Source organism: Meriones unguiculatus, chromosome 12 (assembly GCF_030254825.1).
Source record: "Meriones unguiculatus strain TT.TT164.6M chromosome 12, Bangor_MerUng_6.1, whole genome shotgun sequence".
Taxonomy (NCBI): domain Eukaryota; kingdom Metazoa; phylum Chordata; class Mammalia; order Rodentia; family Muridae; genus Meriones; species Meriones unguiculatus.
This window is the reverse complement of record NC_083360.1, coordinates 90,573,066-90,630,445: the sequence shown is the minus strand read 5'-3', so window position 1 is coordinate 90,630,445 and position 57,380 is coordinate 90,573,066. Positions and strand designations below refer to the sequence as shown.

The 57,380-nt window shown below is 40.9% G+C and overlaps 1 protein-coding gene across 3 annotated transcripts; it reads right to left on the bottom strand.

Annotated features, from left to right (window-relative positions):
* Positions 1 to 6,418: 6,418 nt before the first annotated feature.
* Stil (STIL centriolar assembly protein) lies at positions 6,419 to 53,366 on the bottom strand. Of its 3 annotated transcripts, none has more exons than XM_060366167.1 (17): positions 53,153 to 53,366; positions 50,180 to 50,264; positions 48,157 to 48,264; positions 44,776 to 44,888; positions 43,927 to 44,114; positions 41,799 to 42,046; positions 39,748 to 39,831; positions 38,074 to 38,160; positions 35,552 to 35,702; positions 33,500 to 33,615; positions 29,473 to 29,587; positions 27,126 to 28,061; positions 21,971 to 22,130; positions 18,524 to 18,746; positions 12,963 to 13,155; positions 11,591 to 11,841; positions 6,419 to 9,507 (listed from the first exon to the last, which is right to left on the bottom strand). In XM_060366167.1, exons 2-17 carry the CDS (start codon positions 50,188 to 50,190, stop codon positions 8,721 to 8,723), a joined length of 3,771 nt encoding a protein of 1,256 aa, XP_060222150.1. In that variant the 5' UTR covers positions 50,191 to 50,264; positions 53,153 to 53,366; the 3' UTR covers positions 6,419 to 8,720. The 3 variants fall into 3 exon arrangements, with proteins under 3 accessions (XP_060222150.1, XP_021485066.1, XP_060222151.1); XM_021629391.2 differs by having other exon boundaries at positions 12,963 to 13,152; XM_060366168.1 differs by lacking the exon at positions 53,153 to 53,366 and adding an exon at positions 53,009 to 53,106.
* Positions 53,367 to 57,380: the final 4,014 nt, after the last annotated feature.

The following is a 57,380-nucleotide window of genomic DNA, read 5'->3' as shown; positions in this document are numbered from 1 at the left end:
CTGGGGTGGAGAATAAGGTAAAGCGAGGAATCCAGGAAATCTTGGGCTTCTGGACCTCTGGGACAGTTTGGTTACTTCAGGAGAGGGAGTGGGGGCAGGATGTCTCGAGGCCCACGGACTTAGGGGAGGTTATGCATTTTGTCTTGAACTCGATGGATGATGATGGCTGGATCTTTGTCCTGAAATGGTCTTTGGGCGGTTCCAAAGCCGGTTAAGGAGGACGTTTGGATAGAAGGCTCACGGGCAGTGTCCGCCCATTCCCAGTTTCTAACACCTGGGCCTTGCCCCTTCTGGGCTCGGGACCCCCTCCTGAGGCTGGGGGCTTGTGACGTCTGCAGGCTCCGCGTTCCCTGTTTCCGACAGTGGAAAAACGGAAACTGCGCGCTAAGCCCGAAATAGCATCTGGTGCCTGTCGGTCAGCGCTTTGTCCGAGCGCCCCTGAGCCAGTGACTCTGCAGCCAGGAAATGCCAGCCCTCCTCCACCCGCCCGCAGCCCGGGCCCCAGTCGGGCAGGAAACTCAGAGCGCCTCGGTTGGGGTGGGGAGGTGCATACCCAGGGAGTGAGTCTGGAGTCTTGTCCCGGTGGGCAAGCCCCAGGAGACAGACTCCTCCACTACCAGGGCCTAAGTCGGCCTCTGCGTCCTCACTGCAGAGCCCAGGGTTTGCGATGTTTTCAGGTGTATCTGCTATCCTATATCGGGGCGGTGTAACATTTCTGAGCTTCCACCCTGGAGAGATTCGATTCGATGTGCCAGCACTCTGATGGGCAGCTGGGTTTATCTCCAACCAATTTTTATCTTGCCGGGCCTAAACACTTCATAGTATCAATTCTGTTAATTCCAACAACAGCTCAAAGAGGTAGGGAGGTCGGAGACTGCCATTCGGTAGACACACAGCCTGGGCAACTTGCAATGAATGCCCCCCTGGTAAGTAGTGGAGACAAAATTCTCACCCACCACAGACTGGTGCCTCCAGGCAGCAGACCAGAGCCCAGAGCCGTTAGGTGGTGTGCCTGAGCCCTCGTCCCTGTTTTCTCACTGGTGGGTTGGATGAGTCTAGGCAAAACAGCCTGTTCCATTTTCCTCCTCTGTGAAGAGGAGGTGATAACTGTCCGTACCTAACACCGGGTTTTATAAAAATTGCCGACGGTGAATATGCCCACTTAAGGAGATGTCATAAACTGCCCCTTCATTTCCATGTGACTGCACTTCAGCTTTGCTCTTGACCCTTCTAGGAGAGAACCCCTGCTATGACAGTTTGTGTGCCTCAGTCCAGAGCCCCACATATGAAATATTTTCCGCTCTCATGTTCCAGCCTCCCCGTCAGCATTTGCAGGGACAGAAAGGGCTTTGCTCTAATGTATGACTTTCAGAGGAGGGTTGATGTCACCATGAGCTTGTTAGAAAAGTCAGTTCTGGAAGAGGACCCTAGGTTCCACCGGAAGTGAGGTCAGGAGTGTTTCACCAGCCTAAAGTGTGATGCCTGCAGCACATAGCTTAAGAACCAGAGCAATCCTCCACCATTTATAAAAAAAGAAAAAAAAAAAAAGTCCAAAGCAAAACGAATGAGTGTATGCAGAAGGCATCTCCAGGGTTTCTAGTCCATAGCTTCTTGCCCAACCTATGCTTCTTCTAAACAGAGGACCAAAGCTGTGTTCTCAACTTGTGTGCACAAGCTTGTCTGTCCTTGGGATACAAGAAACTCCAGAAAAAGCAAAAGGAATCTAGAGTGCAGAGTTCAGAAGGGAAGAGTGGAGAGAGTACAGCTTCAAAGAGACACAAAGGAACATTCCATCAGAGACATCTGTCTGTTGATTGTGGTGATGACTAGTCGAGTGTATGTGCTTGCCAAGCCTCAGTTAGCTGGAACCATCTCAGAAATGGCACATCTGACTGCGCATAAATCATACCGTCATACAGGTGTTTGCAAACATTCTTTGTGCCCTTCCTCAAGCTCACCTAACCCAGAAAAAACAGTCAAGCTGCCCTCGTGTACTCTCTCCTCTTCTCCCTCTTCCTGTTAACATGTCCAGGACCCTCTTTCCACCCAGCTCACTTGTATCGCTCAGTCCTTGTGCACAAGGGCAAGAGGGAAGCTCTGGAGATAAGAGAGGACCTGATCCATTAATGTCTGGAAGAGTGACAGGCACATCCGCAGGAAGTAGGGCCACTTCTTCCTTAAACCTTCAGTCTTCCTATCGGTAACAAGGATGCAGTGGAGGAACCCCAGGGTCCATTCCTTTCATCTCCTATCTCGCTCACTCTGCCTTTCATTTCTCCAGTCTGTATCTTATGTTGAGCAAGCTCTGACTCTGCTCCTCTTTCCTGTATAAAGCCCTTGTCTCTGCATCTGTCTTTAATCTGTTGTCTCAACTTCCTTCCTCGGTACACTCTGCTTAGGCTCTCAGTGAGCACACCCATTCTGCTGGTTCTGCAGAGGCACCTGCGAAAGCCTGTGCTTTCCATATACCCTCTTCACATTCTGCGGGGACCGAGACAGTCCTCAGCTGGATGGCATGGAGAAGAGGAGGAAATGAAAGGTGTGTAGAAGGAAGGCTAGGGTTTTTAACTGTATCTTTAAGGGGACCCATAGAGGCTAGGTAGATTGGATTCTGCCAGGCAGCTTTGGGTCACCAGGAAAAGCCGTGGCAGATGACATCTATCTCCTCTACACGGACCTGGGTACCTGGGGTACCACCCCAGGGATGACCTCTTAGCATGGTTAAGGGTGAATAACTGATCATCAGGACACTCTTGAGCTAGAAGAGACTCTCCTCAACTGCTCTGTGCCTCAACTTCTTCTTCTCTAGATACACCGCTATTCGAAGGGTTGATGAGCAGGCTGACACTTGTGCAGAAAGCACTGTGCCTGGGACATTTTTGAAGGAACAGAGTGATTAGTGTTTTTCTTTTTTTTTTTTTTTTTTATGAGCCTTACTCTGTCCAGACCCTATATTCAGGTGTGGAGGAAGCAGAAGCAGAAGCAAAGAGTGACCATGCAGCCCGATACGTGTTCTGCTAGAGAAGGATGTTAAAAGGCAATGGGAATTCGGGAGATGATATATGTCAGACAGGGCTTCACGCTGGTGCCTTTGCTTTGGGATGTGATAGGGACAGAGAGGGACGATCAGGAGCAAGAAGAAAGACCCAGCAGCAGGAGGCAGAAGGCATGTTTGAGGATGGGGAGAAACTCGGATTGACTGTGGCTCAAGTTGTATGAAAGTGCGTTTGTGAGGACGGTGAGTGAGCCAGGACGAAGCAAATCCAGCTTTGGCCATTCATTTCCTACAGGGCTAGTTTGTGCCCTTCGCTACCCTGGGTGCCTGGATACAGGGGTGAAAGCGCCTTTCTGGGGTAGCAGGCTGCTGGAAGGTCCGAAACCCCTGGTTGGGGCTGGAAAATCACTCAGTTCGTAGAGTACTCGGCATGCTGAATCCCTGGGTTTGATTCCCAGCAACCCGTTAACTAATGATAGAACACCTTCTCATTGCTAAATGAAAAAAAAAAAAAAAAGTTGCCTTGGCCCTAAAACCAGCCTTTGGCCTGTGCAGAGTTAGTCTGGGTGATGCCCCCATCTGGTGGAGCAGGGAAGTGCAAGTTTCTATCGAGTCACCCCAGCCCTAGCTCCAGTCAGCTACGTGCTGGTGAGGGCAGGGCAAGCAGTCCAAGCTCTCTGTCAGGCGTGGGAAATGTGGAGTCACTCATCAGGAGAGGCCCAACTGGAGTGCACTCCCAACCTCAGCTGAGAACTGACGCCACCTTATCAAGGCAAGGCATGTGCTTTAGGGAACCTAAGTTCATGCCTACCTCAGGGTTTTTCACGTGGCTCTTCACTGGACAAGGGAATCATACACCAGAGAGTGCTCATAGCCATGGGTACACATGCAAGATGGTTTACGAGGACGAGAGGTTCAGAGAAAGGGCTGTGGAGTTTCAACAAAGGAGAAACCGCACTCCCACCGGAGGCCTCCAAGTCTGTAAAGATGGAGGGAAGGATGTGAGGGGAGCATCAGAGCTGGGTTTGGAAGGAAGGTCGGGGGTATGAGTAAAGTCTGGAGCTCTGAGTGTGTACTGCCTTTTTCCATTTCTGGAATGTCAGGCTTCAGTTGAGGACCTGGGCTTGACGCTTGATTGCTAACTTGCTCAGGTCTGAGACAGTTACCGCCATGCTGTGGAGGCTCCTGCCTTGAGTTCCCGGCTCGGTTAGTAGTACACTCTGCACTGTGAACCAGACTAAGTCCCTTCTCTCCTCTGGCTGTGTCCTCAGGTGCAAATGGAGACAGAGCGACTCTGACTCCGTGGATGCCTGGTGTCATCCCTCCCGTTGTTTTTAACGAGAGCCCTTGTCCTGGCCCCAGACCTTCCATAAAGAGGCAGGACACAGCTCTCCCCAAATCCATCCTCTTCCTGGAGTTGAGCCTCTGGCCAGGAAGTGGGAAAGCAGGATTTCCTTTGAGGATGTTCCCACATGACCCAGACGGCTGGCTCCGGTTAGGGGAGATGAGGGATGTAGGGTCATCACCTAGGCCTCCACACTCCCAGGCACCTTTCAGTGGAGCTTTCTCTCACTTAAAAAGAAGGGAAGGTAATGTGTAAGTCAGAGGTAAAACAACGTAAAGGTCTCCTTTCAGACAGCATTCCTCCAGTTCTTTTTTTTTTTTGGGGGGGGGGAGGGATGAAGACAGGGTGGGGAAACAACTTTTTCTTTAAATTGTGAAGTCTATAAAACACACACACACACACACACACACAAAGGGAAACTTCAGGATCTTCAGGTGAGGCTGGACACCAGTGTGCTCATACAGAAAGCCTTTCCTCCCTCTGGACTTTGACAGCTCTGCTCATGTCTTCTGTTCTCTCCCTTTTGTTTTTTTTTTTTTGAGACAGAGTCTGTCTAGTAAGTAAGTCTGTCTGGCTGTCCTGGAACTTTCTATGCAGACTAGACTGACCTCAAACTCAGAGATCCACCTGCCTCTGTCTCCCAGGTGCTGGGATTCAACATGTGAACTATCATGTCTAGTTTACATCTTATTTCTGTACCAACATGTCATGCCTAGGATGTCACACAGGGTTATTCTGTCATCTCCAGAACCTCGACGTTACCTACCTCGTGTTGAGTATGGGACCATCAGGACGACAGGAACCCAGTGGTTGCGGACTCCCAGTGCAACCTGCTTTCTTTCCTACTGTTGGTTCCTCTCCTCCAAAGCAGTGTCTGCTCACCTCCCCAGACTTTGCCACAGAAAATATTCCATTTCCCCGTCTCTTTCTTACGACACTAAAAGACTCCAGAAAAAGTGTTGTTTTCCTAGAATACTGAGAACAACCTTCCTTCTTTTTCTAATGTGCTAACGTCTTACTAGTCTAACTACGAGCACTTCTCTGGCTGTGTTGCTGTTATCTGCATCACTCCCTGGTCAGAGCTCTGACAAAACGTTCATCATTAAGCTCAGCATATTGGTCGGTACCTAGCAGGATCAACAGGTGCAGGTGTAGAGGAGGATGGAGCGGGCGATTGCTAATGGTTAGAGGCTGTGGATGGTGGGCTACTGACTCTGGCTCAGTTCTATCTTCTGTGGAGAAGAGTTAAATGTTTGCTGTACAGGTTTGGTAAGGCTTAAGAATATGGGGTGAAATACCTGGTAAAGCACTTTGGAAGCAGAAAGTCTACAAATACAAGTCTACAAATACAAAGTCTACAAATTCTGAGCTTTACTGTGCCCCTCAATTTGGGAGGCTAGTAAAAGTCCTGCCCTTGTCAGTGACAATGGGAGAGCAGGGACACAGCCCAGACTGCTAATCTGGGGCCCTTAGAGCGGACTCAGTGCTAGTTCAGCCCTAGCTGGTAGTGCCTCCTTTAGGACACTCAGTAAATGGTGATTTCTGCTCTTGGCTAAAGGGCAAAAAATCCTTCCAGAAGGAAATTGGAGTGGCAGCCTGGACAGTGCAGTATTAGTAGTATTTGAATCCAGATTCAGATCCATGTCCAGTAGGAAGCTAGCTCTTCCTGGATTTCTCTGGCATCAGGGAGGCTTTCTTTCTCAATGTTGTTAGGAAACTTAGAACTTCGATAGTGATTTACATGGGTAAGCAGGGTTATCTCATTCTAAAAGGTAACAACAGGAAGCTTCAAAGAATCAGTGTTTTACTAAGTGCTGGTGCGGTGCCCTGAGCACACAGCCAACTCCTAAAAAGACAGAAGCAGTCACAGCGGCTTTTCATTATCTAATCAAATGACAAAACTTTTTTCTTTATAATCCTTGCAGCTTTTACAAGGCTTCCTTAACATGTCCTCACCGACTTCCACAGGACTGAGCACTGGCTAGGGTGGTGAAGACAAACACAACACAATAAGCAGGGCTCTTAAGAGCCTGAGGGAGGGCCATTTGAAGGAGAAACAATGTACCAACTGGCCAGAACCCAGACCAATGAGTTTATTCTGCAGAAGCTGGATAATATAAATTCCATCATTTTTGTATTCCAATTAAAACAGCACCCATGATCTTATGAACAGCAAGAGACTAGGAGACAGAGATCCTAAGAAATGCCACTCCAGGGGTGAGCAGCTCAAGTCTTCTAGCCCAATTCCCCTTACTGACACCTCTGCCAAAGCCACCGAGGGCACCTACTTCCCACAGTAAAGTGCTTCTTTAGAGAACTTTCTAGAGTAGGCTTCTTAACAAGCACTAAATTGAAAGAAATGTTTTGTTGAATTAATCTGTGCTCTAAACTCATTTTTGAATAAACATTTTATCAGGAGCATTCAATCAAATATGGTAAATTAATTTCTTCCTCAGGTTCTTTGTATTGTCTAGAAAAACAGCTTGTTTCACATAAAAGTTAGAGAATTCATAGCAAAAGTAAGACAGTTGCTGAGGCTGTTGGTTAATCCATTAACCTTTTTTCTCTTTTGTTTTGAGACGAAGTCTCTCTTTGTAGTTTTGGCTGTCCTGGCACTTGCTATGTAGATTACATTGCTTTAGAACCTAGAGACCCCCGTGCCTTTGCCTCCCAAGAGCTAGGATTAAAGGCGTGTGCCACCACACCTGGCTTAATATTCTGTTTTCAATAGTGCAATACAAATACTGCACTATTATTGCAACACTGCACAAATATTGCAGCCATATTCACTTTCTGGGTGAAACTCAGAGGGCTCAATTTAAAAAGAGCATATGTCTAAGTGGCATTGACAGTTCTACTCTTACTGGAAATTCCAAGTAGAAACACAGGGAAATACCATCATTACTTATGTCTTGATTATGACTGAAGCAGTGTAAGAAGAGGAGTGCCAACTGGTCTCTGGCTCCTAGCCTTGATAACAACAACATAGTTCTCTATTAGTAACTGTCTTGGGGAGCCACGGTGGCAGCAGTGCACGCTTTTAATCCCAAGTACCTGGGAGGCAGAGGCAGGTGGATCTCTGAGTCTGAGGCCAGCCTGGTCTACAGAGTGCCAGGACAGTCAGGGGTAAACATATAAACCTTCTCAGAGAGAAGGAAAAACATTTAGAGAACAGAAGTCTGTTTTTTTTTTTCAATTTATGAGCCAAACTTTAATGCAAGGCAAAGGTTAAAATATTTTAACCTAAACAGGAACCTTCATCTTTCAAGTGAATGAGGATCCCCCCCCTTTTTTCCTTAGAAATGACAATTTGAAACAACTTGGGGGAAGCGGAAGTAAAGAATAAGTAAAGAATTACTGACACACGCAACATCTGGGTAGATCTCAGGACATTATTCGAAGACAGTAAATTGAAAAAGATATAATGCTAAATTTTTTAAAAGTACATTTCTGTTCATGAAACATTTTTAAAATGATAAAAACATTTTGGTGATGGTAAAAAGACCATGGGCTATCAGGGTAAGTTTAGAGGGAGGACGTGTCTTAGGTTAGTGGAAGCTGTGTGATATAATTTCATGCATCTATACACGAAAATGCAAATCAATGTATACATTAACACCTCATGGACTATGGTATAAAGTTCAGGTGTGTGGTCCTGGGTTCAAACCCCAGCACTGCCTCTTCTCACCAAATAACAACCAAGGCAATGAAAAGTTCTCCACTTTATTCAGTATTGTGTCTAATGTAATTGCTTGGTTCAGAAACTTACTATGATTATGTAGCAGACACTGGGTAAAGTGCATACCTAAGCCAGATGCGGAAGGCAGAAGGATTCTAAGTCTGAAGCCAGCCTAGGCTACATACTGAGACCCTGACCCAAAACCTTACTGTTGAGGGTGCAGCTCAGTCGCTGGACTCATTAACAGAGCCCATTGCACAAGCAACATCCTGGGTTTGGGGGATACACATGAACTTGATTGGTTGCAGTACCTGATCGTAGGATTGTTTTGCTTCTGCTTTAGGTTCAGTGATGCTGAATAAACCCAGCCTTCCCACTAACCAGCCAACTCACAACTGGGTCACTTGCTGACTGTTACTATACAGGAAACAAGACTCTTACAGCTATTAGAAATCCCAAAGGTCATGGCCAAGCAGAGATGGTGCACGCCTTTAATCCTGCCTAGCACTGGGAAAGCAGAGGCAGGTGGATCTCTTTGAGTTCGAGGCTACCCTGGTCTATCGAATGAATTCCAGCCAGGGATACACAGAAAAACCCAATCTCGGAAAAACAAATAAACAAACAAAATTCCCAAAGGTCTGGCTTCCTTAAGTGCCCTCAGTACACACCTTGTCCTCACACCACAAAGGAGGAGTAAAGAGTTAAAATAATTTTGGTAACTGTCTGAGGCGCTTTACATCTAAGAAGGTGCCCACGGAATTCAGGCTGTTCATTTGCTTTAAAGCCTCACGAGGCTGCAAGGTCCCCGGAAAAACTGCAACGTCTGTTTCATTTTCCTTCTCAGGATGTCGTGTAAACTCTGCTTTTCCAGTTCGGAGGTTCACTGCAGGGTTTGGTTTAAGATTCCTTAATGAAATAGCAGCATCTTCATTCAAGTGCTCTGTTGCTCTTGACTGCACAGCTTCGTTTGTGATATTTCTCAGTACTGGCATGTCTATGTGCTTGTCCTCAGAGCCATAGTTAGAACACTGAGCTACTTCACTGGCATTCCGAGGCTCTTTCTGATGACCAAATTGTGCAGGTCTGCATGCTGGGTTTCTGTCCAACACATGGTCACTCTCACTACCTGTCTGGATGGGAGGCTCCTCTTCATCCTCACTGTTGTCACTGCTTTGCAAGAGTCCATATCTCTTCATGTATTTTTTGGTTGCAAATGACATGTTGCTTGGAGAAACTAAGCTAAGCCCCACCGTGCTTTTATCTGAATTAATATGTAGAAGGCCAAAAGATGAGTCACAGTTATTTTGGTTTGATCGAGCAAGAGACAGTTGTGACAGCTGATTTTCATTTAAGTATTTTAGAGCTATGGCATTTGCCTCCATGCTCAAATCCACACCAGTGGGGCTTAAGCCGCTCATGCCGACATTAGCAAACGACATGTAGTTTAATCCAGAGATCACTGCTTCTGGGCTGATGCATGCCAAAACACTGAAAGACACAAGAAAGTAAGGCAGCATTTACTTTATTTTAAATAGTAAGAGTTTCCTTCTGCAAGAAACCCAAACATTTTGGCTGTAAGCTTACTGGGCTTTGTAAATGACTACTCAGACTGAAGCCCTCATGGCGCAGACACACATTCCGGGCATACATTGTAAGTAGGAGGGGCCACATTCAGACAGAATACAGATTACTAACTGACTTGGCAGTTTCAATGTTTCACACTGACAGCGTGGACATACGATAGCCATCATGAAGAAACACGTTACCAAGCTAGGTGTGGTGCTGCAGCTATCCCAGCCCCGAGGCAGAATAATCAGTTCAAGACCAACACTGGCTACACAAGACTGTATTAAAAAGCACATATACCAACTCCCATCCAGAACAACAAAGAAACCCTCCAAAAACAAAACAAACAAACAAAACTGAAAACAAACCCAAAATGCAATAAAAAGTACAACGAAACAGAAAGCAAATAAAGGAAGGAAGGAAGAAGGAAGGAAAGAAGACATCACTGTATTATACAATCACTCCCTCATAAGAGCCTTAATCATGCCTGTAATCAGGAAGAGAGGCTGAGGCAAGAGAACAATGAACCTGGCCTATATAACGAGTTCTTCAAACAAATACCGTGCTGCACAGGAAGCACACGAACTTTCGAATTCCCACAGGTATATGCAGTTCTTTCTCATGCTTTTTTTCCCTTAGAGTTATTTTAATTTTATGTATATGAATGTTTTGCCTGTGTGTACATATGTGCATCACATATGTGCCTGGTACCTAAAGAACAGAAGAGAGCCCTGGATCCCTTGAACTGGAGAAACTGTGGTCACAGATGCTTGAATCTCTCATCTTTCAGTATATAAACAAAACCATCAGGGCCTTTGAGGTGGCTCAGTTTGCAAAGACACTGGCTGCTAAGCCTAATGACCACACGGTGGAAGTAGAGAAGTGACTCCAAGTTATTCTCTGATCTCTCTCACACACACACATGCATGTACACACACAAAAATAAATGTATTTTTTTTTCAAAGAGAAAAACTTTCAAAAATGTTAGCCTTATTTTCCTGTACTACTGGTAAAGATTAAAATGAATATAAATGTTTTACCATTTGGCAAGCAATGGTAAAACACCCATTTTTGAGTTTAATTTGAACAACTACTTGAAGAATGCCAAGCATTCCCTTTACTTAGAACTGCTTTAAACAGTACACAAAAGTGCGAAATGAGGGTTCAACATATTATAGTACATGGATACAACACAATATAATACAGCAATTGAAAGCATCAGAGGGGCTTGATGAGCAGTTACAAGCACTGGCTGCTCTTCCAGAGTCCAATTCTCAGCACCCACATGGTGCTCATGATCTATAAAAGGATCTGATGCCCTCTTCTGGCGTACAGGCATAATGCAGACAGAGCATTTGCTGCTCTTCACGGTCCCAGTTCAGTTCCCAGCACATACCCAAATAATATTTCTAGGAGCAACCATAAATGCTACACATTGAGTTTGAAGAAATGGGAACTTTTATATTTCATTTTACATTGCCCCAATGTTGCCTGTTCTTTAAACTACGAAATTGTTAGTTTTTTTAATAACAGAAACAATTATGAGAAAACTTACTGGAGTAACAATATAATTTTTAGATTTTATTCTCTTTTTAACAGGTGTCTATATGCTGAGGTTGTCTTTGGGAGAGAGGAAACTAAACAGAAGGGTCTAGTAGTTGGCTGCACACTGCCAAAACAGCAGTGTGCACCTGCACACCGGGAACTGGTGTGTCACTCCACCACTTCCAGTGGAACTGCCAGACACCGCCAATAAAACGCATTTCTCTTTTCCAGTATTTTATTAGCAGGAAAGATACCAATAAAAGACTAAATTTATAGGACAAAGCCCTCAGTCAACTTTTCTATGTATTCTTTCCCACTAGATGACTGGAAAATGTAAAGATGGTATTTGCACTTCACATCCAGAGGCTCTCAGTTAGTGGCCAATCAGCAGACCTGAGGTGCGGCGGTCCATGCAATATACTAACATTTATTCATCTTCTCAAACAAAACTTAAAGTTACCTGGCATGATCCACTTTCTGGGCATTTTTCTTCACTTTAGTGGGAGAATCAATTTTCACTCCGAGGCTCCTTAGCTGTTTAATAGTTGCACTGAGCACACAATCTTTGTCTACCAGTCCTGAATTGTGTTTATTTTTCCTTGCATGGTGAGTGGTCTGGGTTTTGGTGCATTCATGGTTGACAACTATGGCTTTGGTAGCTGGTTGATTAGTTTCTTGGGAGGAGTTATTCAGTAGGTGGTTCACTTGACCCTATGGAATGAAAAAGAATGCATCTAAAACTCAATAGCAATCTTAAGACCCTTTTTTAAATAAAGATTTCCTTGTTATTTATTTCTGTGGATGTCTGTGTGTGTGTGGGTGCCTTCAAAGCTGCGGTGTAAGTGGTTGTGAGCTACCTGACCTGGGTGCTGGGAATCAACCTCCAGTCCTCGAATAGAGAGCAAGCTTTGTGAACTACGCAGTCCCCTCTAGCCCTCAACCTTAAGATTTTAGGATAAAGCCACAAGGAAGGCTAAGTATTGTCCTGTCAAATTTCATGAAGTACCCAGTATACTTGCAATTATACAAGTTTGTCTTTCTTTCTTTCTTTTTTTTTTTTAAAGAAACAAAATGTCAAGGGTGGCCTCCAACTCAGAGATATGCCTGTTTCTGCCTATTGAGTGCTATTATTAGAAAAATGAGCCACCGTTGCTGGCTTAGTTGTTTGGTGGTAGTTGCTTTTTTCTTTTTTGTTTTTTGAGACAGGGTTTCTTTGTGTAGCCTTGGCTGTTCTAGAACTTACTATGTAGACCAGGCTGGCCTTGAGTGTGATACAGAGCAAATCTTTTTTTTTCTAGACTAAGCTAAATATTAATTATCTGCCTACTTGAACTGAAATCAATTAATAACATCATAAATATTCCACTATTTTCAAATTCCTCACAAACTCAAGTTGCTTGTCTTTTCCCCCCTCTTGTTTCAGAATAATTTTGGCAGAATAGTAATATTTGTTTCTTGTTTTTTGAAAAAGGGTTTCTCTGTGTAGCCTTGCTTGTCATGGACTCACTTTGTAGACCAGCTGGCCTCAAGCTCACAGAGATCTACCTGCCTCTGCCTCCCTGAGTGCTGGGATTACAGGTGTGCACCACTGCACCTGGTTTAACATATGTAGTCTTAAAATAAAGATTATTTGTTCTTGTATCTAGTATCTGATGACTAGAAAGCTCGTAAGTTATCAAAATTTGTGAAAAGCTAAATAGTTACATCTTGTTAAATAGCCAAAAATGATTCTATTTAAAAAGGTCTCAATCATTTTAAATCTGGGGAAAGCTAAACTAGTATTTCCTACATTAAATAACCACTTCACAAAAGGAGAAATGGTCTACACTTACCAACAAGTCCTGGCAAATTTTCTGGTTATCTGATGGCCAGGAAGGCTCAACTTTTGGTCCCCTGGGTGAGTCAGTGCTGTTTCTGGCTTCCTCTGTTGGTGCAGTCTGTAAGCACATGCTCACACTCTCAGCCAGCAAAGCATTTGGGAAGAACACAGGCACATCAGGTTCTTTGCTCTGCTCTGGAGAGCTGCTTGAAAGGACATGCAGGGTTAACAGTTATGAAAACACTTTTACCATATATCTGAAGTGCAGTGATTTTGGAAGAAAGTGGTAAGACCCAAGCAACACTTTGTTTCTATATTCAACTCTTAGTAAGGCATACCGTCCTGACAGTCTGCATATAAACCAACCACAGCACTGTTTCAAGTTACTGTCTCATTTAAGATGGTTTTCACTGAAGGCTAGAAACAAGCTACTGACATTGTCTACATCGGATGCAGGAAAACCTTTTAGGATATCTTAACTTTTCAAATATATAATTTTCTCACTTCAAGTTTTCAAATAGAAAAGATCCTTGTCAATTCAAGGTTCATAAGCCACAATTATTAATCACATTATTTAGTTGGTAGTATTTCTTCTTTGTTTTTGTTTTTTCAACTTTAGAGCATTTATTACTTTCAAAATAAAAATAGTAACAACTGGGAGAAGCAGCATTATAAGCACATTTCTAGTTAGAACATGGCGCTTGCAAAAAAATAGACATGTTGGCACGAATGGAATCTTTTAGTTATTTGTGTGTTTGTGTGTCTGTGTGAGTTTACGTGCACCGTGTATATGCAAGGGCCCAATGAGGCCAGACCAAGTCAGGCCCCCAGAACTAACGGTCCAGGTGTTAGATATCTGAGCTAGGAAAAGATCCAGGGTTGTCTGTAAGGACAGCTAGTACTCTTAACCCCTGAGCTAGCTCTGCAGCCTCCAAAGATTTATTTTACATCACATGTATATATGTGTGTTGGTATGTGTGGATATCTGTGGAGGCCAGAGGCATTGGGTCCTCCTGGACTGGAGTTGCAGGCAGCTGTGAGCCACCTGACAATGAGTGCTGGGACCCAAACTCAGATCCTCTAGAAAGCAGTAAGCATTCTTAACAGCTCAACCATCTCTCCAGCCCCAATGAGTGCAGTCTTGTCACTTGGGAGGCAGAAGCAGAATCCTCAGTTTCAGGCCACTAACAAGCATCCCACGGTAAAGTCAATACCACATCATATGACTTCACTGCAACCTTTGTTCTGAACATACAGCACACACACTGAGCATGCTCATCACACTTTGATACTTCAATGAAAGCTGTCGGAAATGCTGTGGCTCAGATTCAAGATTACTGCATGTTATGAACTATAGTGTTTACGTTATATACAAAGTTTTTGTTCTTATAGAAACATGGTTTAAACAAAAGTTTAATATTTTCTTACCCTTCTTCTTTGGATTGTACTGTGTTAGAATATGACTCTGAAATGACCCTAAATATACTTGTCATTTTGTATTTTGTGTTTATGTGAAGTGGTGTTCTTATAAAATTAAAACATTCAATTTTTAAAAATGCTGAAGATAAGGCCAGGCACCATCTAATCAGCTGGCGGTCAGGGTAAAGAAAATCAGGACAAAGCCCTCTCAAGAGCTCAGGTTCTCTGTATCCTGCTGCATTAAAGGCCCAAGGCAATGGAGCCATCTACTAGGACTGAAACCTCTGAAACTGAGCCACATAATAGTTTCTCAGTATTCACTGTCAACTGTACGCTGGCTACACAGCTGCAGACAACTGTGCTGACTGTTTTCCATATAAACATTTAATCCTCACAATAATCAGAATCTATTATTTCCATCTTACACATGCGAAAACAGTCAAATGGGGATCACAAGAACAGTCCATGGCCATACTGCCATGACTTAAACTGGACGCTCAGACCAGAGAGCGTGCTCATAATCACTGAGATATATTGTGTGCTCAAGAATTAAAAAAACAAACCAAACCAAGTGCTAAGCACGGTGGAGCACACCTGTAATCCCAGCACTCAGGGAGGCAGAGGCAGAACAATGGCTGTGAGTTTGAGGCCAGCCTGGTCTGCAAAGAGAGTCTAGGAAAGTCAAGGCTACACAGAAAAACCCTATCTCGAAAACAAAGAAACAAACAAACAAAAAAGATTTATAGCCAGGCGAGAGTGGTACATACCTCCAATCCCAGGGGCACTTGGGAGGCAGAAGCAGGAGAAGCTCTGAGTTTGAGGCCAGCCTGGTCTACAAAGAGTTCCTGGAAAGCCAAAGCTGTTACACAGAGAAACCCTGTCTTGAAAACACACACACACACACATCACACACATACACATTTATCTGAGTGTCTAAACTAGTAAATAAAAACCAAAGCTGAAAAAGATGACGTGGAAGATTTTAAACCTCAAAAAATTTAAGATTAAAACAAAAATTCAAAGGATGATTCCAATATGTCAATATATCCACAGCATGGCTTCTTAAAAAGATTGTCTTAAACAGTGTTTCTACAGATGCCTTAAACCACCACTTTCCACTGAGAAAAAGCAATCAATAACCAATTAAGCTGCACAGCAATAAACGTATCTTGTCCCAACACAACAAAGATTATCTGCAGATGTCCAAGAGGAACTGGAGCCTGGAGAGCTAAGGGACACTGAAGAGAATACTCAGCAGGGACGACCACAGACCAGCAAAACCACCATGGACAGCTCTGAAGATGGTTTTTAGAACAGAGTCTTTCTATGTAGTTTGTGCTGGCCTCATCCTCATGACTGTTCTGCCTGCCTCCGTATTCTAAATGCCACCACATCTAGCCTAGAGATCGTATTGATTCTAAGTCAATACATTATATGCTGGAAAAAATAAAAGGGACTAGATGTACATCTTGTATGTGTTACAATCAATGGAGATGATTAAGTGTTCTTGAAAAAGCAATTCCCTTTTTAATTCTATCAGTTAAATTAGGTCTTTTTCTGAAGTAACTACCAAAGGATTGAAGATCTTCAAAGATCTGAAAACTTTAACAATGCTAGAAAGAATTCTGTACAGAATTAAGTCAAGGAAGGGGCTGAAGAGATGACTCGGTGGTTAAGGGTACTGGCTGTTCTTCCAGAGGACCTGGGTTTGGTTCCCAGCACCCACATGGTGGCTTATAACCATCCGTAACTTCAGTTCCAGGGGATCCCGTGCCCTCTTCTGACCTCTGCAGGTGACAGCCACTACATGCTCCACAGATATTCATGCAAGTAAAATACTCACACACATAAAAAATGAATTAAGTCAAGGAGGACAAAAGGTACACTCTCTGAGTTTCTGACATTATTCCAAATAACACAGACTTGGGGCTCTGTCAGTAAACATTTATTTAGAATCTAACATGAGCTGGACATGGTACTGTACACCTGTAAGGAGGAGGAGGCTGAGGCAGGAGGATCACAAGTTCAAAGCCAGCCTGTGCTACATAACAAGTTCTAGGACAGCTAGACTGTCTGAATGAATGAATGAATGAGTGAGCTAACACCATTACCACACTGTTCTAGGAACTCAGTCTAGCTGGGGAGATGTACACATGTTCACAAAGACTTTTAAATAAACTGGTATACACAATGAATATTTAGTTAAAATCTGTCATTAAAACAGATATGGAATAAAAAGTAGGTGTTTCTATTAGCTTTTTGGAGACACATATTCATTGGTTTAACTATTATATAATCAATAATTTTAAATAACAATTAGTATGAGAAAGCTTTTAATTTGAAAAAAAAAAATAAAGTCTGTTTTTCCCATGCTATTTACTTCACATCCGAGTTCTCTTCTCTAGAAGTTCGTATGACCCTGCCTGAGGTATCCTTCTAACCCTCAAAACTAGGCCACAGCACCTTCATTCCACTGTTCTTTGTACAACAGCCTCTCAACTTCTACTATTAATCCCACCTTCAGTTCTCCACAAAAATCACCTGAAGTGTCTTCAAAAAATGCAAACCAGATTACAGAACAACACTGTCTAACCCCTTATTTTAAAGAAGATGGAAAAAAATCATCCAAAACCCACAAAGTTTTATCCAATTTGGATCCCTTCTCTGTCTCTGACGTTATTTCCTACTCTCTCCTGCCTGTTCAGTCACTACGTCCAGCCTGTGTCTCTGTTTCTAGACACCGTAAGCTCACATACACCAAGGTGTTTATACACTTGCCATTTCCTGCAACCAGAATATTCTTCTGAGACAGTGTCACGACTGGCTTTCTTGTTCAGACCACTGCTCAAATGTTAGAGCGGAGCCTTGCTCTACCACTCTCCTGAATATGTCCGTGTATGTCACCTCCACCTCCATCCTAGCTCACATCCTCTGGCCACCCTGGTTTACTTTCTTCAAAGCAGTGGTCACCCCAGGAGGCAATCTCACTTTTATTGCTGATGCGGCTAAACTCATGCGATCGGGAGCTCAGCTTTACTCACTGCTGGGTCGCTAAGGGCCACGTGTTGTAGCACAAGCTCAAAGTTCAGAGAACTTTTGCTAAATTTGGCCAAATTTACTGAGAATCTAAATTACTTTGGAATCATTACTTTAATAGGAAATTTTATAATAGAAAAACACTAAACACAAGTGAAAACTGTTTATAACAAAACACCATATACAATGTTTTTAAACTTTCCATTTTGTCAAATTTCTGTTTTGTTTTTTGATTTTTCGAGTTGGGGTTTTTCTGTGTAGCCCTGGCTGTCCTGGACTCTGCAGACTAGGCTGACCTCCCAACTCAGAGATCTGCTTGCCTTTTCCAGAGGGCTGAGATTAAAAGTGTGCATCACCACTGCCCGGCTTTGTTTCTACATTTAGTCACCTCATCTCCTGATTTTGAAATAAACATATGAAATTACATTTTATATATAAATATTTAGTTGTCTCTTTTAAACATAGTTGCACAGTCCTTTGAACCCTGTATTACCAGAATCTCTAAAGTGAGGCCTGAGCACACAGAATGCTGAAGCTGTCTCAAGATGTTGTGATTCACTGAGATTAACAAACCCAACAACTGACATTGGGAACAGAAGAAGAAAGTTCTCTTTGAGATTCTCTGTTATACTGACACTATGTAATACATCAATGAAAATGCAGTAAGTATATCAATGTCTCAAAGAGAAAGAAAATGTACACACTGCTGACTGTAATAAATAACAGTGCATGGTGCATTTCAGAATTGCAGAGCAAATTTTAAATGTTTTTACCACAAAAAGTATGAGGTCATAATTTTGAATGCCAAATTTAATTATTCTATACTATGTATATAAATGTAAAAATCACATTTTAACCTGGGCAAAAAGGAAGGCACCTTTAATCTCAGCACAGCACTTGGGAGGCGGAGGCAGGCACATCACTATGAGTTCAAGACCAGGCTATGCATAATGAGGTCCAGGACAGCCAGGGCTACATAGAAAGACCCTGTCTCAAACAAACAAAACAAAAACAGCCCCCGAATATAAAATATATTCAATCGTTAGCATTGCAAAGAAAGAAAATGTTAAAAAAAAAAAAAAAGTGAGTGGTGTGAAACAGTGAGCAGAAGGCTCTTACTTAGACTCTGGCGGATTAGACTCCTCCACAGCAAGGCAGCTCTCTTCCAAACTGGGAATGTCAACTGCTTTCAACGAGGATGCGCTATCTGGAGGACTTGTTGCTTCATTATTAATATCAACAGAAAAGTTCATGTCTTCGCTGGAAATCTTGGTATCATCTTGCTTCAGCTGTGAGTCTGGCTCTTGATCTTCACCTGCTGTGTTCCAAAACAAACTAGCACCTGGGGGTTAAATTAGTTCAGATACTAAAATATTCAACTAGAAAAAGAATAAATGTAATACTGTAAAAACCATCTACTGGGGCTGGAGAGATGGCTCAAGTGGTTAAGAGCACTGGTTGCTCTTCCAGAGGACCCGAGTTCAATTCTCAGTACCCACATGGTGGCTCACAACTGTCTAAACTGGGATCTGATGTTCTTCTCTGGCATCCATGGGTTACGTCAGATGAAGCACTTGTGAATTAACAACAACAACAACAACAACAACAACAACAACAAGCCGTCTACTTTATCTTAACAAATTACAGTTTCAAATTACCAAAAAAATGTCACAAAGAGATGTAGGTAAAAGTCAGGGAAACAGAAAACCAGTGGTAAGGGACAGGGGACATGTATCCTGCGTGCTCAAGAGGAGGCTCTGCTTCTCAAATTCAGGTACAGTGGCATGCCTGTAATTCCAGGACTTAAGAAGCTGAGGCAGGAGCATCATGAATGGAGTACAGCCTGGAATATGTAACAAGTCCAAGACCAATCTGTGCTACATTAATAGAGGTCTGTCTCAAAATAAAATGGAAATAGCTCAGGATAAAAAAAAAAAAAAAAAGAACTGTAAATTCATAGGTTCTCTGGTTTTGTTTTAAGAAACTGTGTTAGAGGTGCAGAAGCCACACATACTGTCAGGTAAGTATTTAAAAATCAAGTGCTTTGGGGAACTGCTTGCATAAGGATCTGAATTTGGATCCTTAGTACCCATGTAAAAGCCACCTGCTGGCTGGTAGCCTAGCTTTTCTTATGAAAGAAAGCAGCCAGGCTGTGGTGCACACCTTTAATCCCAGCACTTGGGAGGCAGAGGCAGACAGATCTCTGAGTTCCAGGCCAGCCTGGTTTATAGAATGAGTTCCAGCAGGTATGGCTACACAGAGAAACCTACCTTGAAAAACTAAAATAAATAAAGAGAGAGAGAGGAGAGAAAAAGAAATAAAGAAGAGAGTGAAAGACAGAGAGATAAAGACAGAAAGACAGAAAGGAAGGAAGGAAAAGAAAGAAAGAAAGAAAGAAAGAAAGAAAGAAAGAAAGAAAGAAAGAAAGAGAAAGAAAGACAGGCAGAGCACAGAAGCAAATGAGAAGACAGACTGCTAACAATTTCTGTCATGTATTCATACAGGCTGAGCATACCCACACACATGTACACACGCACATAAAACACACACACACTTAAAAACAACCCAGTGCTTCTCTAATGTAAGGAGTTGTTTGTGCATTGTCAGAGCCTATCTACACAGTATTTGCTTCTAATTTCTGTTACATAAACTCACTCTGTTTTCACCTAGCTTCACCACTTCTGTGAAGGCACAGGCTTGATATGCTAGTCATACCTTTTCCATTACAGATAAGGATAAATAATTGGGGGCTGGAAAGAAGGCTTACTGGTTAAGAGCACTTGTTCTTAGAGAAGACCTGGGTTAGGGTTCCCAGCACCCACATGGTGATTCACAACCATCCTTAACTCCAGGTCCACAGGATCTAGTAACTTCTAACTCTGCTAGCATCAGACATACAGCTAGTGAACATACATACATATATGCAGGTAAAATACTCACACATATAAAATAAATCTAAAAAGAAAAACAGACTTAGAAAATTAAGACACTCATCTGGACACTACCTCAAATAATCTCTTGTACCCTGACCTATATACGTTCACTCTCCAACCTGGTAAACACTTTAGTGCAATGGTTTCATGAAGCAAAAAATTTAAGTTGAAATGGTTTCTTTCTTCCTTTCTTTTTATTTGTTTTTGAGACAAGGTACAAACTCAAGACCTTCCAGAGCACCTGGGCTACAGGCATGCACCACCATGAAAACACTTTCTACTTGTGTGATCTTATGACAATAAATCAATAATATCAAGGTTTAACTTGACATTCATATTCTTTCAGGAAAAAAAAAAGAATTTTGAAAAGTTGTGTTAGGTCTTGATTACTCTATACCTTCAGAGAAAATTAAGTATATGTAAAATGAATATACTTCTATAAGTCTCTTAGTTAAAATGACTATTAATTTGTTTTGGAACTGGGTTTGGTGGCACAAGCCTTTAATTCCAGCACTTGGGAAGCAGAGGTAGGAAAGGAGGCTCTCTGGGTGTTCCAGGACAGCCTGGTCTACATAGTAAGTTCCAGATAGTCAGGACTATATCGAGACCCTGTCTCAAAAAACCAAACCAAACCCAAACAAAACAAAACCCACAAACATGTGAATGGCTTCATTTATCACTTTCAATAAGTATATTAAGTTTCCATGTATGATAAATGATACAGAAGTGGGTAAGCCATTTCTAGATCCTAAGAAGTTGATCTAGTGATAGAAACAGATGATAAGAAGCTACAGCAGCTGGGCGGTAGTGGTGCACATTTTTAAACCCAGCACTTGGGCAGCAGAGGCAGGTTGTATTCGAAAACAGCATGGTCTACAGAGTGAGTTCCAGGATAGCCTGTGCTACACAGAAAAACCCTATCTTGGGCTGAAGAGATGGCTCAGTGATTAAGAGCACTGGCTGCTCTTCTAGAGGTCCTGACCTCAAACCCCAGCAACCCACTTGGTGGCTCACAACCATCTAAAATGTGATCCAATGCCCCCTCCCGGCATGCAGGTGTACATGCAGCTAGATCACTCATATACATAAATCTTGAGAGAAAAAAGAAAAACCCTATCTTGAACTCCTCTTCTCCTCTCCAAAAAAACCAGCCAACCAACCACCCAACAAAAACAAAAAGGCACAACAGTATAGTAAATACAGAATTTTACAAGACAGAAAAATATTACACTTTTTCTTCTTTCTTTGGGTGTGTTCTGTAATGAGTGTGGAGTACGTGTGTATGTGTACAAGTGTGAGCACACACACAGGAATGCACGTGGATGCCAGAGGTCATTATTAGGTGTCTTTCTCTACCACTCTCCACTGAACTTGAGCTCACTGACTGGGCAAGATGCTGTGTCAGCCAGAACGCTCCAGGTAGCCTCCTGCTGCAGCCTTCCCAGTGCTAGGATAATGGATGCACGTTACTGCACCTGGCTTTTTACAAAGGTGCTGCAGATCTGAACTCACATCCTCGTGCTTGTCTGGCAGGCACTGTACTAAGCCATCTCCTTCCTCCGTTCCTTTCTTTCAAAAGGCAAATGTGAGCACTAGAAACTCATTTCTTACAACTGAAAAAAAAAATAGTTACCTGTGCTCACAGCAATGCTTACACTTTTTTTCATGTGCAAGCCAGGCGAAGACTGTGCTCCCATGGAAACCAGCTCCATTTGCTTTGTGGCCTTCACGGTGCCTTCCACCGTCTTAGGGGTGCCAGGATCTAGAGACTGTGCTTCCAATAAGCGCTGAATCTGTATCAATTAATTAAAAACAGGCAAAACAGTAATCAACAAAACCGGTAGCACAGTTTGGAAAATTATAAATACTCTAGTCATTACAGAGCGGACTTTTAACTGTATTTTCTTACAATACAATTAAATCATACCACAAGACTTATTTAGTGGGGAAGCCATTATCATTGGTTACTAAAACCCACTTTCACTAAGTATAATTTTAAAAGTGAAACATACAGGTGGTTAGTTATTCATAAATTGACACTTACATGGAAAGTCTGAATGGTTTCAAATCATACTTTTTATTTAAAGACTGCAAACCAATATATTTTATTTTTATTTATTTTATGTATATGGGTGTTCCACCTGCATGCCAGAAGAGGACATCAGATCCCAGTATAGATGGCTGGGATCTACTATGTAGTTGCTGGGAATTGAACTCAGGACCTGTAGAGGAGTAGACAGTACTTTTAACTGCTGAACTGTCTCTCCAGGCCCCAAACCAATATATTTTATTACTACTTCATTTATAAATCAAGTAAGGGGCTGGAGAGATGGCTCAGAGGTTAGGCGCACCAGCTGCTCTTCCTGAGGTCCTGAGTTCAATTCCCAGCAACCACATGGTGGCTCACAACCATCTATACAGGGATCTGATGCCCTCTTCTGGTGTACAGATGTACTTGCACTCTTCTACATTAAATAAATCTTAAAAAAAAAAATCAAGTAAGAATGGAGATGGAGGCATACCCTGAGCTTCATGTACCAATATTAAGCATTTTACATAACTTTTTATAAAGTTTAGTCAAAATTGCTCATATATGGCCACACTGAAACAAAACAGTAACAAACAATTGCTAATACTGTTATTGACTGGTTCGTTCTTATCCCACAGATTATTTATTTCAGGTGTATGGGTGTTTCATCTGCATCACCTACATGCATGGTGGCCCTGGAGGCCAGAGAGCATTAGACCCACTGGGGCTTGAATTACAAGCACTTGTGACCCATCATGCGGATACTGGGAAATGGATCCAGTCCTCTGGAAGAGCAGCTGTGCCCTTAACCAGTGCATTTTTCTACCCCATACCACAGATTTGATGTGAGTTTCACAATTCCTTCAAGAGTGTACTGTTAAAATGCATCGTACAGGGAAGAAGCTTGAAACATTAGTTACCTGTGGAGATTGTATGGGAAGTAGGAAAACTGAGGTCCCAACACCCAAGAGCCTTCCCTCCTTTTCAAATGGAGATGTAATCGACATACCTTAGAATTCACCCAATTCTGAAGTTTATAGTATAGTCACAAAACATAAAACAATAATCACTACTAATTCCAGAGCATTAGCCTCTAGACCCATTCACCGTCACTCCTTCCTCCCCCTCTCTCCCGCCCTTTGTACCCACTGACACACCTGCTAGCTCTGTGTTTGCTGACTCTGGGCATTTCACTCAGACAAGAGCTAAGCTGGGTGCCTGGCTTCTCTCTCTTTGCATAAAGCTTTCAAGACTAATCACGTTAACCATTTTGACTGCTGAGTACTCCACCGTAGGGGTATGTCCACTGAGTGTGCCCATCAATCAAAAGTTGAGTGACCACTAGGCTATTTATAGGTTGGCCTGTTGTGAATGATACTGTGATGAACATTTATATACAAGGGTTTGATAGGGCTCTGCTAAATAGTCCCAGATGACCTAAAACCTCGCTCTGTGGCTCAGGCTGTCCTCTCAGATCATTTTCCACTTCCTTCATCTCCTGGTGTACCACCACAGCAGCTTATGCACAGGGTTTTCAATTATTCTTGAATATGTACTAGAGTGAGAAATATCAACCTTTATTTGTTTTGTTGTTGATTTTTAAAATATTTAAGAAAATATTTTGATTTTTTCCCCTATACTATGATTAACTAGTTTAATTAATTTTAGTGGACTAAATAATTATCAATAAGGTTGCTTTTCTAAGGCTACATAACATCTATATCAGCTGGAAACTGAATTAGAATCTAAGGAATCTGTTCAATTCATGTGCCCACTCCATTAAGTATTATACAAAAAAGACTGACTATTAGGAGAGAAGCAAGTTTGAGCATCCTTTTGTATTACTAGGCAAGTGCTCCACCTCTGAGCTATATCCCCAACCCAAGTCTGGGTATCTCAGAACTTAAAAAAACAAACAAACAAACAAACAAACACCATTTTCTTTGACTTCACAATTTACTTCTAGAGGGACAGTGAGATGGCTCAGTGGGTTAAGGCATTTGCTGCCAAGCCTGATATACCCGAGTTTGATCCCCAGGACTCATGTGTTGGAAGGAGACAACTGACTCCTTGACCCTTTTCCATTCACATGTACAACATAAGCACACGCAAAGGGAACAAAAAAAATTTTTTAAGATTATGTCTATGGTACTGTAATGTTAGCACATATGCAACTAAAAATGTAAATAGAGGATGCAAATAAAGTGGGCTGGAAAGATGGCTGAGCCACTAAGGCCAATTTAGAGATGCAAATAAATAATAAATACATAAAAATGTACTTAAAACAAATTACAAGTATCAGGTGCATTAACTACAATAGAAGAAAGGTCAAACTGCTGACAGAACAGAAAAAAACAATTAGAAAGGCCATGTGTACCCTCAGAAGATGACCCACTGCAATAAACTTCTTTTGCACTCACAGGAAAATTGTCAGGAAGTTGGCTGGGGTTGGGGAATAGCTTAGCTGGTACAGTGCCTGCCGTGCAAACGTGAGAACTGGAGCTTTATCCCCAGCACCAGTACAAGCCAGGTGTCATGTGCACCTGCAATGGGAGTACTGAGGAGGTGGAAACAGGCAGATCGCTCAGACTCTCTGACCAGCCAGCCCAGCCTAAACCCCAAGTCCCACTGAGACTGTCTCGAAAACACTTAAAAAACACAAAGAACCACTGGATTATACACTTCAAGTAGGCAAATTGTGTGATATGGAAATAATGCATCAATAACATCAAACTATCCTCTTAAAACATCGCATTATCCTCTTCGGCTATCTCAACTCTTCTTTCTAGAGGAAACGGCTGCCCGTAGTTTCAGTGTGTGACTCCTGTTCCTTCAATTCGTATTTAGATGTTTGTAAAAGCTTTAATCCACTCATAGTATGTATTACTCTGAAACTGCTGTAATCTACAAAATAACTGTTCTCATCAGTCAATAATAATAATGTTGTTAATGATGATGATGATAAATACAAGGTGGACAGCTTCTGAGGGAACATGTAAGGCTGACCCTAGGCCTCCACATGCACGCACACACATGTGCACCACAGCCAGAGTTCCTTTAAAGGGGGAAAAATTATGAGGAAAAAAATTTTCTGTCATATTTCATGTAATGATTATTTAGATGAGAACTCACAAGTCAATAAACATACAGTGTAAGTAGCTAAGGTTTCTAAACAGTCTAATGGATCACTACAGTTCTTTTTAAAGGTTTATTCACTTATTCACATGAGTGTTCTGTCTTCCTGTACATCTGCATGACAGAAGAGGGCATCAGACTCTTATAGATGGTTATGAGCCACCATGTGGTTGCTGGAAATTGAATTCAGGACCTCTGGATGAAAAACCAGTGTGCTCTTAACCACTAAGCCATCTCTTCAGACGTCTCTCTTTAGGTTTTATCTTTTTTAAGCAAGACAAAATAAATGATAGTCCTTTTCAATATGAAAATATTATTTACTATATTAACATTTTTGGTTTAGCCTTTAATGATTTATTAAAGTCCAAATTTACATAAATCTCAGAGAATTTCCGTCTATTTAAAAAGAAAAGCTGGGGCTGGAGAGATGGCTCCCAGCACTGGCATCAGCTGTCACCCACCCACCAGTAACTTAGCTTCAGGGATTTAATGCCCTCTCCTCCTCTGGCACAGGCATGCATATGGCTCACAAACACTCACGCAGCACTACACACATACACTTAATTTTATCAGGTGTTTCTATCAGAAAAATTTTATGCAGAATTTGAAAACCTTTATCTTTTTTTAAAATGCAATTTTATAAAAGATTTAAAAATTTTATTTAACTTTTTATATTAACAGCTGAGCCATCTCTCCACCCCCTTTTTAAAGTAGAGACTCATAAGAGCCTAGAATGGCCTTAAAAATGCTTTAAAACAAAGAATTTTCTAAATAACAGATTATACAGAGTTGTATTTGTATAGTTACAGGGCCAAGAAAAAAAATATGAAACATACACTTCAAGTAATTTTCACTAGCATTGGTTATAAAGAGAAGAACTGGTTTGCGATATGTATGTGGACAAACGGTGATAGAGGGGGGGAAAAGGCAAAATCAGACTAAACTTTGAATAAGGATAAATTAAAAATTTAGGAACCCTGTAATAAAAGTCCTGAAGAAAGGGAATATTGCAGAGTAAAATGAGTGGAACAGGCCTTTTTACAGACATGGACAGCTAGACGTGGTGGTGCAAATCTGTAGTCCAGTACAGGGTAGGTGGGAACAGAAGAGCAAATGTTCAAGACCTAGCTTCTTGGATGAAAAGTTCAAGGCCTAGGCCTTATGAGTCCATGTCTCAAAAAACCAACACATACAAATAAAAATAAGCAGTGGTTCTAAACTGCTCTCTTATTTAGTAACTGGTCTCAAATACAGTAGCAAGTAAGGTCTTAAAGAGTCACTGGCTCAGATGAGTATACACAAAGGCTTACAAACTAGCAACCTGCCAGCCTTTGGATTTAGCTGTATAATAAAGGTTTAGAGAAAACTGAAAGAAAATGTGATTATGTTGTAGATTAGGATACAGAGATAGAAGGAAAGCTTGCTCTCTGGTCCTTGTCCTATTAACCGATAATATGGAGCGGAGTTAGGTTATTCTCTCTAACACTCGCTTTATCTGCAAAACAAGAGGGACTAGAACTCAGCGGCTAAGGTCTACAGCTCTATAAAGCTTATCACTGTAGAGCTGACAGATACTGAGGAAATATCTTAGAATCTAAGAGTACTGAGAAAGTTCCATACAAACCTGGGCCTGAAGTAGCCTCAGCTGTCTGTCCTGCTCTGTGACAAATCGATATGCATCAGGAGATAGTCCCATCATGCCATTATCTGGAGCTGTGCTGGGTGTGTGCATGCACATGGCACAAGGCTGTGGCACACATGAGTCCATGTGTGAAGGTCCTGCCACAGGGGATGGGTCTTCATTGCTGTGGGGAGAAAAACTGCCCATGCCTCCCTGAGGTTTCGTGGCCACAGGGCTACTGGAAGAGAAGATGGCTTTATGACACAGAGACGGACATCCACTTGAGTGAAATAATGCATGTTTTGGAAGGGCTTCAGAGTGGAGGTCCTGAATGGACCCTACTGTATTTCCCTGCCAAGAATTGATTGTACTATACTGAATATGGCCATGATGCTGACAACAGCTACAGATGTTTGTGGAATAGTAAGATGGCGGCAAAGGTGTAGGTACTTGATGCTCCATTGGTCTTGTTGAAGTATGGGGTGAAAAAACAAAATTGTGTGGGTGGGCGTGTGAAGCAAAAGAGGGCTGCCTAGAATTCAATGTGGAAGGTCTCACAGGATAGTCTTCATTCTGCATGCTCCCAGCAGAAACTGCTTGAGGTTTCTCGGATACATCAGGAGATGGTACACTGAAAGATGGTTGAGCATTAGTGTTCCTGAGGTGGGGGCTCTCTTTCTTACAAGATGGTTGCCTCCCTCCACACTGTCTCAAAGCAGTGTCCTGGCTTAACTGATTTGGTATTCCCTTCAGGGAAGGCTCCCCAGCGTCAGCTTCTGAACTGTGTTTGTCATCACAAAGCTCATGCTGCGATGGCTTCATCAACAAAAAATTCTCCATATTCATCACTTCCAACGGGTTAGAGTGATTGCTTGACTCTGTGAAGTTGCTGTCCAACACAAGTGAAAGTTCAGGAACAGATGGCTGAATCTTAGAAATCTATAAATGGAAGCAAAGAGAAAATTCTTCGGAAATTTATTTGCTCTATTTTCCTTAGACAAGCATTTGCCAAAAATATCCAATTACATATTAAGATTTGTTCATTATTTATAGCATCAACCAATATTTTCTGGGTACATGGCAGGCAGTAAAAATACAACTGTGAGCACAAAAAACGAAGTTGTTGCCCTCACATATACAAAAATATTCCCCAACTTATTTAGTTTTTTGAGACCACATCTCTCTATGATAGCCCTGGCTGTTCTGGAATTCACTATGTGGAACAGGCTAGACTCAAACTCAGAATCCATGCCTCTGCCTCCTAAGCGGGATTAAAGGCATATGCCATCACCACCCCAGCTCCTAGACTTATTTAAAAGGGAACCTTTATTATGACATTGATTAAAATTATCTAGATTAGACAAGTGGAAGTGCACTGTACTAGAGTTTCTTATCTTCACTCTGCCAAAAAAAATTACTATAGGCAGAATGCTTCAATAAACACAACAGCCGTGTTAATATTCCTTAAAGAAGTAACACTCAGTCAGGCTTGATGACACACACCTGTAATCCCAGCACTCAGGGAGGCAGAGGCAGAGGCAGGTGGATCTCTGTGAGTTTGAGATCAGCCTAGTCTACAAAGTAAGTCCAGGAAAGCCAAGGCTACAAAGAGAAACCCTGTTTCAAAAAACCAAAAGAAAAAAGAAAAAGAAGTAACACTTCTACTAATATTAAATAGAAGATGGGAGAACATAAAATCTGATACACTGTCATTTTTTTGAAGCAGTGGTGGAGATTTTAATGAGGGTTAAGAGAAAGTGATGCTTGGAGAAAATTTAAAACACCCAATAGTGTGGGTGTGGACTTCTAAAAGTAGAATGCAACCATATCAATTAAAAAAAAACAAAACAAAAAACAAAAAACCTTTTCCATTTCTTTTCATTTCAATTAAGGTAAACATTTCTAAAGTAGCTCACTGGTTTATAGCAATTAAAAAAAGTTTGGCCAGTAATGGTTAATGGTAACTAACCCCTAAATGCAAGTAGTATGTTTTCTCTGAGCACTGGTGACACAGAATGCCAAGTCTATGTATGTCATTGCTAAAAGCACCAAATTCTGAAGCCAAAGCCCCAGGACTGGAATTTCAGTTTTACTATTTACTAGGTGTGTGGTCATGGACAGCCGGCCAACTGAAACCTCAGTTTTCTTATACTTATGTATACATTATTACCTATATGTGAAAGTATGTATGTACTATTACTTAACTATATGCACCTTTGGGATATATACACATATCCCAGATAGAGATATGATCTTATAATTGCCAGAATGACACTTCTACAAGGATGAGGTGCTTTACTATAGAGACTTAAGTTTTCTAGTTGAAGTACGTTCATTTTAAGAGTGTTACCTTCTGACTCACTGGGTGAGGGCTGGGAATCGGTCTTGGAGAAAAATCTTCATCTTCAAGGTCAGCATCATGCTTATTTATTGGTATTTTCCCAGGAGATACTTTTTGGGAAGACCTAAAGAATAGTACAGTAGACAAGAAAAAGCTTCAACAAACCAGGGTAGTTTTCCCTTTTTGAAATGTGACGATGTCATTTTGTAAATACTGAAACAAGTCAGCACCTGACAACTACAGATGATTTTCTTTGGTCAGTGTTAAGTTACCAGGAAAGGTGGCTTATTCAGGTTTAGTTAATTAGCTACCCCATTTACCCAATTACTGAAAGTTTAACCCTACTTTATTAACTGTTACATACAGTATCTCAACACCTTCTGATTGACCCCATTGAACAACGTAGAAAGAAAGCTTAGCACTTTCTGGAAATGTATGACAGATATGCACCCTGAATGGTTTGAATGTGAAAGGTATTCTCTAGGCTCAGGTTTTGAAGATTTGGACCCCAGCTGGTGGTGGTATTTTGAAGGTTATGGAACCTTCAGGAGGTAGGTAGGGAATGCTGGCTGGAAATAGGTCAGTTAGGGAGGACCTCTGAATGTTTCACCGGCTTCTGATTTCATCCTGCTGTACGTCTCCTGGACCCCACTACGTGAAGTTACCATCAGTCAAGTCCACTGCTATTGGGTGGGGCTGCTTCTGTCACTATGCCTTCCCACCAAGAACTGAAATCTCTCTGGAACAGCGAGCCAAAATAACCTTTTCTTTCAGCTATACTGTTCCATCAAAACAGAAGCAACTAACACACACCAACAATACTCAAAACGTTGTATTAAACACCCACTGTGATAAAAAGGAAACCACTAAAGTATTGCTTTTCTATACAGTTAAAACATGGCTGGGTGTGGTAGTGCATGCCTTTAATTCAAACACAGCAGGCAGATCTTATGCTCTGCACAGTGACTTCCAGACCATCCTGAGCTACACAGTAAGACTTTGTCTCAAGAAGAAAAGAAAATATTATTACTACCTTAAAAAAAACAGCAACCCTGTTTTGTGTATGTGTGTGTTGTGTATGCATATATGTGCTGTATGTGTGACACACAGAAGTCATTCTCTTACACCACCAAGTGGGTCCTGGAGATCAGACTCACATAAAGTTTCATCCACTGAACCATCTTACTGGCTTTTTTTCCCCTCTTTTTAAAATACAAAGTTATAGGTTTCATTATAGCATTTTCATATAGATGTTATTATACCAGTTATTTGTTTGTTTTAAAGACTTACTTATTTTTTAGAATTTATTTGTTCAATATCTATACAATGTTCTGTCTGCATGTACACCTAAAGGCCAGGAGAGGGCATCAGATCTCATTAGAGATGGTTGTGAGGCACCATACGGTTGCTGGGAATTGAATTCGGGACCTCTGGAAGGGGAGCCAGTGCTCTTAACCTTTCCGCCAACTCTCCAGCCCCCATTATACCGGCTTTTATTCACTCCCCTTTCCTATGGCAGTGGAAGCATACTTAGGGACGGAGTTCAGTGGCTGACTAGTACATGCAAAGCCTGGTGAGAAGGAAGAAAAACATTGTAATGTTTAAGGTTTAAGATTAAAAAAAAAATTGTGTGTTGGGGAGAAGACTAAAGATTTGGAATATTATGTGCATAAAGGTTTGTTGTTGTTTGTTTCATTCTGGTAAACAAAGTCTCATCAGGGTGCTTTAGAGAAAAGGTAAACAATAAGGAAGCTAAGAGAGCTTAGAATTAGTAAGTTCCTAAAAACACATCCTACATCTGTTTTTAAATCCTACAACTTTTTTACATAAGTTGGACTCTTCCTAGCAAAGAAAAATAACAAGAAATCCCAAAGATTTGAAGAAGAAATCTGCCAGATCCTGGTGGTCTAGTGAAGGAAACAGACACAAAGGTTTTTCTGTGCAAGGTGCTACAATAAAGCAATGACAGTATCTGCTTGATGTGTTTGAGTAGATGGGCAGGGTCTGTACCTGTCCCATTCATCTCTCCCCCAACATACAAGGACATGTGGACTAACAGTGACAGCCCATGTGCTCAGTATAGGCTGCTCACGACACAGAAAGCCAGTGCTCTAACAGCTGAAAGAACTTGCATCAACCTGTCAACGATAAGACACATTCCAGCAGACAGCCGTACAGACAGACGAGAATCCTGCTGCTCTTTATTACCAGTAATGATATATTATTAATCCTTGCAACATAAAACCTCAGAGGACAGGGGATAAAAAGACGGTGAACTGACTGTAACCTGAACAGAATAAAAGAACAAGCAGAACAGACACCTAAGGTAGATGTTCAGTTCAACTATGGAGAAAGACAGGGCACACTACTCTGCACATGAGTTATCCTGTGGAGTACTGGCTACTGCTGCATTTCTTTATGATACACACACACACACACACACACTTGGCTGAATTAAAACAACAAACTCAACTTTGTAAACACCCAAAGCAAAAGGAAAAGGAAAACCTTTAAACTGTTATCTCACCAAAAAGCAGCAGGTCTTCATTACTGCTTCATTGAGCGTTGAAAGGTTTCAACAACTCTGTTGTTCTTTGGTAGTGCTGGGATCAAACCCAGTGCTTTGCAGACACTAGGCAAACACTCTACCACTAAGCCTCACACCTGGCCCCTTAACATCAAGGATTCTGTTTCCTTAACTTGGCCTTTTCTTTCATAAATATGTGATAAAATGGTAAAATAAAGGCTTACAATTTAGAAAGTCAAGTTGTTCCTGCAATAGGCTAGAAGCACTTGTTTCTGGTGACCTCATCAAACAGGACAACTTTAACGCCTACAAAGATGGGAAGGAGCATTTCAGACGCCTCTCCAACCCTGGTGCCTCTCATAGCTATGTGTGCAAAGGAAGCTGTGGATGGGACTAAGACTCTGCAGACAGCAATTGCTTGGGGTTCCTTGAGACCCAGTACAATCCCTTCCATGCTTCCCACCCTAAACAGAGCTTCTCTGTGTAGCCCTGGCTGTCCTGGAACTCACTCTGTAGACCAGGCTGACCTCAAGCTTGGAGATCCGCCTGCCTGACTCCTGAGTGCTGGCATTAAAGGTGTGTGTCACCACCACCACCACCACCACCACAGTCCCAACATAATCTTAAGAGTTAGGATTAGAATGAGAGAAAACGTGAAGATGGAAGCACAGGTCAGAGAGACGATGTGAAGGAAAAGGGAGGGAGTGGGAGAATTGAAGAAGATACGCTATTGGCTTTGAGAATAGTGTAAGGAGCTTTGAGACAATGAATAAAGGTGGTTTCTAGAAGCTAAAAGAGGCAAAACAAAACCAAAAACAAAACTCCAATGAACACAGCCTTCCAATATTTGGATTCTGAGATTCAAACACCGTTTTTAATTTCTGAATCCCAGAATAAAGACTTGAACATAGATATATCTGATGCCAGCCATTTTTCTCAATAAAAGCAAAGCACTTCAATGAGGAATAAAAATTTTCTTTGTATCTGCATATTTCTCTTACAATATTCTAAACATGTAACATTAAAGAGAACTGAAAGGCAGATTCAGTTTACATTTTACAAAGCTAAGGGGCTGGAGAGATGGCTCCACAGTTACTTTGCAGAGGGCTGGTTTGGATCCTAGTACTCTCATGGCAGCTCCCAACCATTACAACTCCATTTCCAGGAGATCTGAAGGCACTGTATGCACATACTGTTATGTTGTACAGGCAATTCAACTGGCATTCTCTTAGGGACCTTTAGGGTTCTGACAACACGGACAAAATGTTAGTATTTATTTTAAAATGAGGGGATGATGCATGCTTCCATATGTAGAGGCCGGAGAGCAACTCTGGAGTTGCATCTTTTCTTCCACCTATACTTCCAGAGATCAAATTCAGGTCAACATCCTTAACAGCAAGCGACTTTACCCACTGAACCATCTTACTAGCCCCCAAAATATTTTAATTACTCAATGAAAACTAATAACTAGTAAAGAAAATACACATGTTTATAAAGATTATCTTTTACCTTTTAACTGAAAGAGTCTTGGAAATCTTGCTAAAAAACTCTGCCTCCATTTCTGCATCTTGACTCTCAGCACTGAGTTCAAAATGGATTGTATTTTTGTCAGAAGGTTCAACATTCTGAAATGAAGTAGGTCATATACATGAGATTTTTAAAAATTTATTTATTATGTATAAATGTTTTGCCTGCATGTGTACCTGCATACCAGAAGAGGTTACCAGATCTCACTATAGATGGTTATGAGCCACCACGTAGTTGCTGGGAATTGAACTCAGGACTTTTGGAAGAAAGCCAGTGTTCTTAACCTGAGCCATCTCTTCAATCCCTACTTTTGAGATTTGACTTAAAACACCAAAGAATTCTACTTATCTGAATAGTAGCTCTGGATCACTGACAAGAGCACTTCTGATTTCTGTAACCTGCTTCTGTAGAATGCCTGGCTTCTGGCTTTGTAATGAGACAAAAACCTAACCCTGTATTATGAAATCACTCAGTAACCAGTGAATACAACAATAACATAAAAATATAAAAACATATTCATGAAATGATACAATCCATAAATGAATCCAAAGAAAACAAGATGAGTTGAGTGGAACCACATGGTAATGTACATAATGAATACATTTTTATCACTTATTTTAAGATCTAAGATAAACAGGAATTTAATAAAAAAGTAGTGTTTAAGCCAGAATGGTAGACACATACAGTCCTAGGTACACAAGGAGTCTGATATAAGATTATTTGAGCCAAGGAACTTGAAGCCCACTTAAGCATTAAAAAAAGAGGGTTTCCTCTATCTGTTTATTTTTGCTTCGAGTTTTTTGTTTTGTTTTTTGAGACAGGGCCCCTCTACATAGCCCTGGCTACCATGAAATTCACTACATAGCCCTGGCTGGCCTCAAATTCATAGAGATCTGTTTGCCTCTACCTCCTGAGTGCTAAGATAAAAGGCACCACTGGCTTATCCTTTAAATTTAGAGTATTTTGTTGTTGTTGTTTTTTACAGTTTCTCTGTGTAGCCCTGGCTGTCCTGGACTTTCACCGTAGACCAGGCTGGCCTCAACTTACTCACAGAGCTCCCCCTGCCTCTGCCTCCCTGAGTGCTGGGATTACAGGCATGCACCATCACACCCAGATTTAAATTTAATTTTCATGATAGTTTCAAAGACCTACTCTCTCTGTAATGACCATCTAGATGCACTTTACTTTTAGAAACAAGGTCTTAAAACACATGATGGGCTATCCTGGAATTCACTATGTAGACCAGACTAGCCTCTGAGCTCACAGAGCTCCACCTGCTTCTGTCTACTAAAACATACGTACATGGCTCCTGCATGCATTTTTATGTACTTTGTTGGCTCTCTTAGGACCGCAGATTATTGTGAGCCACCATGGGGATACTGGGAACTGAACTCAGGTCCTCTGGAAAAGCAGCCAGTGCTCTTAACCCCTGAGCCATTTCTCTACTTTCCACTATCAACTTGACTAGACTTGGGTTCACCTACATGGATGAGGCATCTCTGCATGTTTCTAGAGAGGATTAACTGTTGAAGACACACCCAGAATGTGGGGACCATCCCACATGCTGAAGCCCTGACTACATCAAGGGGAGAAGACAGCGAGTGTCTGCATTCCTGCTGCCCTGCTTCACGGCGAGCCATGAGGTGAGTAGCTCTCTGCCGCCTCGGTCTTACTACCATGATGTTCTGTTCTAGCCCAGAAGGCCAACCAACCAGACACTTAAGTCTCGGAAATCGTCAACTGTAAGAAACTTCTCCAGGGCTAGAGAGACGGCTCAGCAGATAAGAGCACTGTCTGCTCCTCCAGAGGTCCTGACTTCAATTCCCAGCAACCACATGGTATCTCATAACCATCTGTATTGGAATCTGATGCTCTCTTTTGGCATGCAGGCGTACATGCAGATAGCACACTCATACATGAAATAAATAAAATCTTAAAAAAAAAACCCAAAAACTCTTCTTCCTTGTTTATCTCAGATATTTTGGTCAGAGTGATGAGAAAAAAACCCACAAACCGGTGAGCTCAAGCACTTACATTGAAAACACGTAAAGTTTCCTTGTTGGTCAATAACTGAAAATGAAGGTCAGATGTCCTACTGTCACAGGGAAGGCATTCATAAAATTCAGGTTCCTTATGTGTCAATGAATAAAGAACCACGATGAAATTTCCAGATTCTGAAAAAACCCTAAACAAAAAAAATAGCATTGAATTAAAATTTAGTGGTAAGATTATACTGAAAGATCTCCTAGGTAAGTTTCCCAGTCTAGTCATTAGACTGCTTAAAATATACATGCTTACCTTTTAAAGTTATTCATTTTTAAAAAGGACTTATTTCTATTTCTGCATGTGAGTGTTTGTCTGAATGTACGGACCTGCGCAGTGTGCATGTGTGGACCCTTGAAGGCACAAAGCCAGCATGTGGGTACTGGGAAGCAAACCAGGGTCCTCTGCAAGTGCAGTCTGTACCTTTAACCACGGAGCCATCTCTCTAGCCCCAATATTAATTTTACAATTTAAAAAATAAAGTCTGTGGTAAAATATATAAACATTTTTGTAAAATTTCAGGTAAAACAGGAAGGTACAAAATGCAAACTTCCCCACTCAACCTCCAGTTGTGTGTGTATGTCTATTTCAAGAATGTGCACACAATGGCATGTACCTGTAGATATTTGACACTGTGAAAGGAACACTTCTCGTTCAACATGCATCTGAGCTTTTACTGAACATCTACTGTCTATAAAAACTTAAAGCAAGATCAATAAATGACAATAAAACTTAACTCTAATAAATCATAGAAAAGAACCAACAATCAACATTTAGCACACTGGGGAAGAAGACATGTCTCAGTGGATTCAGGGGATTGGGTTCAATACCCAGTACCTACATGGTGGTTCACAACCACCTGTAACTCCAGTCCCATGGACTGGATGTCTTCTTCTAGCTTCCATGAAACCAGGAACATATGATGCAGACATATATGTACATGAAACACCCAGACACACAAAATAAATAATAAAAAATTAAAAACAAAGAAAGCACTTAGAACCCTTCCTCTGTCTGTATTCCTGGGACAAGGACTCACATAATGTAGGCTGGCTTAAAACTTGCTTTGTAGCCCAGGATGGCCTCAAGATGGTCCTTCTGACTTAGACTTCCAGTGCTAGGATCATTATGTCTGGTTTATTTTAGTACAAATATATAAAATATACACTTGGAAAAGTGAATAAAATATAAAAAGTGTAACTATAAAAGCATTAAAAAAACATATAGGGATTCTTTTAATTTAGTAATACCCTCAGAATATGAAAAGCCTAAGCAAGAAAGAAAAAAGATACATTTGATTAAAAAAGCAAAACATAAAACAAATAAAAAAATAACCTTCGGGTTGTGGCTAAAGAGGGATGGCTCAGCAGTTAAGAGCATTCACTGCTCTTCTAGAGGACCTGGACTTGATTGCCAGCACCCACATGGTAATTTACAGCCACCCGTAACTCTAGTTCTAGGTGTACAATGCTCTCTTCTGGCCTCTGTGGGCACCAAGTATGCAAACAGTATACAGACATACAAGCAGGCAAAAGATGCTTAAAACAAAATAAACAGCAGGGGGTGGGGGTTGGATAGATATCTCGGCAGGTAAGAGCACTGGCCACTCTTCCAGTGGATCTAGGTTCAATTCCCAGCCCCCACATGTCAGATCACGACTATCTGAAGTTCCAGTTCCAGGATCTGACATCCTCATACAGACATACGTGCATGTAAAACAGCAATGCACATGGAGTGGAGGCAGGAATTTGGGGCATGCGTCAGAGATGTACAAAGCTTTAGCCTGGAGACCCAGCACCATAAGGAAAAAGTCTTGGAAAAACACAATTAACTAAAATTAAATGAAGTTATAAGCTGAGGGAAGAAAGTTTTGCTCTAAGTATTTATATGTGCCGAGAGAAAGGAGGGAAGTGAATGACCTTACAAATTAATATGAGAAAGAAGCACAATGCAAGAGAAAATAGCAAAAGACAACACCTAGAAGAAGTCATAAACGCTGGAAAAGAATATTCTTCCTCTATTAGATCAGCAAAGGTTATCAAAGACTTCTGTAACCTGAAATAGCAGCTCACAGCTGTAATTCAATACTCAAGAGGCTGGTGGCAAGACAACTTGAGTTCAAAGTCAATCTGGGTCACCAAATCAGTTCAAGACCATCCTGGTTACAGATTAAGAAGACCCTGTCTCAAAATACTGAAGAGAAAGCAAACAAAGGTTTTTCCATTCACCTCTCCTGAGCTCATGTCCTGCTTCTCTGCCCTTCTAACCATACAGTATCCTTCCTGTGAGATCTTTCACTCCAGAGTCTCTGAAGTTAACACATCCTATGTCTACCCGTAAGAGCTGGGAGCTTACCTTCTTAAGCTTCATTAAATATGAGGCTTATTTTCCTTAAAGTGGACATTATTAAGTATTATAAAAGATTAAAACTGTGTATGAATTTTAACTACAACCAATACAATATAAACAGGAAACAATCAAACTAAAATATTATAGAATAAAATATAACTTGCCTTTCCTGAATGGGAGAGCTGAACATGTATCTCAGGCAGCAAGCCCATACCTGAGGGCTATAGATATGTATAATTCCAGACAGCCAACTAAGAGAAAAAGACAGCACATAATCAGTGAAGTACCGTGGCACATGCCTGAGAGCCCAATACCTGGGGGCTGAGGAAATCATACAAAGCATGGGCTACACAAAAAGATCTCACCTCAAAATAGAAACCAACGATAAAAGGAAAATACCCTACAGTCATTTAAAAATTAACATGCTTTGGATTACATCCTTCCTAAGACTGATTCTTGATGCTCAATAGTAGTACATTAAAACCTTCACAAATGAAAAATCACACTGATAATTCAGAGGCAGGCTACATCGCTATCTATGGCAACATAAATATATCACATCCACATATACAAAGAGATAAGTACATGTTCTTTGTTCTCTTCCACTTGGGTGTGGGAGAGAAAAACGGTTTGTGGAGGTAAAGAAGGGTTATCAGAATAAACCAGCACAGACTGGAAAGGAGCAAAATTAGAGGAAACCAAAGTTAGTGGCCTTAACTGGAACTGTGGAGAAGATAAAATCTGTAATATATACATACAGGTAGCCCAAACTTTACAATATTTTACAAGAAAATGCCCATAACTGCCAGGAGATGGGTGATGGCTCATGCCTTTAATCTCAGCACTCGGGAGGCAGAGGCAGGCAGATCTCTGAGTTTGAGACCAGCCTGGTCTACTGCTCAAGTTCCAAGACAGCCAGGGCTACACTGAGAAATCCACTCTTAAAAGAAAAAAAATCAAACAAACAAACGCCACAATTACTTATTTATTTTTAAAGTAATTAGTTAATTAATTTTGGTTTTTCAAGACAGGGTTTCTCTGTGTAGCCTTGGATGGCCTACAGACCAGGCTGCCCTTAAACTCAACAGATCTGCTTGCCTCTGTCTCTCAAGTGCTGGGATCAAAGGCATGCACCACCGCTGCCCAGCCACAATTAATTCTTTTATAAACACTATTTTTAGTGTTCATTTCACAGGTAAATCATATACTTCATTACTATCTATTGTTTTTATACTTGTGAATATCTTATCACTTCAGTTTGAGTAGAAATTCCTTGAGAAGGGATCTTAAGCCCTAACACAGAATCAAACATGCTATGCAAATAGAAAACAGTAATAGATACTGAATAAATGAATTTCTGAATCATCCTTTTCAATGTCACTAACCCACTAACTGTGAAGAGAAAATGGTTAACAATAAAGGGAAGTTCTATACAACTCCCTGTGGACACATTTTAAATTCTATTAAATTCTAATATCTATCCAAGATACCATAAACACAAATTTAATGAGCAAAGGATGGAAACCTTCAACTTCAACTAGGAATCAGAAATACCTTAGTTAGCTTATACAGCTTAAGAATCAATAATTTTTGTGAGTTTATAAAATGAGCTCAAGCCAGGCATGGTGGCACACTCCATTTAATCCCAGCACTCTGAAAGCAGAGGCAGAAAGGAGCTCTCTGAGCTCCAGGCCAGCCAAAGCTACATAGAAAGGCCCTGCCTCAAAAAGGAAAACCAACAACAACAAATGAGCTCAATATTCCTAATACACTTGATTTTCCCGATTATCTGGATACACACTAAGCTGAGAGGTTTTCTTAAGTAGAATAATACTTACATTCCTACTAATGGTAGAGAATAAACCTTGGGATCAGATTCCAACAAAAGTAACAATTTGCGTGTTTCATCCATGGTAATATATCTAAACAGAAGAAATTTATGTAAGAATAATTTTAAGCATGTGCTTTTAATCCAAAAGAGGCAAACTGAGTCTTGAAACATATTTTAGGTAATGGATAAAAGAGATTAGAAAGACAATATATAAAACGTTTTACCCATTAAAATAGTCATTTACGATTATATACTTAAAATATTTTACTCCTCAACTTTACTTACCTGTTACTTTTAAACAGTGTTAACGTTTTAGAACCAACTAAGTTACTAAAAAAAGTGAATTTCCCATTACTGGAAGTATCCAAGTATCCAGGCAATTTGATATGAGAAATGTGAAAGAGACTGCATTAAGGGGAATATAATCAATCCTCCATATATGACATTCCTCCAACCACTGCCAAAGAATATGATAACAAAACTCAAAACCCACTTTTTCTAAAAGGACATTATGAAGCCTTGGGCTGGATATAATGCTAAGCAAAGGGCTGATGAGATGTCTCAGATTAAGAGCCCATATTGCTCTTACAGAGGTCCCAAGTTTGGCTTGCAGAATGCCACAACTACCAGCCAACATCTTTTGGCTTCCTCAAGCACCTGCACTGATTTGCACAAACCCACTCTTAAGACACACTTACATAGACAATTTAAAAAAATCGAAAATACTGAATATCCCCATGTCCTGCTTACTACCAGAATACCCAGAAGTAAGAGATCGATCATGCAAAGACAATTTGTTCTGCCTAAGTAAACGGGCATGAACACAAATAAAAATAAAATTACTTGTTGGTTAATTTTAATAGAAAACAAATCTCACGTCCCCGTTAAGGAGCACTTTATTATTCTGAAAGATATAAATGCTTCATTCATATAGTTTTTGCTCATTGTGGCTTTTGATCATTTGTAGTATAATTAACACATTTCCTTCTGTGCCATTTCAACCAGCAGGTATCACTCTAGTCAGAATGTGAAATTCAAAATGGGATTTCCTCGCTACGACAAAGAAAAAGTCTCTCAGTCTCTCTTTCTCTCTCTGTCAGAGTTAAGTGTACTTTGGCAAACATTTTTGGCTCTAGAGACCTAACACAAACTATGGTGCAGTCAGTGGGAAAGGAAGCCAAAAGTCTAATGCTTACAGCCATTTCTCCCCATCCTGCCACTACCTAATGCGCCCAGTAGGTGTAAAGTAAATGAAGTATTTAGAAAGCACACATCTTGACCTGAGAAACTAAGGGACAGTGAGCTGGAGAGGATCTGCTCCTGCTCTGCAAGGGAACTCACTCAAGTGGCTGACAATGTGGTAAGCAAGAACACTGCAAATGTTTAATCATCCTTGTGTTCATTACTAACAGCAAAAGTAAACATTATGAATAAATTCTCCAGCATTTTTAAAGATTCTGTCAGATCTTGGTTAATAAAAGAAAATAGCCTTCAAAGTAGGCAAAATACAACTTATTTTCTCCCCCTACTTTAAAAAAAAAAAATCAAATCATGTTATCAACCGATGTTTTTGTGTGGTGCTAGGGACTGAAACTCAGATTCAGACAGAAACCCTACCAGCAAGCCACAATTCTACAGCCACAGTCACTGGTATTTCTGGAATCCACTATGTAGACCAGGTCTGCCTCAAATTCATAGAAATCTGCCCGCAGCTGTCTTTTAAGTGCTGGGATTAAGTGTCTAATATCATGCCTGGTTCTCTCTCTCTATATATCTCCACCTATTTATTTGTAGGGAGAGGCACCACTCTGCAACAAAATTAATAGTCTGTGCTATACTGCAGCAGTAGAATGCATGCTTAGCCTGTGAAGGCCATGGGTTCAATCCCCAGCAACAAATATTTAGAAATAAGCATTTTTATCTTCCTTGACCACTGTTCAAATGGTTGGATCTCTGACACGTAAACTGACTACAGTATTTAGTATTATGTCATTATCTTGAAAAGCGTATTAATTCAACCATTCTTTATGAGCTTAGACTAATGGATCTTTTACTTACCCGTGTTTATAAGTTCCTTGAACTTGAGAAATATTCAGATTACTACTTAAGTTTCTTGCTAGCGCTGTAGGAATAATGGGGATAGGCTTCACAGGCACACACTTGAAAGAATTTGCTATTGTTATTGCGGCCCAATGCAAGTCAAAATCCACACCGTCCAAACTCTCCCTGGGGGTGATTTGAGCTCGTACGGAAAGCAGCTTTCCACAGTCCAAGAATTCTTTGCTACAGACATGGTATTGTAAAGCCTGAGGAACCAATATTACACAATTACTTTAAAACTTTGACTACATCCATATCTTTAAAGTTCATTTAACATTGCTACATATACCCCTGTAATACATTAACAAAATTAAAATAGTTCTAATTCACATTTCAATTTTCATTTCTTTCAAATGGTCAAAAGATTATGTGAATAATTTTATTAAAGCAAGTCCTAAGCTCCTTCATAAATTTCCAACTTTGATGTCCAAGCAGCTCTTCAAATTCTTGCTAGGCAATTATCACTCCTAATAAATTTTACTACAGCCAGGGGTGGGTGAGGTGTATATAACTTAATTATGACTCAGTCTTAGAGAATATCGATCATTCCTTTTTGGTTTCTTTCTCATTATTCAAATTGGGGCAGCTCTTCGTCCAATTTATCTGTATCTACTGTGCCCTTTCTGTTCCATCTGTATATACCTGCACACAAAAATACCCCTTTCTAATATATATTCAACCCAGTGGACTATTCAGACTTCAGTGAGCCCGCTTGATCAGATTTGACAAAACTGTTTCTTTTCAGAAACCTCTAGTAATTATGTACACAAAAGAAATATCTTTACCGAATAAGCTCTCTATAATCTGACTGAAGTAACATTCTAGTCTAATTGCCTTTAGCAAAAGTCTACATACCATTAGCAACCCTGAGCACTTCCTGAACCTTCCTGTCTTGGTCGTAACACTTCCTCTTCTGGAATATCCCAGACCTATAATCTCTGTCCTCAGAAACCTCATTACCTTGGATTTTTAAGTATACAATGACTCAATCACAGAGCATTATAAATAATTCTCAAATAAAGATTAAAATGTTACAAACTACATATAGTTTCTTATATGTAATTAAAAACAATGTCGCTACACTTCAGACACAGAACTCAGAGGACCTCTGACTTGGATCTGACCCAAAGCCTCCTCCCTGAGGACTAGTTTTCACAGCACTTTAAGGAAAACTTCTAAGAGAGGCAAGCATACAGTCTTACCCAGGTATGACACCTATGAACACAAGGACCAGCATGGCACAATAACCCTACGGGAGCAATAGTGGCACACACACCTTGGTGGTAACTAACAGCTTTCTAATGGACTTCAAGCCCACTCAAGAGCAAAATCATTCCTGGTACTGGAAACCTGGCCAACTACCCAGGGCTGGAAAAGTCACGAGTTCTAGAAAACCTTCAACTGCAAGTTTACCGAACTGCATTGATTCCTAAGTACATTCCAAATATTCTCTATACACAGGTAAGTGTAGTTCTTACCCCTCATCAAAGAAACTTCTCTTTTTAACAGAAGGAGATCAGTATAAAAAAAAAATCAAAATGCAGACTGGTACATCTATAACACAACTCCTGTCCCTAAGCCCCAGCAATCATTGAATACAACAGAAAGATTGTAAGAGCCGGAGAATAGGATGTTTGCTATGAGACTGTTTCTACTAGAAATGTTAGAGGCTACATAAATAAAGTCTCATCAACATGGCTGCCTAAATAAGCCCCAAAGAATGATGACAACACCAATAGACATGCTCATTTGAAAGAGAGAAATCTTATGAGCCTCAGCATAGACAAATAGCTACAGGCAAATGGGAAATACTGAGAATGGGAGACAGTCTTCCCTCGGGAAGAGCACACTATTTGGTTATCCAACATCTAGTAGTCCGCCCTGAGGTAATATACAGAGTAGGTTGAAGTTATGTATGTGTGTGAGTATCTGTAACAATCATTTTTCAAAAAGTCATAAATTTGAGCAAGCCAGAGGGGGTCTACATGGGAGGAGTTGGAGAGAGGAACGGGGGAGATGATGTAATTATATCACAATTTCAAAAAATAAAAATTGTTATAAAAAGAATGTTATCAGTGAACTTCACCTTTAAACCTGAACTGAAGTCATCTGCATTATGAACTATCAGATCTCTTGAACAAAGTCCTTGAGTATGAACTTTGCAGGGGATCAAAAAATCTCCAGGAAGAGAAGCCGTAGGAGTTCTTTCCAAGCATTCAGGTGCTTCTCGACCAGGATCAAAGCGATCTACTGTCAACGTCACACCTTCTTCATCTGCGAACAAAAATACCAATTATTATGTAGCATGCTAATTAAAAGCATGAAACCACCAAGCAAAATTACACTTTTAGCAAAGCATTTTGATCATACTGGCACTATACTAAAATCTTACATTAAAAAAAAAAATGATTTGCGGGGATGAAGAGATTGCTCAGTGGTTAAGAGCACTTTCTGTTCTCCCACTGGACCTGGGTTCAACTCCCAGCACCCACATGGTAGCTCACAACTGTCCATAAGCAGTCCAGGTGGTCTGACACCCTAACACCAAAGCACATAAAATAAAAAATTAAGTAAATTATTAAAAAAAATGATTTGCTTATATAGTCTACCAGGTACTACACTGTGAATTCTGCAATGGGCAGTTTTACTCATTTTCATATCTATGATGTACAGCAAAGAAATTAGCAAAGGTATACACAATAGTTTGCTGAAATAGATGTATATTCTATAATAGCGATTAATACATATACATATTTATGTATAGTTTTTTTTGAGATAGGGTTTCTCTGTGTAGCCCTGGCTATTTGCTCTGTAGACCAGGCTGGCACTGAACTCAGAGATGCCCCTGTCTCTGCCTCCCTGAGTGCTAGGATTAAAGGTGTTCCCCACCACACACACACAGCTCCATATAATATCCTTTTTAACAACATATTACCTTCATCCACTGTGAGAGAACCAAGTAAGAAGGATGGCACATTTTTTTTATTTTGCTTAGCATGGCGATAAGCAAGTCGGATGGCCTTTTCGGATACCACAAGCTTTGGCTTTCTGAAAAATAAGAAAAGTCTTTTACGAAAGTGGTATATCTAATGTCCACATTAAAGAAAAACTTCCTATAGAAGTACTGATTAAAATGTAACACAAAATTTAAAAAATGTACACAAAGATTATCATCAGGAAATCCCTAGTCAAGAAACCAAGGGGTAGACAAGGCCACCTGGAAACCACACTGGCCATGAGCTGAGAAGGTACAAATGTCCTCCAGGCTCTTGCCTACCTTGGATCAGAGCACAATGTGACAAAGTAAATAAAGTTTGATAAAAATAGTCACATTCAGCTGGGTGTGGTGGTACCCGCCTTTAATCCCAGCATTCAGGGAGGCAGGCAGATCTCTAAGAGTTTGAGGCCAGCCTGGTCTACAAATTGAGTCCAAGACATAGAGAAACTGTCTAAAAAAAAAAAAAAGTCACATTTATTTGTTTACATATTATTTATGTAGGATCACAGCACTTTTGAATACAAAACATAAACATATTTAAAACAAGAGGCGCTGGAGAGATGGCTCAGGGTTAAGAGCACGGGCTGCTCTTTCAAAGGACATGGGGTTCAATTCCAGCATCCACATGGCAGCTCACAACTGTCTGTAGCTCCTGTTCCAGGTGATCTGACACCTTCACACAACATACATGTAGTCAAAACTCTAATGTACATAAAATAAAAGAACAACAACAAAAGAGCTGGTCATGGTGGCATCAATCCTTAATCTCAAAGCTCAGGAGGCGCAGGCAGATCTCTGTGAGTTTGAGGCCAACCTGATCTACATAGTGATCAGGCCAACTAGAGCTATATAGTAAGACTCTGTCTTAAAAAGGGGGCTCAGGGGGTGGGTGTGGACGTTGGAGCGATGGCTCAGTAGTTAAGAGCTCATACTGCTCTTCCAGAAGACTGGAGTTCAATCCGAGCACCATCAGGTAGCTCACAATCAACTGTAATTCCAGTTCCAGAATATCTGGCCTCTTCTGGCACCTATACTAACATGATTAAAAACAAAATAAAAATTTTACAGAAAGTTTAAAGAAATATGAGGGAAACCAAAATACATAGAAGAAACAAGAAGCCAGAAAGAAAGACCAGACAATTAAAAAAAAAATTAACAAAACAAAAACCTAACAAAACAAAACACAACCAGAGGCAGGCAGATCTCCGTGAAGTTAAGGCCAGTCTAGTCTACATAATGAGTTTCAGGCCACTCAGAGCTAGGTAGTAAGATCTCATCTGCAAAGGACTATGTGTTGCCTTATGGTAGAGTGTCTGCTTAGCATGCTCAAGTTTCACGTACTTGAGCTACACATGGTCTTCATGGTACTTTAAAATTTATTTTATAATTAAGGAAAACGATCTTTGACTTCTTTATAGGAATCATTTAAATAAGAATTGGCAGGATCAGGAATTGAGGGTCCAGACAGTCTGATCCCAGTTAAGAGTACCTTAAATCACTATGGAAAAAAAAAAATCCATGATTACTGCTAAGTACTTTACAGACTGACTGACTATAGTCTATCCTCTGCAGAATATTCTTTTTAGCAAGTAAGTCCTCAGACACAATATTTCAGTTGATTACTATTACTTTAAGTCTGAACTTCTTTCAAAAGGTCCTATATAGAACTATAGTATCATGTGCCTTCTAACTTGATTGATTCTATCTCATTTCTATCTTCTCAGTGTTCTACACAGACACCATGCTGAAGCAACAAGAGACACTCCTACAATATTCAGAACTTTAAATTTGCAAAATACTTTAACTGTGAAATTAAAATTATTTCTCAAAAGCGTAAGGAAGACTTAACAAACAGACAGAGATTTTTATCTGATAGGAGCTTTTAGTGAAAAAGTAAAGAAAAATGAACAGGTTGAGCATTGCCTACCTGAAATACTTGAGACCACAGCATTTCAGGTGTTGGTACAATGTTCTTTTGGAATGTATACACCTTACCCTGTTCATTCAGATGCTGATTTCTCTCTCCCACTCTCTGGTTTCAATCCAGACATTGCATTGTGATACTTATTCTAAGCATCACCTATCTCAAATTTGTGTAAACAGGCCAAAATAAAACAACCAGCCACAATGTTAAACAATGGAGAGGAAGGTGTAAGCAGGAGAGGGGAGGAGCCAGAGGACAAGAAGGAGTGGGAGGCAAAGGAGAGACAGGGAGAAGTTGGGAGAGCAGAGGCTGTAGGAGAGGTCTCAGAAGGACACGGAGAGATGGACTGGACCTAATATATCACTAAAAGTAAGTATAATGTGGGAAATCTGAATGGTAGGAAACTACATGGGCTTAGAGGTTTAGGATGAAATAACTATTGCCCAGCATTGTGATCTAGGTTAATTAAATAAATCCCAGTCTCTGTGGTGATTTGGGTATACAGCTGTTTAGGATTAACAGCAGTGTTACCAAAAGATAGATCAATAGTAAATATTAATCAACAATACAACATTCAGGTTTGGGAATAGTTGCATATATAAAATCCTGGGGACAGAACTCAAATCTAAACCTGAAATTCATTTATGTTTATAAACTATACATATAGTTTGAAGGTGATTTTTATATAACTATTTTGTATTTAGATATGATGTGGAATGGAGCACTTTATAGTATCTTGTTGACACTCAATAAGTTTCAGAAGTTGAGGGCAAGTGCCTTTACCCACTCAGCTGTCTTGGCAATCCAAGCTTCAGATTTTAGAATCTGGGAAAATGGATCCTATCAGGTAAGCACAAGGATTTGAGTATTCGTCCTCAACATCCACATAAAAAATGGGTACAGTGGCACCATCTGTATCACCCAATGTTTGGCAGAATGGAGGCAAGCTGGTCAGCAAGTCTAGCTGAAAAGGCAAGCTCCAGATGCAGTGAGATTTTGTTTCAAAAGATAATGTAGAAAGGAGTAGGGGATGACACTGGACATCAACCATTGGTTTCCACAAGTGGACACACACACAATTGGGCCAGGCATGGTAGCAGATGCCTGTAATCTCAGCACGCGGGGAGGCAGAGGCAGATGGGTTTCTGCCTCTGTTTGAGGCCAGCCTGGTCTACAAAGCAAGTCCAGCTACACAGACTAACCCTATCTCGAGAAACCCTATCTCAAACAGCAAAACAAAACAAAACAAAACAAAACAAAACAAAACAAAAAAAAAAATTGGACTTTGGGATTTAGGCAGCCCAACTTACAATTAGCAATAACAATCAAGTCTATCTTACATATTCTTTTATGACTCATGCTTATACTGGTTTGATTTGGAAAGAAGAACATACCTATAGTAACCAAGATGCAAGTAGACGAAATCTCCAATTGGCATTGGGTTCCAAAGGGCCAATTTTGACGGGGGAAAATGAAAGGGTACCATCTTGCTTGAGGAAAACCTTTAAAAAACAATTAAAGCACAGGAAAGGCACACAGTATAAATTTTTTAAGAAAGTTAATTCTCTTTGCCAGGAATCCCAAGTTCTTAGAAGGCCAAGATGTGGAATTCCAGGCCAGCCAAAAAAATAGTTGAGGGGAGCCATGCTAAGGACTTGAATAAGACAAAAAATGATACCAATGCTTCTCTGAAGAGTAGAATATTGAACACGTATATAAAATGCTTTAAAATAATTTCTAAATCATTGTTAGATGTTCAATGTTGTCTTTTTTTCTTTTCTTTCTTTCTTTTTTTTAAATTTCCCACAGTCCACAGTACCTTTAAAGATCATCCTACAATACTACTGTGTTTATTTCCTCGGCACAATAAAGAAAGAGATGTGCCAGATGAAATTCTACCACTTACTAACTATATGACAACAGAATGATCAATACTGCTATGCTGTACTTTATTCATTTAAAAAATACTGCATGGGGCCAGGCATGGTGGCTCACACCTTTAATCCCAGCACTTGAAGCAGGTCTCTGTGAACTGGAGGCCAACCTTGTCTACATAGTGAGTTCCTAGACAGTCAGGGCTAAACAGGGAGATCCTGTCGCAAAATAAACAAATTAATTCATTAATAAAAATAAAATATATACTGCAGCAGTGTGATACAACAGAAGGGTCAAGACTTAAGTAAAAGGAATACGATAGCCTCCCTGGGTCAATTTTCCTATTGTCTTCACCAAAAACATCTGGCATAATGGAATCAACAGAGAATATAAAAGCTCCCCATGGGCATAACTGTAGTTTAGAAGAAAAAAAAATCCATATGCCAGCATTAATTGTTCTTCTCTAGGGGAAATAATAGTCCATAAAACTAAACCACCCAAGCCAGGTTACCAGGTCTTCCATGGAATAACAGACCAACAAAAGCAGAGACAGGTGGCCAGCTCCTCCTTCCTACTCCACATAAAAGGAAAGGCTTAGGGAAGCATGGAGAAACTTGGGATGGCCAATGTGAGATGATTACTGCCAAGGACTCAGTGCTTAGAAAGAAGTAACCCCCAAACTTTCCATCCCTCTAGGGTGGTAGTAAGCAATCTTCTAATTTACAGCCTCAGTTAATGTCTCACCAACAAAAACATCTATGTCATTTTGCGAGGAAAGGGAGCTAGTATCTACTAAGTCCTACTAGCTACCCGCCCCAATAGTTTACTAAGCATTCTTAATACTTACTGTTCTTAATAACGGCAATCAATTAGAAAGTGACCCTCATCTTACAGTGAGGAACTGGGGTTTAGTGGGGGAACTAGATAGAGGGGTCTAACTAATTAACTGGAGCCAGACATTCTTGGTTTGAAGACCATGGTCTTCTCTTATAGTATTCCTTCTCAAGTTAATATCGACAGCTGTAATAAAACACTACATGAAAACAGCCTGAAGCCAGACATGGTGGCAGGTGGCTGAGGTCCCAAAGTTTCCTCGAGTATCTAAATGAGACCACAAATAAGTAAATAAACAGCCAGGCACAGTGGCATATGCCTACTATCCTAGTATCTGGAAGGAGGCCAGTGAGGGCTACACAGCAAGACCTTGATGCAAAATAAATAAATAAATAAATAAATAAATAAATAAATAAAAATAAATAATAAAATAAAATAAAATAAAATAAAATAGGGCCTGGAGGGATGGCTCAGCAATTAAGAGTACTTGCTGCTCTAGCAGAGGACCTGAATTTATTTCTCAGCACCCACACAGCAGCTTACAGCCATATATAGCTCCAATTCCAAGGGATCAAATACTTTCTCTGGTCTCCTTGGACACCAAGAATGTTTATGGTACAAATACATACATATATACAGGCAAAACACTCATACACATAAATTAAAAAAAAATCTAAATATATACTCAATAAATTAAAGTTTCTGTACCTGGTATTCATCTGGAACTTTTTCTAGAGGAAATATAGGCTCTATATTTCGTGAGTGATTTATTCAATTTCTAATCCTCAGTACCCTACAAAAATAAGAAAATATTTTTAAACATAGAAGAAATATTATTTAACCACATAGTAACAAAATTATTAGAAAAACAAATTGCTCATACGAAACATTACTACAGATCAATATGGTTAAATACTTGTAAATCTGAGGACGTAGCAAACTTGCCTACTACACGAAGGCCCTATGTTTAATGTCCAATGCAGGAAAAATTAAAAGATTAAAATGTTAATAGATTTTGTTTGCTTTCACATACCAGAGTCATTCAGTCTAAAATGAATATTAACCTTTTTATATTAACCTTACTATTCATTTTAGCAACAAGTATATCTATTCATTAAAGAAACTATATATTTTACCCCCAAATCTTTTTCCTTCTTTCTTTTTTAAATACAAGGTCTCATGGCACAGACTTTAATTTTAGCACTGGGGAGGCAGAGGTAGATGGATCTCTGTGAATTTGAGGCCAGCCTAGTCTACACAGTGATTTCCAGGACAATCAGAGCTATTTAGTGAGACAGAATCTCTCTCTCTCTCTTTCTCTCTTTCTCTCTCTCTCTCTCTCTCTCACACACACACACACACACACACAAACAGACAGACAAGGTCTCATTATGTATTCCTGGATGGTCTGGATTCACATAGATCTACCTTCCTCTGCCTCCCAAACATGGCCATTAAAGGTGGCCCCAAAATCTTAGTCTCAAGTTCAATTTAGTGATTTTGGTAGAACAAGAAGTAGTTAATATATGTGTTTGGTGGTGCTTGCCTTTAATCCCAGCATTTGGGAGGCAGAGGCAGGCAGACAGATCTCTTTTTAGAGTTTGAGGACAGCCTGGTCTACAGTGAGTTCAGCCAGGATTGTGTAGAGACACCCTATCTCGAAAAGCAAACAGAACAAAACAAAACAGTGAATGTTAACCTGTAGAAAAAGGACTATATAGTCTTTATTTTGTTCAATTAGTATTGAATGAAACTAGCGAGAAATTAGACATGGATTTGAAACTCAGGAGAGGTAGAAACTAAAGATTTGCTGTGTAGATGAGTGCAGAGAATAGTGAGGATAGCCAGCAAGTATGACTATGGATCCATACCATGATCATTTCACAAGCCAGGCAGAGACTTGCCTGTTCATGACCACAAGTCAGTTTTTTGATGAATGAGTTAATTATAATTAGAATTTTTTATAAAATGTATCTGTGAATTTTCCTGTTTGATACTTGTGTGTGGCTTTTTGGGAATTATGAGACTTATCCCCTAAGTGCTGGGGTATGTCCCTTGGTGCATGTCACCAAGACCAGCCAACGTTTACTGTATTTTTAAAGTCTTAACTTTTCACCTTCTGTGTGTCGTTTTGATTTTAGCAAAAAGATACTGTCTGAGGTGGACCAAGCATCTTAGCACTCGTAGCAAGGCTAGTGCCGGGAGTTCAATTCCCAGAGTGCAAGGTTGAAACAAAGAACAGACTCTAGAAGTTGTCCCCTGATCTCCACACGCACTCAGTGGGACATGTTTTCCCACGCTTGCACTCCCCCCCAAAACAACAACAGTCATGATAACAATAGATAAAAATCTAGGACCAGTAAGATGGCTCAGAGATAAAGGTGCTTGCTGCCAAAATGAGCAACCCGAGATTGATTCCAAGGGCCTCCTGGTGGAAGGAGGACCAAGTTATCCTCAGACCTCCACAAGTGCTCTGTAGCTTGCACATTTACACACATCCACTCCGCACACAATAAACACATTTTAAACTCTAATAAAAAACTTAAAAATGAATTATCTGACTCAGGAAAAAAGATTACGAACAAAGGTGAGAGTCACTTAGAAGAGACTTTTTCTATACAGTCCAAGGCTGAAAGTATCCAAGAGAACGAAACTCTACTGGACATAACCTTTAAGGATAAAATAAAAACTCCCCTACAGAGATATGGGACTTCTTGAAATACGGGCTATTTTTTAAAAGGCTTTCTTTAGCACTTGGTTGTCATAGTAACAATAGTCACACTGATAACTCCACCTCCATAAAGTACATAAACACTGTCAACAGAAGTGTTTTTAAATGTCCAGTCTTTTTTCAAGGCCTTTATCATTTGAAAACCACCAAATGAGATTTGACAGAATTACATAAAGCTAATGGTCAAAACTGTACAAAACGAATATCCAGCAACAAAACAAAACAACAACAAACCTCTCCTCAGGTAATGTCTTTACTGTGTAGTAAAGGAGAACCATCAAGTCATCTTCACCTCTTCTCCCTCTTATGCATATAAAGTCTTTCCTCCTCCCACCTTAGCTGACTTCATTAGCCCTGCCGAAGGTATTGACAAGTCCCTCCAGTGCAGACACAATATATGTCTATGTTCAAGTTTTTCCCAGCTTAGGAAGTCAATACATATACAGAATAAAAAATATACAAAATAAAAAATCTTCAGAGTTAAGGTCCTACCCAATCACTGCAACTATAAACCCAAGTCACTCACCCCCCCATCCCCAATTCAACTATCTGCAGTCCCCGATAGGACTGCACAGACTGCCCTCCCCCTTAATTAATTGGAATTTCCGACTAAACCCCGCCGTCCAACCTCCAACTCGAACGCGAAATCTCTCAGAGTGACGTTACTACTGCCTTTGTGTTCAGACACAGAACGTTCACGACTCCCTTCGGACACAGGTCTACTTCCTGTAGACCGACTGTAAACACACAGATTCCTTACAGTCTGGGCCAGAAACCGTAAAGGATGCAAGAGTGGAATAAGCAACCTGAGGCGCGTTACGAAGGGAAACCTCTTTCAGATTCTTCAGCAGACAGCAGGCAAGACGCTCAAGTCCGCTTTCCTTTCCCCCGGCTGCCCTGCGGTCGCCAGCCCCGCTAGCACCGACCCTCCGCGGCCGCGCGTTCCTCACCGTGCTTCTCCGCCCGGGGCGCGTCGCGGGGAGCCCGGGGCACGAAGGTCGGCCGCCGCCAAGCCGGGGCTTGTGTGTTGGGCGCGCAGAGGCGGGCTCCAGGCCGGGTCTCGGGTAACCGCGGCCCCGCCTCTGGGACGTTGGGGTCGCGGGAACCGAGGCGGCAAGCGCCGGCTGCGGGAAAGCGGAGGGCGCGCCGCGCCTGCCGATTGGCCGCAGGCCGGCCAGTCCCGCGGCAGAGGCGGTACGGGGAGCGGCGCGCCACGTCTCCGCGACAGACGGCCCTGACAGCCAATCGGAGCCCGACCTGGGCTGGCGCTCGCCCTATCCCGAGGCTCTGTAGAGAAACCAGCGCTTCCGAAGCGTCGGAGCGCTACTCCGAGGATTTAAATCTTCCTTTGGGCGACGGTTAAGTTCCGGAATGGGTAGGCCAAACGCATGCGCAAAGAAAAAAAAAAAGCGACTTGCCGGAAGTGCGCCACGGCTCCTCACACCGACTGTGGCCAGGCTGCTAGGATTGTCTCTTTCCAACTTGGAGGTTCTCCCCGGTTATTCCTGTGCTTTCCTCAGGCAGGAGGGTCATCGCGAGTTCCAGAGGAGCTGGGATTGTTTAGAGACCCTGTCTCAAAAAGATTAGAGTCAGGTGTGGTGGTGCCGAAACCCGACTTTCAAGAGGTGGGTGGAGGCAGAGATCAAGTCAACATCTGCTGAGCTACGAAGCAAATCCAGGAACCTGTCTCAAGAAAAAAAACTTTCAAGCCCTTTACTTGGATGGACAGAGAACAGAGGAGGTTAAATTATTCCAAGTTGTTTCTTAGGAAGGATCTTAGCAATTTTGGAAAATTGTTTCTCGTTGAACAGAAGAACCTGTGGGCCATTTATACTTATTTCTAGTGCTAAAGTTGGGGACAGTTGTGGTATGTGATTTGTGTGGGCGTGCAGCCAGAGGTCCGTGTTGAGTATCTTTAAGCGATGATCAGGCATTGTGATAAAACACTTTAAAAGATTTATTTATTTACACAGTAATCTGCCAGTGTGTGTACCTGCAGGCCAGAAGAGGGCAGCAGATCTCATTACAGATGGTTATGAGCCACCATGTGGTTGCTGACAGTTGAACTCAGGACCTTTGGGAGGACAGCCAGTGCTCTTAAGCTCTGAGCCATTTCTCTGCCCCAAAACACTTTTTAAAATAAAAAAGAAAGCACATCTGTAATGTTAGGAGAGGGTAGCAAACATGTACTACGATTAGTTCGTGTTACATTAAACTTTAGATACGTGTATTTTTAAAAAGGCAGATAAAACTATTCTAAATGCATTAAAGACTGTAGTTAATGTATCAATATTGAATTAAGTGAAACAAATGTACATACTAATATAGAATGTTAAAAATAGGAGAGAGTGGGTTGGAGGTGCTGTGTCGTAGTTTTTTTGTTTTTTTTTTTTTCTGTAAATCTGAGACTGTTCTTGGAGGCTAGTATGCAGCTTAGGGGTAGTGCATTTGCCCAGCACATGCAGGATCCTGGGTTGACCACCACAATACAAGTAAATACTTTAAAAAGTAAAATCTGGTACTGTAGGGATAGTTCAGTGGTTAAGAGCTCTTGCTGCTCTTGCAGATGACCTGAGCTTAGTTGCCAGCACCCTGGTTGTTTAGATCACAGTTGTTTTTAACTCTAGCTCCAGGGGATCCAGTGTCCTCTTCTGGCCTCCTTGGGCACACCCACCCCTGGTGTACATTCGTAACACATGAATACATCTTAAAAAAAAAAAAGTCAGGAAGTGGCAGTGGTGGCCCCTGGGAGGCAGATCTCTGAGTTTGAGGCCAGCATGATCTACAGAGTTAGTTTCAGGACAGCCAGGGCTACACAGAGAAATCCTGTCTTCCAAAACGAATAAACAAAAAGTAAAAAGAAAGGGGGGGGGGTGGACAAAGGAAAAAAGATGAAACATGTATTGTCTTTTGAACAACTAAAACAGCATGACAACTCAAATGTCAACAATTTGAACTAAACATTTCACTAGCACTGGACTTCTCATCAGAATGTGTAATTAATTCAATGCATAAACACTTGTTTTGAGACAGAGTCTCATATAGTTGATCTTGAACTTACTATGTAGTCAAGGATGACCCAGATCCTCCTGCCTCTGCCTCTCAAGTGTTAGAATTACAGTCATGGTCCCCATGCCTGGTTTGTGCCATTCTGGGACTTGAACCCAGGGCTATGGTCTATGTTGTGTAAACATTATGCCAGTTGAACTGCATCCTCAGTGCCAGTGCATAAGCACTTTTTGACCAAAATGAAAAATGATCACCCTTGGCAAACAAGAAGGCTACCCTGAAGGCAGGCTGGCTTCATTTTTGTTTACTTATTCTTACTTTTCTTTGCAGTACTGGGGATTCACCTCAGAACCCTGTACCTGTTAGGAAGTGCCCTACTACTGAGCTACATCCTCAACCCCCCCCCTTTTTTTTGAGTGAAGGTCTTGGTAATTAGGTTGGCCAGGAACTTATAGTCTCACCCCAGACTCCTGAGTAGCTAGGGTTACAGGCATATTCCATCATGCCCAAGTGGCCCACTGTTTAGATTCTTTACTGCTGCTCTGAACAACACGTCACAGAGAGCTTTTCTCCAGCATGACTGCACCACAGAACCTGCACCAACCCTGGAGGACACCACTTAAGACAAGACTGAGAGGACCTGGCTCACCTAGGTCCTATGGGTAAGGCATTTCCCCTGTGCTCAAAGTGAGGCCTGTGATAGAACTAGAAAGACTGCAGTGACTGGTGTAAATAGGTCTTTATTTGCACGCCACATCAACACAGTCCTTGCTACATAACCGTGCTACTTAGCATGGGTGTGCTATTCCCTCACTTTGTCAATCAGCTGAGCGAACACTTCTGTGCTGCCCCCTGGTGTTGCAGCATGAGGCCCAACAAAAAGCTTCTGAAAAATGAAAAATTTAAGAACGTTTAGAATTGGAATGACTTTGCTTAGTTTTAGGAAAGCTTGTATTTCCAAGTATTTTTATTTTGAGTAATGGTGTAATGCAGCAAGCTCCAATTGTGCTATGTAGTCTCTGAAATTCATTTCCCTTATCTAGATATCATAGACTATCATGAAAGAGTGTGTGTCAGTTAGTTAAAAGGCTGCCAAATATTGCTACTTTAGGTATGCTATCGTTAACATTAGTAATAAAGGAGCAACACCATCCTATATTTGAAGAGATTAAGGGAACTGTTTTGTTAAGTCAGAAAACTCAGGAGTTGAGTGAAAGAGGAACTACAAATGCTACCAAGGACCTGTTACACACTAAGCTTTATGTTAAACAATGGGAGAAGTTTAAATGATGTGGCAAGCATAAAACAAGCAAAGTACTGTTTTATAGGCTAGATAATAAAAGGCAATTATCCAAAACCAATATAAATTATTGGTAGATTGCCTGCCAGGTTAAATAGACTGACTTCATCCTGTGCTGTCCTTTGATCCTGGTTTATATATATTCTACATCAAGACACTGGAGTTCCTATGGCTACTGACCTTTACAGGGAAAGCATGCTGTTATGCTGTAATTTATTTCACAAAGAACCATTTCAAATCTATCTTACTTAAAAAATATTTATGATTTTGGACTGTGTTTATAGTATAGTGGTACAGTACTTGCTTGGCTTGCATGAGGCCAGAAATGCTAAAGCATCAGATAAAGGTGAAAAATAAAATGCAAATTATAATTTTTAAATTGTATTACAATTATACAATGTACCAGGCTAATTACAAAGGAAAAAATTCGCCCACAATTCTGTATCCTAACTACTGTAAAGTAACTGTGTCCCAGCCAAAATTCACGTTGAAAAGGTTTTTATGAGCAGGGTCTCATTGTGTAGCCCTGGCTGGCCTGAAATTCAGATACCTGCCTGTCTCTTCATCCTAAGTGCTGGGATGAAAGGCACATCGAAATCTTAACTTCCAATGTGATGGAATGACAGTACTTATTAGTAGGGATCCTGCTCTTATAAAAGATCCCAGAGTCCTTCTTCCTTTCTATCCTGTGAAGTCACAGAACATGGAAGTTGGCACCTACCTGATGCTGAATTGGTGAGTGCCTTTATCTTGGGCTTTATCACCTATGTAACTATGAGAGGTTTTTGTTATTTATAATCTGCCAAGTCTGTGGTATTCTGTTATAGTGGCCCAACTAGACAAAGACACTAATATCAGTTAGTTTGGAG

Excerpts from the sequence above, each read along its gene's own strand:
- Stil (XM_060366167.1), bottom strand. Across the intron at positions 44,115-44,775 it reads TTCTCTCACAGTGGATGAAG|ATGAAGAAGGTGTGACGTTG; the intron begins GTAATATGTTGT and ends TTTTGTTCGCAG. Across the intron at positions 38,161-39,747 it reads TCTCTACCATTAGTAGGAAT|TTGGCTGTCTGGAATTATAC; the intron begins GTAAGTATTATT and ends TTTTTCTCTTAG.